This window comes from Equus asinus, chromosome 6 (genome assembly GCF_041296235.1).
Source record: "Equus asinus isolate D_3611 breed Donkey chromosome 6, EquAss-T2T_v2, whole genome shotgun sequence".
In the NCBI taxonomy this organism is placed as follows: Eukaryota; Metazoa; Chordata; class Mammalia; order Perissodactyla; family Equidae; genus Equus; species Equus asinus.
Window position 1 is genome coordinate 70,448,263 of NC_091795.1, and position 72,089 is coordinate 70,520,351.

A 72,089-nucleotide genomic window follows, 5' to 3' on the forward strand; every position below is an offset into this window, starting at 1 on the left:
AACGACATAAAGAAGTTAGGCCATTAGGGATCAGTAATATCCATCAAAAGTATAAATGGACATTTATTTGGACCCAGCATCTTACTTTTAATAATGATTTCTAGAGATAGTATCTAAGAAATATTATTCACTGCAGTATTTTCTGTAATAGCAAAAAATTTGAAGCAACACAATGTCAATGAATACAGGCCTTGTTAAATAATTTATGATATAGCTACACTTTGGAATACTATACAGCTATTAAAAAGAATGAGTAAGTTCTTTTTGCATTGATTTAGAAAGACCTTCAAGATACATTAAATGAAAAAATCAAGTTGCTGGAAAATGTGTATAGTATTTTATTATTTGTATAAAAACATACAATGACAAAGTCTACACTGTCCTTCATCAGGAATAATCCTTTAGAAGGCTAAACAAGAAACTGCTAATACTGATGACCTCTGGTGGGGTTAGGGATGGGAACCAAGTGGATCCGGGACAGAGTGGGAGTGAGAATTTCTACTATGTATACTTTTATGCCTGTTTGATGTTTGGACAATGTGAATGTATTATTTATTAACATTAAATGAAAATAGAAATAAAAATGTGCTGTCATTTGCTTACTAAGATGATACTCTTGATTAACCATGAGTAGGACTTTCATTTTCAGTTTAATTTTAACAGTGATACATTTGCATTGAACCATGATACCGCATTTCTTCAATTCTAAGATGCATTTTTCCCCATGTATTAAAATTTCTGAAATGAGTAATGCCCCCCTTCCTATTGCATATAAATATACCATTCTTCATTTTGCTATTTGGCTCTTATTGGACAGATAGGTTGTTGCCAGTTTTTTCTTTCATTTTTTTCCTGTGAATAATTGTCTCACACTGTTTACTGAGTCATTAAAAAGTATCTTGTTTTGTTTTGCTTTGACGATTAGGAACAATGCTGCAATGCCGCTGTATAGTGTGGCACTTAAAAATACGGGCCCTAGAATCATACGGCCTGAGTTTGGGTCCTGGCTTTAGTACCTCCAAGCTAAGTAATCTGAGCAAAAATTTAGCCTAAGTCACCTTATTTGTGAGATGAGGATTATAACACCACTTATTTCATCTGGTTTAGCATCATACTTGGCACATGGCATAAGCATTCAGTAAATATTATTCTTTTTGTAATAACAATAATTGTCGATGTATAAGAATTATGTCTATAGAACAGATTCCTGGAAATGGTATTATTTAACCAACGGGTATAAACACTTTAGGACTCTTGATAGATATTGATACATTGCTTTTCACAAATTTGTATCAACTTACCTGCCTATCAGCAATACAGTGCCAAAAGTTAATGTATTTTCAACTTTTTTTTAATTTGGGAGATGATAGTATTTAAATCTTAAATTTTAGGGTTTTTTTTTAAATTCTAGGTTGATAGAAAGCTTTTTTTTTTACTCCATATGTTTAACTGCTATTTGTATTTACTCTCGTTCCAATTTGTCTGTTTTTGACTTCTGCTCCATTTTCTAACATGGTCTTAGTATTTATCTGATTGATATGAGCTGTATCCAATAGTGATACTTTAACTCTGTATTATTCTTGCATTTTCAACTTTTTTGATTTAACTATTTTTAAAATGAATTCAGATTATCTTTTAAATTAAATATATGAAAATATTCAAACAAAACAGTATATATAAAGCATATTTGTATGGTTTAAAATTATTAGTAAATTGAACACCTCTGTACTCCCCACTCAGTTTAAGATTATTTTTATTTATTTATTTATTTATTTTTAAAAGATTGGCATCTGAGCTAACAACTGTTGCCAATCTTCTGGGTTTTTTTTTCTGCTTTTTCTCCCCAGAGCCCCCTAATACATAGTTGTATATTTTAGTTGCAGGTCCTTCTAGTTGTGGCATGTGGGACACTGCCTCAACGTGGCCTGATGAGCAGTGCCAGCGCCATGTCCACGCCCAGGATTTGGACTGGCGAAACCCTGGGCTGCAGAAGCAGAGCTCGCGAACTTAACCACTCGGCCATGGGGCCGGCCTTAAGATTATTGTTGACAGCACCTGTGTGCAGCTCTCCAATTACAACCTTTGTGAGTCCTGGGGTTACCAAAGTTTGACTTTCATTTCTTGCTTTTCTTTATAGTTTTACCAGGTACATATATATCCCTACATATTATATTGCTTATTTTGTCTGTTTTCAGCTTTTGTATTAGGGCAATCACACTGTACACATGCTTCTATAACTTGCTGCAATGCCAGTTCTATATACATCGGGTCTCCACATGTAAGTCTATGTCTGGGTTATCTAGTCTGTTCTGTTGGTCTATTTGTCTCTAAGTTAATTCCACAAAGTCTTTAATATTATAGCATTATAATGAGACTTAATATTCAGCAGGAGAAATCTCGACATATGTTCTTCAGGAGTGTCTCAGCTATAACTTGGCGCTTTGCTCTTGCATCTAAATGCTAGAAGAAACTTGTAAAGTTCAATGAAAAAAACCTGATGGGGTTATGATTCAGAATTGCATTAAATCTATAAATCACCTCCAGAGAACTCACACCTTTAGGATGTTCTAATTATGAAAAAGATCTGTCTTTCCACTCATATTTGAGGTAGACAGATTTTGCTGTTTATTGTTTCTGATGATTCTCACTTATGGTGGTTTGTTTCCTTATGTGTTTTTATGATTTTTTGGTTGTGAGGTCATGTTCTCTGGAATTTAGAGGGAATTCTCTGAAGCCTGGATTTAATGTATGTCCTACCAAAGAGAAATTTTTTTATACCTGATAAGCACTTGGGAGCATTAACAATCTGGGACCCCTTAAGCTAAGTTTTCAGTTTGGGGGGGTTTCAGGCCATATAGGCAGTGTGAATGACTGCAATTTATGTGAGAGTACATGGTTTGTGGTTAGGACATTTCAGTGCTAAGACAGATAAGGATCTCCCATTCACATTCTGCTGGATGAGTTTTTTTTCTTCGATTATTCATTTAGTGGGTCATCTTCAGAGCATTCTAGTTTTATTTGAGGGTCTCTGTTCTGATCTCTCATCTTGTAAAAGACTCGGGCTTTTCTCCTGCTGCCCTCATACTCAGGAGGTTTATTTTTATTTTTTTTATTGAGTTAACGATAGGTTACAATCTTGTGAAATTTCAGTTGTACATTAATGTTTGTCAGTCATGTTGTAGGTGTACCACTTCACCCTTTGTGCCCACCCCCCCACCCCACCTTTCCCCTGGTATCCACTAAACTGTTCTTAGTCCATAATTTTAAATTCCTCATATGAGTGGAGTCATACACAGATTATCCTTCTCTCGCTGGCTTATTTCACTTAACATAATTCCCTCAAGGTCCATCCATGTTATTGCAAACGGAATGATTTTGTTCTGTCTTACAGCTGAGTAGTATTCCATTGTATATATGTACCACATCTTCTTTATCCATTCATCTGTTGCTGGGCACTTAGGTTGCTTCCATGTCTTGGCTATTGTAAATAATGCGGCAATGAACATTGGGGTGCATAGGACTTTTGGGATTGCTGACTTCAAGCTCTTTGGATAAATACCCAGTAGCGGGATGGCTGGATCATATGGTAATTCTGTTTTTAATTTTTTGAGGAATCTCCATACTGTTTTCTATAGTGGCTGCACCAGTTTGCATTCCCACCAGCAGTGTATGAGGGTTCCTTTTTCTCCGCAACCTCTCCAACATTTGTTACTATTAGTTTTAGATATTTTTGTCATTCTACATTCTAACGGGTGTAAGGTGATATCTTAGTGTAGTTTTGATTTGCATTTCACTCAGGAGGTTTATTAAAGTTCAAGTATTAGGTCACCAGGGCTCAGCAGATGCCCCAGGGCAAACCCTCACCACTTACTTCTCTCGTTGTTTGCCATCCTCCCGGATTTCCTTTATATTGCAGCCAGCTCTACCATGTATTTAAAAAACTGGTTTTTTTTTTTTTTTTTAATTTTATCCAGCATTTTTTGGTGTTTTTACTGGGAGAGTTACTCTGGGCAATTAGGCCACCATATTGCTAAAAATTAAAGTCCTTGATAACCTTTTTAATTTTTTTCTAAACTCTCAATGTTTTATGATGTTGGGCTTTTTAAATTATGAAATATTGTAGATACACAAAAGTGTATAGAATATTATAATGAATCTCCATCCAGCTTAATAAATAAAATATCACAAATACATTGTTTGCTATTACTTTGACAATATGGAAATCCAATAGGTATTCAGTTTCTTTCTTTCAGAATAACGTAGTAGTTAAGAACTCTGGTTCTGGAGTCAGAAAGACCTGGGTTCTGATCCAATCTCAAGCACTGGAGAATGTACCTTTTGGGAAGTCTGCCTAGACTACTAGCCTCCTTCTCTGAGAACCACCCCCAGGAGTGTGCCCTACAGTCATTTTATATTATGTGAGCGCCTGACTGGACATAGGTAACTGGATCAGAGGAGGAAACAAGACTAATAGAATTCTCTTCCCTAATATTTAGAATTGTGACCACTTGCATTTAGAATAAGTAAACCTGCAAGCTGGGGGACATCTATATTTGGCCACACACATATGGAGACTCAGAGTATATGCCTGGTGCACAGCAAAGAGTAAAACAGAAGGGAGAAGATATGCAGAGAATGAGGCAAGAGACCTTGAAGAAGGAAGACAGAAAGGAAGAGAGAGAGAGAGATGAACTCCTAACCACAAAATTACCCTCACATGAATTCTGGGATTCACACTGGCCCTGACAGATTTCCGTTTCCTGATTCAAGTCCATCTTGATGCCTGATGTTACTTCCTGACCCTTGGGTTCCTGATAACACTCCTCTGTTCTTAAATTTTCTTTTTGTATAGGAAGGGGATCTTAATTTAGCTCAAGTGGTTTTCTGTTGCTTGCAATGTAAGAAAATCTGATTCTAACAATCATTTACTAGCCATGTAACTTTAGGCAAGTTATTTAACCTCTTGTCCTCACTTTCCTTATTGGTCAAATGGGATATTAAGAATATCTACTTGCCAGGGTTGTAGTAAGGATCATGTGAGTTAATATACGTAAAGTGATTGGACCACTGATAAAAAAGTAGTATCATGAGGAAAATAATTTGTTTGTAAAAAGGATTATCTAGATCCTGTGGGCTTGAGAGAGCTTCTAGGTACTTTCAACCTGTTATCTTTTCCCCTGACTTTGGTCAAAGTTAGCAAAGATAATGAATCATATGCTTACAAATTCTTAATGCCTCAGCAGTTGTTTCATTGGCACCACTAAATAGAAGGAAACCCCAGGAACTCGGGACTGAGAAATGGTGGGAGTTTTTACTCTTAATGAGCTGGGTAAATTGTTCTGGGGTTGGAGCAATTCAGCCTACTGCTCCAGGGTGGATGGTGGGAGAAGAAAGAGGAGTTAACAGGGAGCCAGCTTCAGATATAACTGGATCCAGGGGCTCAAATGATGTCCTCAGGGCTTTTTCTCTATCTCCCAGCTCTGTTTCTCTCTTGCCATTTCATTCTGGGCTTCTCCAGTCCTAGACACCTATTCTCCCAGTTTAGCAAATCCAGCAAAAACAGCAGTCTTTCCCAATAGCTCTGACAAAAAACTGGAGGTGATTCTGACATGTTCTGCTAGGTCACCTATACATCCCTGAGTCAAGCAATGACACTAGGGAAATGGGAAACTCCAGTTGGCCTGGTCAGGTCATTTGCACACTCTTGTGATGATGGCTGTGTGGCCCTGAGTGAGAGTCAACCCTAACTAAGACACCAGGATTGAGTTCCTCATAGGAAAGAAGAGTTCTATTATAAGCAGGAGGAACCAGACTGTTGCAAATGAGAGACGTCCATGACAAGTTCATTTCTCAGTGATGGATTAGAATCTTATCTTTGTGTTCTGGTCAGCATGGCCCCTAACAGAGATGACATCATTTGACATAAAACATTGTAAACTTTTAGAATGAACAAGGAACCCATTTGTTCTATGTAATTTGAAGTAAATTTTAATTTGGTGTGATGATCATAGTACCTGCACAAATGATGTTGCCTGCTCCAACCTAGCCTTCATCTCATTTCCCTTCATTATCAAAACTTTTTAATCCAATTTATTGGAATTTTTTTCCCCACTGGAAAAGAATTTAATGTTTACTGCATATGAGTTAGTTATACCTAAAAATGGCTACCTGCAAGAATAAGGATTTGCTTTATTTATAGTCAACTTTTATAAAATATTTGTTTCATAAAGTGAGGAATACCTATGGAATATAAAACTATGGACTATAAAACTGGTAAGGTATTTTTTGTAAATCAGATGTAGTCTGACCTTTATATAAACTTATATGAATGTTGACAATGGTTTTAGTCTTTCCCAATACTACAGTGCTAGAGTAGCCTACCCTTTCTTCTATTATTATATACTTGCCATATTGAGTCAGCACATGTTCATAACTGACATTCTATTTCTTGTACTCACATCCATTAAATGAGAGAATGAATGCTGTAAAGTATTCTGCAAATGATAGATGCTGTAATCCCTAATACATTTTTTATAAAATTGGGCATTGTCAAAATATTTTCAGTAACTTTCCTATGGAAGCCAAACATGCATTAAGTTCTTACTCAAACCCAGCAATGGGTGATGGGGATCCATGATGATATAATTCTGAATTCATTTTTTTTCTTCTACAAAGTTTCCTTTAAAATCAGCGGTAATCTGAATGTGGGCCCCCTCCAAGAAGCATTCTGCAGCATAACAATCACATCCAGTTTTAATGAGTCATTCTGTCCTTCTTCCCCATCTGAATCATATGTCAATTTGGCTGTCTGAGTGTTTTACAAAATGATTTTTCAATCATCTAAAGTTTCTTTTGATGATATGATTATAATAAGATTAAAATTATTTCTAATAATGAAAAATATAATAATCTTTAAAGATTAAAACTCCTTAGAAGAGTTTGTGAATCACAACACTACTCAATTTTAACTCAATATTTTTACTGCAAAAATACTAAAGAAAATGTTTAAAAGCTTCAATAACCTTATCACTCTAGTAAAAATGCCTTTTTAATTTTTGCAAATTTCCTCCCAGCTTTGTCTATATGTGCATATATTTTATATAACTGTGGTCATAGAATATACACTGTATGTATAGTTCATCTACTACGGACTCTCCACTGGGAGTGATTTTGCCTCTAAGGGGACAGCTGGGTCTGGAGACATTTTTGATGGTCCCTACTAGGGGCAGGTGGGTGTTACTGGCATCTCATAGGTAGAGGAAAAAGATGCTGCTAAACATACTGTAATGTAGAGCCTCCTCTCAAAAAAAGCATTATCCAATACAAAATGTCAATAGTGCCAATGTTGAGAAACCCTTGTACACACACGTGCATTTTTATTACACTTTTTAAAACTTCCCTAAAAATAATAAATCCTTTTTTATTTTCACAAGATTCTTGTAGCTATCCCTTATTTCATCTAGTTGACAATCATAATTTATCTAACGATTTCCCCACTCTCAGATATCATACATAATGTTATGAACATCTTCATACATATAGCTTCTATATTGGTTTGGATTAAACAAATTCTCATGAGTAAAATTACTTTGATAAATGGTGTTATCATTTTAATGGCTCTTAAACTTGGTATAGGGACCTTATAAATGTTAACTTTGGCAAATAATATTAATTCATTATTAATACTTTATCAAAGAAAATTAAAGTTTGCCTTTAATCACAGTGTCTAACGCTATGATTTTGTAAGTGGGAAGCAGTGGTTCTGGGGGAGGATTGTATCTGACAGGTTTAGCTTTTTGAATAGGCAATGTGATTTCAGGAGCAGAGAGGTTCTCTCTTTACCCTCATTTATATTCCCTATTAGTTTTGAATCTCACGTAAGTCTGTGGGGGGAATAAAAGAGAACCGTATGCCTTAGACTTCTTTAGGATGTAAGTGTTTGTCATGGACGCAGAGAGGGTTGCAACGATGTCTTATTTATCTTCATATCCATGATGCCTGCTACAAGGTCAGGGTGAAAATGTACATCATAAATGTCTGTTGAATGGACAGAGGGGGTAAGAGTAGTAATACATGAAGTGACTGAATGTGACTGACTTTATCGAGGCAGATGACAGCATAGAAAGCTTTGTGTTCCCACAAAACCATTAGCACTCATGTTGCGACTGCTTCTTATAGTTATCATTATACTTCATGAAGATTGTTGCTCTTGCTATCAGACTCTGCTAGAGACATCTGCTAAAGTTGGAGGTAGAAGCCAAGATATTGAAGGTCTGGGGACAAACACATGGCTCTTCCTCTCAGCCAGAATGAAAAAACACTCTCTAGCAAGATATCACTAGTTTTTGTTTAATTTAACAGGGATACAAAGGCATTAACAAATAAATGAATGGATGGATATATTTTTAATAACCAGGGAATATGTATACATAGTACAAAAGTTGAAAAGTATAAAAGAACATACAAAGTATTTTTTCAAACTGTGGTTTCCAGTAATCCAGTAATCCAGATTCCCTCCCTAAAGGGTCTAACAGAGATATATTAGGCATAGGTTAGAAACTGCCATAACCAAGAGATCCCAAAATAAGGCACACAAGCAAAACAGAAGTTTGTCTCTCTCATGTAACAGTCTAGAAGTACATGGTCCAGGCTGGCAGGTGGCTCTGCTCCATAAAAATCGTCCAGGAACCAGGTGCCTTCAATTTTGCTGCTCTGCCATCCCTTTTGGTATTGTGCATGGTGGAAACTAACTTACTGCCGCATCTGTACTCCAGCACATGGGAAGGGAAAGAGACGACATGGAGGGCAAACAATTTCTTTTTAAGCAAATGATGCATCCTCTCTGCTCCTATTCCACTGGCGAGAACTTTGTCACATGGCCAAGCCTAGCTGCAAGGGAGGCTGGGATATATAGTCTTTAGCTAGTTGTCCATAAGCCCAGCTGAAAATGCAGAAGAAGAGAACTGATTTTGCAGCTATGGTGTCTGAAAGTCAGAATCAGTTCTTTCACAATGTGGCAGTGGTGCCAACTGGTTTATGAATCACTGAATCTGTCCCAGCGCTGAATTGTGATGTCTGGTGTATCACAACTAGATCCCTTCAAAATACCAGGGAATAAAGTAAATGGCAGTCAATAGAGGCCTGATGCTTCAATTCCTTTAATTTCTAGATCATCTGTCCTCTTTAACCCATTCTTTTTTTTTTCTTATATTTGAATCTCTAACACTGGGGCTTGATAATCTGGAGGTCACTGGCAATCTTCCTTCTCCACTACAACACTGGGCAGAGTTAATCTTTTAAAGTTGTGAAGTAGGTGAAATTTATTTTTGGTGATCTCAGCTTTCTTTACCCTTCTTCCCTGAGCATATAATACTCAGGGTGCCCTGACCATTCAGAGCCCCACACCTTGGGGCTCACAGGACTGCTCACCATGTAAGCCTGCGGCTACAAAATTCTCTCTTCTTTTCTCACTGGACGACTCCTTTAGTGCTCCACCTCAAGCTGGTTGATAGGGCTGGGAAGTGGGGGACAGAGAGGAGGTTTAAGAAGTGGTTGAAATGTTGCCACTTGTGAAAAAAACTCAATTTGATTAGGTAGAACTGTCGCCTTACCTAGTTTAGAAGGACTAGATTTGTCTTACAGTCTGAAGAACAACAACAAAAAAAATGTCTAAATTGCAGAGGTACACATTGGTATTTATGGAGAAACATTTCCTAATATCATTTTTGTAAATTTTCACTTCTTTTCTGCAAAGAGTGTTGCACTATGGAAACAATCAAGTAGACTAACTTTCCCTCATCTCCCTTCCTATGGTCATTTTGGTGTCACTGGCAAGTCAGCTGAAGCCATCTTAGAGACTTTGCTTTCAGATTGAGATAACATGATGATTAGTACTACCATTTCTCACTGTAAACCTTTATTACAAGAGTTGGTTTGGTGATAAGTAAGTTGATTATTGCTATCTTTAGTTTTCTTAATTTGTTGTAAGAATATTTAATATTTAAAAAAATTTCTGCTACTATTAAAAGATTCCAAAAAGAGAACTAGTAATTGGCCAATACTTGACCAAGACTCAATAACTGACGAATTATTCAAATAGTGCTTCCCAGATGACAGCACTGGTAGAAAATACTAATATTTGTACAGCACACTGATGTAAGCTGGAGCCAACTAGCCTGGAGGCTCTGTCTGCATCTGGCCTCACCTAGCTGCCCCAAAGCTTGCTTGAGGATCATTATCTTAGCATTCCCCATTCACTGGGCAGCCTGGTTGGAGAGGGCTTATCTAAAATGCTGCTGTTCAAAATGTGGTCTCCACATCAGCAGCACCTGGGAATTTGTTAGAAATTCAGAATTGCAGGCTCTATCCCAATTTACTAAATCTGAATCTGCGTTTTCATAAGATTCCCAGGTGATTTACGTGCATGTTAAAATTTGAGGGCACTGATCTAGAAAATAGAGGGTAATATTACTAGACGGGAGATTGCACTTACTGGTCATTAACAAAACAGCAAATCTTTAAAATGTTTTTTTTTCCCAGAAGTTGTACTAAAATGGCCTAGGATCTGAGGTTTGAGAACTGAGCTATAATTAAGCTATAACTTTTCTGTCATCATGGAGCATCTCTAGTATGTATGTATATGCATATATACACATATACACAAATATATATAAGATTTTTCAGCATTCTATAAATGTGTAGCACAAAATGTGTGGTCTACTTTGACCAAATTTTCAATGTCTTTAGGTGAGTGTGGAGGATAAGGGGGATTACAGCTAACAGCCATTTCATCTTCCTTCAAGCTTCAAGTATGCTTCCCGTACTGCAGAGACTGGTAGCAAAAAATCACATCCTCCAGATTCTCTTGCAGCTATTATTATGCAAGTACTTAGAATTCTACGACCAGATGCTTCCACTTAAGATCTGGCAGTCTGTTTCTCTGATAGGCATGGTTGTGGCGGGATTTTTTTTTTTCTTCCGTAGCAGAGGTACAAGAGGTCCCATTGTTCAGTCATTAGCTTCATGAACATCAGGAAGCACGAGGTGGTGCATCCATCTTGCTGGTTCAGATTACAGTTGGTATGGCGTGATTCTGGAGCTGGCTATGGAAGTGGCAGCTTCTTGATCCTGGTGGCTTCCAGACAATGGCTTTGGTGGTGTAGTTCTGAAGCTGTCAGGTTCTCAGTGAGGAATAGCACAACTCTTTTGGTATCCTAGTTCTGACGTGTGGTTTTCAGAATCACTCCATTAATACTTTCAACTATTCTTTAAGTATTTTAATTCTTCCAGCTTAAACTAATTGGAGTGGATTCTGTTTCTGCAACTGAACTTTGACTGATATAGTCTCCTCTATCTGTTTTCAGGACCACTCATGTATTCACTGATTTATTTGGCAATTATTTACTGAGGGCTTTATCTGAACAGGTGTTGAGAGAGAGACACATTTTTATAGTTTTAGTTTGCACAAACTATATGTTGCTTTAAAAATTATATTCCTAGGAAAGTAGTTCCATCCAAATAGGGCAGAAAAATTAAAAGTTCCATTTTCAGTCACCCTCGATGGTTCACATGTCCTCACTAGCATAGTGAAAAGAAGATAGGAATTTAGAGACAAAAGATTGGTCTTAAAAGATTAGAACTTCATCTGCCAAATGGAGACAGTAAAGACCTGCCCTCTCCACCTCCTAAGGCTTCTGTGAGAATCCAATGAGGCAATGTATGTGACACTGCTTTGTACATAGTAAAGTGCTGCATGGTGCTAGTTATTTATTTATAAGTAGTAATATGAGTAACTTTATCACAGTTTCCAACATTGGATGCTTATGATACCACCTTCAAAGAAAACCATTTTTGTTTGCCTAATTCTCAATTCAGCGAAAATTCTGATTTTCATATAATGCTGTTCTCGAAGACAAATCAGAGAGTGACTACACACTTTGTGAAGGGAATTTTCACTTTTGAAAAATATTTACATTAGGAAATCTTTCATTAAATATGCCTTTCTTACATTTAATACAATTGATTTATAAAATTAAATCATACACATTTTGTTACATCCAGTGCACAAAATGAGCTATTAGTTGTTTGAAACATGGAATTATATTTTAAAAGTGATCTCATTTCAAATATGAGTGAGGAGCAAATCAAACTGTACGTTAGTCTTTGAGACACAAGCATAGAAATAATTTCAAAATTTACATGCTTTGTTTTATGTGCTTCTTTTTCTTGAGCTATGAGAAAGAGAAGCTTAATTCAGACTAACAAATGTCTAGTCAGTGCCTATGGTGTACTAGGCAACGTTGTAGGTGATAAAGACACACAGACGAATGAAATGCATTCACCTCTAAGCTGCAGTTCAGTCCAGCACTGTCCAAAGCAGCAGCCAGTTGTTTATGTGGCTACTGATCACTTAAAGTATGGCTAGTGTGACTCAGAAACTGAATTTTACTTTCCTTTAATTCTAATTAATCTAAATGTAAATAGCCATATGTGACTAATGGCCACTTTTTTGGACACACAGGTCTAGGTCAAACCCAATAGCTGACTTATGGTTACCAAAGGAAGGATGCATAGGCAAAACACTTTCTTCTTCTTTTTTTTTGCCGAGGAAGATTCACCCTGAGCTAACATCTGTGCCAATCTTCCTCTTTTTCTTTTAGTATGTGGGCCACCAGAACAGCATGGCCACTAACAGAGCAGTGTAGGTCCATGACCCAGAACCTAACCCAGGCTGCTGAAGCAGAGCACGCTGAACTTAACTGTTAGGCCACCAGGGCTGACGCTCTTCTGTCTTAAAATAAAGGTGGCCTATTATTTTCCGGTCTTAGAAGTGGAGGGTGGGGAAAACACTGCTATGGTTTGGGAAAGTAAATAGAAACAAGAGAAACAATTATACAATTCCGTTTATAGTCTGTTCTATTTGATTCTATTGTCCCCTAACATATTCAGAATGCAAAGATGTTGCTGGGCCAAGAAAGCCGAAGACAGCAAAGCCCAAAAAACCAAGGTCTAAAACACCTAGTTTATGTGTTGTCTTTAGCATTCCTTGTCATTTTTATAGTGGTCTCAGCATCAAAGATCAGGAGAGATGAATGAGTGAATTCATAACTTGCTTACCAAGGAAGCCTCCTTGATGGGATGAGGTGGGCTGTTTCCAAGATATTTTTATTTTGCTCAAATTAAAAAAGACAGAAAAGAAGAATTGAGAGCTCAAAGGGGAGCAACTACTTGTTAATTTTGTTTTATCTATATTTTCATATGCAAGATTAATTTACTTTGATAAATTCAATTTACTCTCAATTGTGGACAGAAATGCTATGATTTTACTCTTTTATTTATTAGAAGTATGTTTAAAGATGTCTAAAACACTATCAATTCACATGTGTCAGAGAGAAAAGTGAAAATAATTTAAATACTATTTCTAAAACTAAGGGTAAGTAGCTGTAACTGATAACTAGAATCTGAATTTTACCTGTCATTATCTGGTATATGAGCCAGTCCTTCTAAGGTCAATCCACTTTATTTTTGTAGGCTTATTACAAATTATTTTAATTTTCTTAAAGAGGCCAAACATGGTGGCAGTTCTAGCCCCCAAAGCGGATGTGCATGAAGACAGTATCTGAAAGAGAATACCACTGTGGTTACACTTGACTGCACAGTGAGCTAATAGTGCTCGAGGCACTTCCTGCAGGGCGCATCCTCTTGGAACAGTGTTGGTGGTTTCTTTTCACCATAATTAACCAAATGTGGATGGAATCAAAGGAGCTAGTTTGGGTAAGAGCACCACAGGGCTCTTTTTTGGTGATCTCTGTCAAACAAGAAAGGGGTATCATCACAAGTAGTATACTCTGGATTGGACAAAGTTTCACAGGAACGAATTGATTTTTCTCTGCCTGGACTTTGGTCCAAGCTGGATTTGATGTTAAATATGTCTCCATTAAAATATACTCCTACAGTTCCAATTCTTTAGAAATGTGGCTCACAAGTAAGGTGTGCACAAAGGTTTAATTTTATTTTTTGCAGGAGTTGAAGCAGGAAACAAAAGTTTTGTATATTCAGTGAAATAGCAGCAATATTGGAAATTGAGTTTGGGTATGAAAAGCTTATAATTTGCATCTCTAGTTGTTCAAATCATGCATCCATCAGAAAAGTGACACTTTTCTCATGATTTCTGGGCCTTTTCTATAGAAATGAAATTTTAAAATGAACATGAAAACATTCATTATATTTGTAATTTCCTATGAAAGCTAAGTGAATTTCCTTATAACAATGAAAATGGTGAAAACTATAATCTATTCATCCCTTCCCAGAATTTCTACTGTATAACCCCTGGTAGAGATTACAGAATAAATTAGTATTATGGTAAGTGACTGTAAATTTGATCTATATGCTCATGGCAGTAAATAACACAATAATTAAATTACCATTCTTCATGCTGAAGAGTATGAGATTTGGAATCACATTGCTTCGGTTCCAATTCTGGCTCTCTAGCTTACTGTCAACCTCTTCTAGACTGTTTCTCTAATTGTACAATGGGCATAGTATAGTAATAACGCCTCTGTTAGAGGGTTTCTTTTAGAATTTATTGACATGACACTTGCAGTGGTTAGCACAGTGCCTGGCACATTATAAGTGGCTGTTGTTATTACTACATGTATATCGTATGTGCCTTGTAGCCAATCTCTTGGGTATGGACTTTGTTTCCTCAACTTGACTGTCAGCTTGAGAATGCAGGGACCAGCTCATATAGTTTTCTACTCCCTACGTCACCTAGCACAATGTCTTATAAATTACATAGGTCAGCAATGAGATTTAAAACTAAATGGCAATTTGGGGCTAGATTATAAAGGACCTCGACTCTCAGTTTCCCCAGGCCTGCCCTGCACCTGTCTCCTACTCTAGTATGCCAAATCCCCTTTGAGTTGTGGCAATGGGAGCTCATGGCTGCTGTCTACCCATCAACAGGAGCCAATCCAATCAAGCACTCAGACAACTGGCCAAAGGCCTGAGGCTATATGTAGTGCAAAAGAAATTCCAGATTGAATTAAATAACTGATTTATTATTTTCACGGCATTTAGAAGCTGTTTTTGAGTTTCTTAGGCATTTCTGGCTACCAGGCAGTGGGTAATTTCTTTATCTCATCTAAGTTAAATCATGCAGAATATAATTTATGCCCTTCTTCTTTAGCTCTTCTCCTGGTATAGTCATGAGCTAGTTAGCATTTTCCAAATCAAAGAACCTACTGTCACTGTCACTGTCTGAACAACTCATCTGCAACAAGCTCAAAGGTCACTCATGGTCAACGTCCTGACCTATGTCCTTTAAACATGCTTCTTAAGTTTTATTTCTTCAGTTTTTCTACTTAACAGTTTGATTTGAGCTATTCGAAAAAAGAATTAAGTTTAATAACTGGTACATATTGACTTCTACCTACTGTTTGTGAAGTAAATGCTGAGTACAACAGCAAGGTTCCACAACGCTGGGTTTCCTTACCAACTGGCGTGAGAGTTGCATTTTAACCTGGTATAATTCATAGGTTGGATGTAGGCTTCGAAAATTCAAAATACTTTCACCATTACACTAAATATTTGGAGAGGTTTCTAAGGCCTTCCAGCTCCTCTCATTCTTTCTAACGCTTTTCCTCATCTGTAGCCAGCTCTGAGCTCCGTCTCTGATATTTCTTCAGTCCATTTCCATTTTATCTTAATTTAAACAATAAATTTCTAATTGATTTTTAGTTCTATTTTGTCAGTGTACATCTGCAGCCACACCCAGATTTGATTATAGCTGTATGGTGTTGCGAAGAAGTTTGCAACTGAATTTCAAAATGACACGCAGTATAAATTATAAAGTACAAAACAATGTATGTTAAAGCATTGTCAGTAATAAATAAAAATGGCTTTTCTGGAGGAAATAGCTTTGGAAAGGAAAGAGAAGTAGGCTGGGGGAGGAAACAAACCACACTGTTAAGAAAGGAAGAGCCACATTTAGGGAAGCATTTGAGGGGTGAGGACAACGGAAACACTTAAAGGACTCGATCCTAGGCAATCCTCCAAGGATTAAGTCATAGAGGGCAGTTAGGTTGCGGTTAGATTTACCAGTTTCTCTCCTGAAAGATATACTGGACCTTTATTTCCCAAGGACCACTCATTCAGCATCGCTGAGCACCTAAATAGTGCCGGGGACTGAACACGAACTGGTTTTGCAAAGATGAAAAGGGCACACACAGTTCCTGTCTTCAAGTGCTCCTAGTCTTTAAAACAGGACATCCTAAGAGGTAGGCAAGGGCCCTGCTGCAAAAAAGAAAGTAGCAACTAAAGCTTGGAAGAGTCCTCAGGGCTCCACAGAGGAAGTGAGCAGTGGTCCGAAGGACAAACAGAATTTCGATAAGGCTTTCGTATCTTTCAAAAACAAATGATGTGAAATAGATTGTCCAGAAGAGAAAGGGTTGGGATGAAGGATGAGATTTTTATACGGAAGGTTTAAAACACATTTAACTGGAACAGGGACTTACATAGACAAGTCCCCTATAATTGTCAGAAAAGAAGGGTCCAGATGAGAAATGAGCGCTAACTGATCTAGCATTCGCCCGTGTGGAGCGTCTTCTTCAGACTTGCACCTCGCTGCATTCAGTAAATGTTCACTGCTGTTCTCGAATATCTAGTTAGGAGCAGGGTGAGAGTCCACGCACTTCTACCAGATTTTGCACACTACAGGGAGAGAAGTCTCCTTTCACGGTGGCAAACCCCTTTTCCCCTCACTCCCTGCAGTTTTAGGGTTGTGTGAGGTGTACCTGCAGGGATTTTAGAGGTTTTTCTCCTCCTCTTTTGAAGAGAAGTAAGAAAAGCATTTAAATTAGCGGGAGGGCGGTTAACACCCGCAGCCCCGGCCCAGTGCACGCCTCATCGCCCGCCCGGCCTCCCTCGGCGCCCCGCCTCGGAGTAGCCTAACAGCGCTAACCGCCGCGGGCTAGCAACGGCCCTTCGGCGGCTCGCGACGGGCGTTGCGCGGCCGGGACTCACAGGCCAGCGGCGAGTTCCGAAGGCGCAGGGCTGGGGGCTAGGCCGGGCCGTGGGCGGCTTTTGACGAACAGCCGTTACAGCCAATTGAAAGCCTGGTCGACTTTTCTCCCTGCCAATAGGGAGCGAGGCCCAGGCTGGGGGGGCGCTTCCCGGGGGCTGCGGCTGGATTCGATCCTGCGCGGCGGCGGAGAAGGCGGGGGCGGAGGCTCGCCCGGGCGACAGGGAGTGGATTAGGGGAGGAGGGAAGACCGGAAGCCACGGTCGCGTCCCCATCCTTACATTCGCTCTCCTGGGCTGGCAACGGAGACGGAGGAGGGAGAGGCTGAATGTTGGCTCCGTGATAAAGGGAGCGGCCGCTCCGGAGCCTCCTCCCGGGGCACCCCCCTCATCCCGCCCGCCCTCCGCACTCACCGGCTCCTAGGCGCGCCACCCCAGCGGACCGGCCGACCGGCCGGCAGACGTTTGCTGAAGAGGCACTGCCCGCGGCGGGGACTGGCCCGCGGCGTCCGAGGCCCGCGCCGCGCCGCCACCCCCACCCGCCTGCTCGCTGGTCCCTCTGGCCGCCGCCATGTCCTCCTCCTCATCCTCCCCCAGGGAGACGTACGAGGAGGACCGGGAGTACGAGAGCCAGGCCAAGCGCCTCAAGACTGAGGAAGGGGAGATCGACTACTCGGCCGAGGAAGGCGAGAACCGCCGGGAAGCGACGCCCCGGGGCGGGGGCGATGGCGGCGGCGGCGGCGGCCGGACCTTCTCGCAGCCGGTAACAAAGCGCGGCGCCCCGGCCGCCGTGCCTGGCGGCTCCCCGGGAAGCAGGGCCCGGCGGCGGGACTCGGCCCAGGGGCCTCCCGCCCGCCTCCTTTCCCTTTCCCGCCGCGCTGACCCGGTCGGGAAGCGCCGGCTCTTCTTTTCGGGGCTTTTAATCTTCGCCCTACCTGTTCCCCGCATCCCGCCCGCGAATCCGGCCCCGGCCTGGCCGCAGGCCCCGCCGCGAGTCGGCTGCCGGCCCTGAACTTGGGGAGGGTCTCGGGGCGGGGGCGGCGGGGAGGCGTTGCTTCCTCTCGGCCGGGCTGCGGTGCGCGAGTCGCTCTTTGTTAGTGAAGTCCTGCGGCCGCCGGCCGGCGTCGGGCCGACCCTCGAGTCCCGCTGCCCGCGGCATCCACGCGCAGGGCGCGATCGCGGGCTGGTGGCGTCGGTTCCGCCCGGGGCTCTCTCCGCCCGGGTCCTGAGGAGAGCCGGGGCTGAATGACAGATTACGCCCGGGGCTTCCCCCCCTAGTTCCCCTGAAGGTTTAATTAAAAATGTTTTTCGTCTCGGCAGGCATGGCGTGCATGCTTTGCTACCCAGTTTCGTGATTATGGCTCAGGACAGTTTTTAGCTCTTCGGTTAGAAAAAAACCATGTTAGGAAGTGTTAGCACACTCCTGCTCCCAGGTAAAACAAACCTTAAAGTTCCCTCCGTTGTTCATTGACAGTTTGTTCCACATTTGCACCGCGAAAAGAGGAACGGAACTCAGGACTGCATTAAACACACGTTCCTAGATTCTTGTTTCATCAAATATGTTAGCTGGAGGCAGAAGGAATGTGAAAGGCGTTTTGTCCACAGCAAGTAGTAACTCAGCTTCAGTTAGATGGAGACTTTAAGGAAAGCAGACGTTTTTGCCCTTTTTTGGTGCACTTAAGCTGTCTTAATGACTTAGACGTTCTTTAAACATTTAACACATTTTGTGATTTTTTTTAAAGAAAGCTTTACCCGAAATTGTACACATGTATTCTATTATTAGATTAAAATGTTTCTCATCTTTTTTAAGAGGCAAGCCTTTTAGCTCTTGTTTGCATTTTTATGTAAAAGATTCTGGTCAGTAGTCCCCAGCGTTCGAGTTTTCAAATACTATACTGTGACAGATCAGGTTGCAACACATTTGAAAAGGAACTTGTTCTTCCGCTAAATAAACTCGTTTCCTCACGGTTAGATAATACTTTTGATCTTAGTGTCTGGCTATTTGGAATATTCAGAATGTAACTTGGAAGTGTGAAAAAGGGAAGTGCATTTCTCTTAGGAAGTTTCAGTTCAAAGCCAACTCCATTGTGGAAATTGGAAACAGGAATATTATAACTGATATTTAGATGTATGGGATCAGTGTATTTCTTTTGCCAAAAGTCTTGCTTGAGTTTTCCTGCAGCAGCATGAAATGTCTTCCATTAAGTGTGTTAAAAAAATACTTTAGTTCATAAAAATTTCTTTTGAAGACGTTAAACATTAGGCCAGTAGTATTATTTTGGATGTTGGGAAGAAATAATGTAATTAATATATCAAAAGTGTATTGTATGCAGCAGTGGAAATAGCACTGGGCCAGGGCTTGGGGAAGAGTCAGGAGTCTTAGCCAGCATACAATCTGTATGACCTTGGGAAAGTCACTTAACAACTTACTGTGAGTTCTCTTAGTCTGTAAAATGTGAAAGTTGAGCTGCATGCCTTCCATACCGGAAGTTGTAGTTCAGTGATTAATGTAATGCAGCTTTTAAATTACCCAGGCAGGAACTAATATATATACAGATTGAGTTACAAAGTTTAATTTTTGTTTATCTTACTGCTGTTATGTTTCTCAGAGGGTGAATTGCTTTAATTAACAACAGAACCAATATTGCATGGCAAAAATCTAATAAAGGCTTATTTATCCTGTTTTTAAACATTTTTCTTCCTGTAAGTTTTGGTAGTATTTTGAAATCATTGCAACTATGGAAACCCGTGCATAATAAAATTCTATTAGGATAGGAATTCCCTGGATAGTTTACTGTCTAGTGCATCATCATCCAGAAATATGGTTATTCAAGTAACTGAAAAGGGTTTGGCTCAACCTTGTGGTCCTTCAGCCCAGTCAGGGAAGCAAAACGTTTGGGTCAAACTGTTAAAAGTAAATGCAAATTAGGTACAATGATGGGCGATCTTTTCAAGTCTAGTTGGAAGTTAGTAAAGTGTAAAGTGAGACTTCAAAGATTTACATTGTTTGGCTTTTCATAATTAAGCTTTCGTGAGTGCTTTAATAATATATTAACTGGATTTAAAGAGGAAAGTATTTAAGAAAAAGTGTTTCTATAAATACTCCTAATTTAAAGATGAATCGATCATGTAAATGATCATATTGTTTTTAAGGTGTAAAGAGAAATGAGTTAGTGTTTGGGTATGAGAAATAAAACACTCTTCAAATTTGTATCTCCTGGCACTTATTTTGAAGAGCAAAAAGTTGCAGTGTTTCAGTTTCATTGGTCTGCATTGTTGAACAAACCTTGATTATGGAGGTTGGTGCTGTGTGTTATACAGTTACTTTATTCTTATGGAGTAAATGATGCTCTTTAAATTTAGCAGGCATGACCTTCAAGATCATATAATAGTAAATTTCTGTATCTGCTTTTAAGAAAACAGCTCAACTTCAAAATATTAGGGTTTCACTTGGCAAAACCAATTGAGAAATTGAATTGGAAGGTTACCTAGAAAAAAATCTGCTTTTAAAAAGACTGATATCAATAAAAATTTATGGGGTGCTAATTCATTTCGGAGACTTTCAAGTCTTTCTTTTACTCTATTCTGCTAGTGAGAAACAGGCAGATCAAAGATTGTTAAACTGGTTTGTTTGCTGATGAGGTGAAAATTTAGGTTTCTCTTTTAATAAATAGACTTGTAAGATGGCAAATGCCAAGATAAAAAAGGAGATCCTAGGATTTCCAAACAAAAGAATATACATTATGTAGAAAATGTAGTTTAGGGACTGGCCCTGTGGCTGAGTGGTTAAGTTCTCGCCCTCTGCTTTGGCAGCCCAGGGTTTCACCAGTTAGAATCCTGGGCGTGGAGATGGCACCACTTGTCAAGCCATGCTGAGGCGGCGTCCCACATGCCACAACTAGAAGCACCCACAATTAAAAATACACAACTCTGTACTGGGGGGGCTTTGGGAGAAAAAGGAAAAATAAAATCTTTAAAAAAAAAAAAGAATGTAGTTTGAATTTAAGATACACTATTGTACTTCAATGGTCTAAATTACAGAGATGATAGGAATATTATGATGGCTTATTGGATGAGTATGGGATGGAAGATGGGATGAGGTCACTTTGTTAGTTTAGCTCCCACAGGAAATGTTTAGAGACCGTGACAGTGAGTATAGTAACTACACTCTGGGGAATAAAAAAGTTCAAGGATGTGTGCCCTGGAGGTAAGTGCCAGAGCCTTGAGGCTTTTATAGCAGTAATATCCTATGTCTCCTTTAGCTAAGCTGGTACAATAGAGTGAGGATTTTCAGGCCTTGTTTTGGGAAAGAAATGAAAAGTAGTAGGTTTACCTATCTTTTGGTTTTAACAAGTGACTATGTTTCTTCATGTTAGTACGTGTAGTGAACAGAGCTGTCAGTAGAGCCGTAAGTCCAACCAAGGCAGGTATCTTGGCTCTCCTGCTAACATGCTTTGTGACTTAACCTCTCTGGAACTCAACTTGCTGCCTATCACATGAGATGGTTGGATTAGATGATTGCTGTGATCTCTTAACTCATTAAAAAATAATACTTGAGCCCCTACCATGTGCTAGGTGCTGTTCTTAGTGATGGGGCTATAATAGTAAAAAAATTACATATCTAAAAATCTTTGATTATGTGTCATTTATTCCTTTTTTTTTTTTCACTCTACGAGGTTGAATACAACTTTCGAAGCTTGTAGTTGCAGCCATAGCAACAACTCAGATGAACCTAAACAAAACAAAAAGTGGGCAGAGGTAGGGAATTAATTGCCCCATATAACTGGGAAAGCAAAGTTGTGGCACTAGTTTCAGGCATGGCTGGATTCAGGGATTTAGATTATGTCACAGGCACTTGATTCTGTCTCTTTCCATGTTTCAGCTCTGTTTCCTTTATGTGGTGATAAAGCTAGGCTTACATTCTTATAGCTAGCAAATAAAGAGAACACTTTCTTTCCCCCAGTGATTTACCATATTTATCCCCTCTCATCAACCATTGTTATCTCCCCCTCCCACCAGCTGATCACTGGGCTTCCTCTGAAGTTGGGGAGAAATGACTATGTGATTGAGAATACCAAGGGAATAATATGGACTTGAGGAGTTTTTCTTTATCTTGCTTTCTTTTGTGTATATGTGTGTGTGTGTTTAACCAGAAGGAGGAGGAAGGGGTTCCGGGTAGGCAAAACCAAAAGATTTCTACTACGTGAGCAAAAAAATAAAGATTATTTTTTAAAAAGTTATTTGAATCACATGGCTATTTTTAATCTTTGCTCTGTAATGTGATCAAATGTACCTAAAAACTTTGGATAGGAAAATTAAGGGGTTTCCCGTATTTTGGATCTGGTGTATTATTTCTTTAAAAAAAGAAAGAGACCAAGTAAAGAAATAGTGACTGGTTAAGTTAGTAAGAGAAAATAGGTAGTTAATTCTAAGCATAGTGTGAGTTAAAAAATATTTGCAGCTTCCCCTTAAACTACTTTGTTCTTGGTTTATATCAAGTATCCAAAATAAAAGGATAATCTTAAATATCTGGAAATACTGTATTCATTTCTTGGTACTACGTTCATAAATTCTAATGTATCCAGAGAAAGATTACCAGAGGAGGGCACTTGAAATCACACCGTCTGAGGAATGACAGAAGAATCTGGGCGATATTTAGCCTGAAGGGTAAAGTTAGGTGTGATTTAAGAAATCGTTACAAATAACTGGACGGTTATCATGAAGAAGAGGGAAAGGTAGATAAAGGTAGGGAGTGCCAACTAGCATTTATTGAACCCTTGTTCAATAACTACATCTAGCGCTATGCTACACATTTAATATTTGTTGTTCCCTTTTTTTATTGTAATCTTACATGATAAGGATTTTGGTTTTTTTCTTCTTTTTTTTTAATAGTGAGACTGAGGCTCAGAAAGGTTAAGTAGTTATCACTGAGCCAGTAAATGTCCAAAGATTCAAAAGCTGGTCTGATTTCAAAGGCTGTTTTGGATAGGAAACTACAGGGAGACACATTTGGGTGCATATTGTGAAGAATTTTCTAAAAATATAATGGATTGTCTGATGAAGTAGTATGTTTCCTGTCATTGGAGGTATTTGAGGAGAGGCTAGATAATCACTTGGCAGAGGGTCTGTGTGTGTTTGGTGTTGGATGAATTACTGAATTTGAGGCTCGTCTTTTTTAATCCCATAATTATAGGAGGGCAGAAAAGGTCGTTCAGTGACTGTTGAGCACATGTCCATGGAGACCTTGGGAAAACAAAAAAGCCTAAGGACATTGTGCCTACCCTTTGTGAGTTTTCAGTTAAATTGTTGCTTTACTATATGTAGAGATGTTAATGGGACTTCTCAGTCCTCAAAGAGAAGCTGCATTTATGTTCTGCTGAACTAACTTCCTTTTCAGTAGAGCCAGGTCTTCAATCTGCAATAGTCAAAATTAGTACTTAAGATTGGTATTCTTAGAGTTTGTCCTTGAGAAAGCCTTTGAGGGGCTGGGAGTTTAGAACAGTTATGACGGAACTGGTCTGTAGCCTGCAGTAGGGACTAATAATGCCTTCATTATAGTTGACCCAGTTTACATGAAGAAGGGATTGAGTAATTAAAAAAGAAAAAGTGAACGTAAATTGCAGGCATGAGTTCATTTGCTAGGTACTCACTTGGAATATTGTTTCTAGTCTTCTGATAAGTAGACCAGGAGAGAGGCTAGCTAACTGAACGTTTGAAATGGAAAGCATTTGGGCTTCTGTATGAGAAAGGATTAAAAAAAGAAAATTATTAAGCTGGAGAAGAGATGATGAAAGTATTAATATATGGAGAGGGTAAACAACACTGATTTGTTCACTAATTTAGAAATCAGATGCATAATATGATGCTTAGAAGAGGTAATTTTAGGGTAGGTAAAAGAAGCTCTACCAGTGATTTCAGATTTCATGTCACCAGTATATAGTATAGGTAGAGATAAGAAAATATTGATTTAAGAAAAGCAGTAGTATTTGGGGGGGGGAATCAGGTGGTGAAAATATGGTTTGAACAGATATCTTTAATATATCAGTTTTATATTTGGAAACAACCCTAGGTGGTTGTTTTTTTAAATAAAATAGAGAAAGGATGAGCAATTTTTAAGTTCAAGAAAAAGGGACATAATTTAAAGATAGAGAAATATCAAGGTAGATAAACTCATGAATGGCAGGGAAATATGGGTATGGGATATGTTTTCAGCCTTGAGGTTAAGATAATTATATGTTCTCCCAAATACCACATTGATTGCATTAAACATCTTCCAGCTTTTAAAGAATGACTTAAGTCTCCATCTTTTCCATTTAGGAAATATGATTAACTAATAACATGTTAAAGTCAGATCTTTTGGGGGATTTTTAAATTGGTCCTGTGATCCATTTTTTAATGAGAAGACCAATTTGAAAAATAGTCATGTCTTTTAGCAGTATATTCAAGATGGTGGTTATCCATGATGGGAAGGGAGGTAGGAGGAAGAAATGTCTTCAACTGATAGTGTTTTGTTTATTAAACTGGGTAGTGAATTAATGAATATTTTTTATATTGTTTTTCATATCTTTTTGCAGGTCTTAATTATATAATAAAATAATTTCCCAACTTTTTATTATGTAAAATGTTCAAATATGTATGTCCTTCACCTGGATTCATTAGTTTTTCACATTTTGCCATTTGGGAGTTTATCTCTATATGTGTATATCTATATTTGTATACATTCTTTTTTCCCTAAACTATTTGAAAGTGAGTTGCAGACATCACGTAACAATTCATCACTAAATATCCCAGCTTTCCTAAGAATAAGGATATTCTTTTCTAAGACAGTAAATAATTCCATTATATAATCTAATATCCTATCTGTATTTAAATTTCTTTAATTGTCCCTAAAATGTCTTATAAAAGCATTTTTTATCTATTGTAAAATGAAGACTCACGTATTGCATTTGGTTGTTGTCTCTCTTTAGTCCGAATCTGAAATCTTCCTTCCACTATTTTTTGATACTTTTTCAAGAGTCCAGGCCAATCTAGTTTTCTTTTGCACTTTTACCTTTGCCAAATGATTTCTAAGGATCAACCGAGACAACTGTCATTTCTTGCAGTTTATTTTTGTCTAATTATTTTTAATGTAAAACTTGTTATTTATACTTTAAAGGTAGGCTCTAAATTAGGTTTTTAGGCATTATTTAGAGCTCTTTTCCTGCGTTATTGTCATCCAGTTACGTTTAAGAGCTTAATGATGCTAATACATATTTAGTTGTTGAGTTTCACCCAGGCAAAGAGTCTCATTTGTTAAGGTGTCTAATAGAGTGAGTGTTGGTTTACATAGGGTACAATGAGAATGATTTGTTTTAAACTTAGTAGCATATAATGAGTATCAATTTAACCATAGAAAAGACTCAGCATAAACAATTCAAATGAAATCTCAAGGATTGAATTAATATTTGCAAAGGACTGAATTATTTCTTGGATTCGACAGTAGTGGAAGAGTAGTCCCCTGGTTACTTTTTATGTTAAATCACTTCTTTTCTTTAAACTCTGACATAATTTTTTATTGGCAGGGTACAAGACTTATATTTTTCTAATAGTTTTTATAATAAAGAAAAATTGATGAGTTTTTAAAAAATAGCCATGAAAAAGGGATTTAATTTTCTTAAAACGATTCTTAAGTTGTTTGGTTTTTTTTTTTTGGTGAGAAAGATTGTCCCTGAGCTAACATTTGTTGCCAGTTTCTTTTTGCTTGAGGAAGATTGTCACTGAGCTAACATCTGTGCCAATCTTTATGTTTTTTTTTTTGTCTGTGGGACGCTGCCACAGCATGGCTTGATGAACAGTGTGTAGGTCTGTGCCCAGGATCTGAACCTGTGAACCCTGGGGTGCTGAAGTGGAGTGCGTGAACTTAACCACTATGCCTCTGGGCTGGCCGCAAAATGATTCTGAAGTTTTTGGTTTTTTTAAACAATTTTTTAAAAATTTATTTTATGTTTTAAGATTTCATTTTTCCTTTTTCTCTCCACCCCCTGGTACATAGTTGTATATTTTTAGTTGTGGGTCCTTCTAGTTGTCACATGTGGGATGCCGCCTCAGCATGGCTTGATGAGTGGTGGCATGTCCGCACCCAGGATCTGAACCAGCGAAACCCTGGGCCACTGAAGCACAGTGCGCCAACTTAACCCTTGGCCACGGGGCCAGCCCCGGAGTCTTAAATTTTAATAATAAAACATTAGTGCTTTTAGATTAGTCTGTTTGTAGGAGGAAAAAAAACCTTTCATGTAATGGATTTTTTTCTTTTTTCTCCCCAAAGCCCCCTGGTATGTAGTTGTGGATCCTTCTAGTTGTGGCATGTGGGACACCGCCTCAGCATGGCCTGATGAGTGGTGCCATGTCCGTGCCCAGGATTCAAATTGGCGAAACCCTGGGCCACTGAAGCAAAGCTCGTGAACTTAACCACTCGACCGAGGGACTGGTCCCTGGATTTAAAAAACATATATATGTGAATTGTACACGGAAGTCATTTCTGAAGTGATGCAAGGGAGTTGCCCAGTGGCTAATTGTAAATATAGATCTTTGTCTTAATAGAACTTGAATAAGTAAATGAGAGAAGTGTTTTCATCTTCAAACGTAGTCCCGGGGCTGCCCCAGGGGTGCAGTGGTTAAGTGCGCACGTTCCGCTTCTCGGTGGCCTGGGGTTTGCCAGTTTGGATCCTGGGTGCGGACATGGCACCGCTTGGCGTGCTGTGGTAGGCATCCCACATAGAAAGTAGAGGAAGATGGGCATGGATGTTAGCTCAGGGCCAGTCTTCCTCAGCAAAAAAGAGGAGGACTGGCAGTAGTAAGCTCAGGGCTAATCTTCCTCAAAAAAAAAAAAAAATCCCGAAAAAAACCTGTAGTCCCTTTTAAAATAAACTTTAAGACCATATATTTATATTTTAAAACTTCCTGTTGGGCATACTCAAAGATAAACAGTACTCCGTAGAAGCCTAGGAAGGCTTGTGTTTTTGAGTACTCCTTGTTCATTGGCAAAGATGGTGCCTTGTGGAAATTTAAGTTGTCAAGTGTACTGCTAATTGAATAAATTCAAGTTATAGTGGGACTAGATAACCGATTAATCAGGGACAAAAGCGATATAAATCTACATCACAGGAAAAATAAAGTATATAATCTTTATATTAAAGAATAATTTGAAATTGGGACTTTTTGTTCATTTGGACTACTTAAGATTTTGATTTTATGGAGGTGAAACTATGTAATTGTGAGTATAAAATATATTTCCAATCGTAGCATGCTCTGTGTATCTGCCGAAATTTTTTCTGAGATTTCCTTGAAGTTGAAATTGGTTATTAAATAACTTATTTGTACTTCTTATTGAGAGTGAATGCTCCCTTTTAAGAACTCAGAATTTTCGTGCCAAACATTTAATTGATGATTTTACTCTTAAGTCCCTTTGCTAACTCGTGAATTGCAATTTGGTTTGGGATTTGTATTTTAATGTTTGCTTTTTAATGTAGAGTTGAATTTACTAAAAGATGCAATTTAGACTTTTAAAGTTTTTACCTAGACATTATTTTTTCTTGCTAGGAGGCAGGTGGAAGTCATCATAAAGTTTCTGTTTCGCCAGTTGTCCATGTTCGAGGACTCTGTGAATCTGTGGTGGAAGCAGACCTTGTGGAGGCTCTGGAAAAATTTGGGACAATATGGTAAGGACGATAGGGATTTCATGCAGATGGGAAACAGTATGGTAGAACAAGCCTTGCTTGCTTGCTACAAGCCTTGATGCTTAACCATCGTATATATATATATTAAGTTTGCCTATGACTGAATTTCTTTGGAACCTTTTAAGCCTGTTATTTTTACCTTTCTGGGATGATGCCTAGATGTATTTTTGTGAATCCAGGATCACCTCTCACTCCCCAACCCAGGTTGTATGTATGCAAAATTGATTGCATCTTTCATCTGATTTCAAATGAGTCCATGATTCCTTCTTAAATGTTGCTTTAAACCAATGAGTTGATTATACCCTTCATCTTCAGAGTTTCAAGTTGTGATATTTAAATACTGATTTTTTGGGGTTTTTTGTTTATTTTGGAATGTTTAGGAATTAATTTGCAACTAAAAGTGAGTAGATTAAAGGTAGGCGTTATTTGCTAGGTGCCTGTTCCTGTGAGTTCTTAAGCAGATCATGAGCAGTCAGTGTTTTATCCTAGCTTGCCTTCCTTTTGTGATTTGTATTCACTTGGACTCCTCCTTTCTCTTCCCACAGCTGGTGTATGCTTAACAATGTCCACTTAAGTGAAGACATAATTAGAAAAGTGAATCTGCTGCCAAAAATAGACATTCAGAAATTCTTTCTAAATTATTTTTGGAGTATGCCTTGCTGTTGTACTCTTTTTAGTATGGATAATGTAGGGTTGATTTTATTATTGTTTTTTACAAGGTGATTGTGTTTGGGGTTTTTGTTAGAGGCATCAGAGAGCCAGACTATGTCAAAATACATAAAGCCGAGAGAAATTTCAATATATTTGCTGAGATAGCTTGATTATTTCAATTTTATAAAAATTTATATGGACTTTTTGAGTACTGAAAGGATGTATAAATAGTTGGTGGGGGAGTGATCAGAGATGTACAACAGAAAGGAAATCATTGCTTCAAAGGAGTAGGAGTAGTGTTAGGTGACACCTTCCATCATGGCATATTTTTTTTTTTTCCTGAGGAAGATACATCCTGAGCTAACATCTATTGCCACTCTTCCTCCTTTTTTGCTTGAGGAATATTAGCCCTGAGCTAACATCTGTGCCAGTCTCCCCCTATTTTGTATGTGAGATACTGCCACAGTATGGCTGATGAGTGGTGTAGGTCCACGGCTGGGGTCTGAACCTGCAAACCCAGGCCACCAAAGTGGAGTTTGCTAACTTAACCCCTATGCCGTGGCATCTTTTTTATTAATTTCTTTGGTGACCTCGTTTAGAGGTGGATAACTTGGCAAACCTGTTATCTCTTCTTGTGTACCACAGAAACCACTGTTAGATATTTTTTGTGCTTGGAGGTACAAATTGGGAATCCACATGGGCATAAGAAAGCCCATTTCTTGAAGTATCACTGAGATGACTACATCACTTCTTAGTTGTTTGGAATGGATATTGGAAGTTAAGTCTGTCTTGAGATTTATGTATTGAAGCCCACTCCTTAGACCTTATTTAGACTTGCATGTTGGCACTAGACTAACTCCAGTCGTTATAAGGATCTTCTAAGTGGTGCATTGTCCCAAGAAGTTATAAAGAGATGGTTATCTCTGGTTTATTTTTCTTCTGTTCTTATATATATAGGGCTTTTTAAGTTATTTTCTTATAGCCAAGAAATGTAGAAGCTGTGTCAGAAAACAAGTTGATGAGCAAATACAGTTGGAAACTTTAGGGAAATACTAGCTATATTGATATTTTGATGTTAGTTATGACCGTGACCTGAATGTTGGGGATTAAAGAAATAGAACTATTTGATTAAGTTGGTGAGTAATTTAAATTATTTTTAGGTGGCCTGGCCATTTTTAGACTCTATACTGTTTGATACTTAGTCTGTGGTAAAGTATTCCATATATGAATGTTATTCACTTAATTTACATAGTACATCATTCTGCCCTCAAGATTAGAAAAGTCATGAAATAATTGGAACAAATTAGTGTTTAATTGAGAGCTTAATTGGCATAAATATGTGTAAAAGGAGTTTGAATTGTATGAAATGATCTTGAATAAGAGGTGGCTGCTATTGAAACTGAAAGAACTTTGAACAACTTCCAATGAGGAGTAGATGTTTTGATTCAAAATGTTGCATTTATTGAACTTTTCCCTATTTGTTTATTGACTTATTTAGTGGTGAGTGTGTATGGGATTATAAAGATTAAATAGAAACTGCTCATATTAAAAAGATGAGTCACCAAGTTCAATACATAGTAAGTTTAGACCTAAAAACGAGATGTATAGGAAAGAAGTTCAGGGGCAACTATAACAAGATACTGAGAATGGTTGTGTTAGGATGATAAAATTGCTGTTTTTTTGGTCTTTATTCTGTAGTATATTCATGCGTTATAAACAAAAGAATATTTAAAAATATATACTGAGTCTATTTTTCTCCCTTTCCCCTCCCATTAAAGTAGAGAATGCTAGGTAGTGATTAGCTATACTAGTTTAAAATTTTAGTACAAAACTTTTGGGACCTAATTTATGCAGTATGTCTTTTGCCTCTTCCTGTTTTGATTTAAAAATTATAAATGTGTTTCAAGCTATAAGCTGAAAGCACTGACCCTACCGTTGTCTCTTAGCCTTCTGTTTTATTTTTTCTCTCTTTGGTCTTCCAATCTTCCTCATATTAATGCTTTTTAAAGACTTTTAAAAAATTATGTGCTGACACTCTAATTTTCCCTTTTCTATCTTCACATAATGCCACTTTTCCTGGGTAATCTTTTTAAGTCTGTGCTTCTAGGTCACTTACTGTAGTTATAGAAAGCAGTTTTACTATGACCCAGTCTATAATAGGCCAATAAAGAATTTATTTTTGTAGTTTTATAATTTTTCTGTTTCCAAAGAGCCAAAGGGCATTATTAACATATTTAGTTGGTAATATCACTTAGCTATTAAACCAACGTATATTTGTAGGAAGAGAATATTTATTCTTTTTTAATTTCTTTAGCGTAGATCTGATTCCAGGGTTTTCTGTTTTTTGTATGTAAGACTTTAGAACTTCAGCAAGGAGTCTGTGTTTCTAAAAGTGATCTTTCTCTCCTGAGATTTGTGTTTTACGTTTGTAGTTGGTAAATCTTTAAATCCAAGGCCTTACTGTTTCTGTATTTTCTTGTTTAATTTTGAATGATGTGGGTGGGGAGAGCTAATAAGCCTCATAGACAAACAAATATTGATTGAATTCTTCTTATATACCAGGCTCTGTTTCCAGATTTTGAGGATACAAAGATAAATGAGGCAAGGCAAGCAATTTATAACCTTGACAACACTCCTCCAAGTTTTTTAAATGAGGAAGCTGAAATTCATAAGAAGTTATATAGTTTGCCAGGCTACAAAGTGGTCTGTTTGTTATTAATTAGAAAGCATTTGCCAGTTTCTAAGGTGTAGTGGTAGGGCCTGGATGCCTGATTGATAAGCAGTGCTGTCACTGAGGGCCTCACTTAATGTTATTTCTCTGGCCTTCTGCTCTTATAAAAACCATATTAATTGTATTTTAAATAATTTTTAAGGTCCTTGTTTCTGTGAACAGAGAACATGTTTCCCCTGTTATGATCCATGTCCTCTGATTTCTTTTTTTCCTGCCTTCCTTCATTTCTTCATTTTTCATTTCATGTGTTAAAATGTATTTCCCCCCAAAAGGGTATACAATGAAAAGTACATACTTCACCCTCTTGCCCAGAGGAAACATGATTACCATATTCTAGTGAACGTCTTTTCATGGATTCTTTAATATTTAAAAATATTTTGGAGGAGATTATTTGTATGAAACTTGGTTGGTTTGCAGTTGCTTCTATTTATCTTTGGTTCTCTGTTTTTAGTAAGATACATGAAAGTATAGTCAGTTCTTAGTTATTAATGTGGGCACTTGTTTATTTGGAAAATTCAATAGAGGTTGTAGTTTCTGTTGTAAGGTGTCCCATCTGCTAACCTTCTGTTGAGTTTTATCTCTCTTGGTTTCTGTATCTAGATATTTTCTAATACTTCCTGGTAGTGGCAGCCTGAGGAATAAACTGGGTGGTGTCATTAGTAACTAATATCAAAGAATTGTGCTTGAGGAGGGCATGAGGTGGAGAAGCTTTCAGTCACAGGAGGATAAGCTTTCAAATAGGCTCCGTCTACCTGCTATACCACAATTTATGTGGATGATTTGAGTTGACTAACGTTGGATATAGGTAGTAAAGAATACTAGTCTGTATGATTTAACACATTTTTGTTAAAGTCTACTTTTACTTGATTGAGAACAAATAATGTTAATTGAACTTACTATATTTGGGTATTCCCTCTCAATCTCCCTTTCAGCTATGTGATGATGATGCCATTTAAACGGCAGGCTCTAGTGGAATTTGAGAACATAGATAGTGCCAAAGAATGTGTAACGTTTGCTGCGGATGAACCTGTGTACATTGCTGGTCAACAGGCTTTTTTCAACTATTCTACTAGCAAAAGGATCACTCGACCAGGAAATACTGATGATCCATCAGGAGGCAACAAAGTTCTTCTGCTATCAATTCAGAATCCTCTTTATCCAATTACAGTGGTATGTATTGTAGTATGACAAACTAAAATAAAAGTGGTTTTGGAATTTGCCTCTAGAGTGACTAACCTATAGTTTTCTTCACTGCTTTCTAGATATTTGAAAATAATGTGGTTTTTAAAAACTTATTTAATTATTAATTTTGATATTAGGTTTAATCAACAAAGAAATAGTACTGAAGCTAAACAGGTCAGAAGCACAGCTGTCATAATTAAATAAGCACATTTTAAAAATTTTATTACTTGGCATCAATGTTAACTCTGTTTCTGATAATAAAGGATTAGACAGCCTTGTTGGAAATGACCCAAGAAATCTGTCTCACTCATAAACCAGTGCATGTATTAACAGCATCTACTAGGTAATGATAGAATCCTATAGTACAGTAAGAGGCATATATCATTATAAGCTGTTTTGAGATAGCTTGCTAAAAACCTGCCTGATTTATTCCTACTTCACCTTTTAATAAAATGATACTAGTAGAATTTTAAAAAGGATTCATGTCCTGAACCAGTTGAGTTTTCTACTTTGTAATCACATGGTGTTTCATAATAATCAAGTGACAAGGACACTTGGTTTTTATAACAAATAGAATATCATAGTAAGAGAAGCTTTAATTATTATGATTTCTACTAAGGGTATAAGTTGTTGTGACATAAACTCAAAACAAAGCATAGGTTTAGTTTAAAATTTAAATTTAATTAGACAGGATGTATCTACTTTTGTAATGTTTATAGGCTTATTAACAGTATTAATATATTTATGGTATTTGGTGTTTTGGGAGAAAGAATATAACTCATCTAGAGTACTACAAGTACTCTGATTTGTTTATTGTTGTATCCCTAATATGTAATGGTGTGGCTATATAATTAGATGTTTAAGAAATTTCTTGAAAGTTGATGAATTGTTAGTAAGTAGGTATTTAGATTCTCTCTTAGATGATTCACGCCTCTTGTTTGGTGACATCTAACACTGTGTAAATGATTTTCCCTGGGTTTTTTCTCTATATCCAGTGTCCCTTGAAAAATAAATACGGAAATGTCCTACTACTACCCTTTAATAAATATTTATTACTATAATTCAAGTGATTTTAATATTAAACATTTCAGAGTAATATTTGGAAAAAATAAAGTAATCGATTACAGTTTTGGTTTATTTATTGTTTGTTGTCTGGGATTATTTTAGGCATGTATTAAGAACATTTTGAAGATTCATTTAAGAGAGAAAATAGATAGTAATGCTTTTCAGATGTTTTACTGGAACATCTCTGATGTGGGTATATTGTGTATGTGAGGAAATGACTTTAGATTTATTAAAGTGTAACAATTTTAAAAAGGTTAGTAATTAATAGAAATGGTATCTTGACAGTTGTTTTTTTTAGTAAAAACAGTATAGCTTTAATGTTTTTCTAAACGTAAAATGTGAGGAAATCCTGTTTTCTTTCCTTCATAGGATGTTTTATATACTGTATGCAACCCTGTTGGAAAAGTGCAACGTATTGTTATATTCAAGAGAAACGGAATACAAGCAATGGTTGAATATCCTTTATTTGTAAATTTTTATTGATGTATATGAATGCTGGGTAATATAGATCTTATTTTTTCCTGCTTAATCCATCATTTCTGCACAAGAGGTGGTTTATTCTCCCTCACTCCTTCCCCCAAAATCTACTTGTCCTAGATTTAAAAAAGGAAACTGCAGTACCCACAGAGAATTTTACTATTTATGATAAGAATAACTTGCTGTCATAAAACAGTCCAGTGCTTCATCTTAACAGTGTGCTTTGCCTTTTTAATGGGGGGAAAATAACACTATTTCATAATATGTACACTTTTATCTTTTTGAAATTTATCCCAAATGATCTTTTTGGAACCTCTCCTTAAAATAGTTAGTTTGGAAGTGCCAAAACTTTAGAGTCAATGAACCTTTCTTACCTATCTTTATTGAGTCTTTCAAATGGTCATGATTTATGTAAGAACAGCCTCTCTGTGTTAAATTTGTTATACATTGAGTAAGAAGAACAGGTTATAAAATACCATATATAGTACAATCGTATTAAAAAAATAGTAATAATTAAGAAAAAACTCCTAACCTATGTGTATGTGTGTATGCATAGGAAAAAAGTAAGGATATACAGCAAACTCTTTATGGTGCTTATTTCTGGCAAGGTGTTTTTGCTTTTTTTTTTTTTTTTTTTTTTTTTACTACTTTTATGGTTTGATTTTTTTTTTTAAACAATTGTAGACTTAAGTAATTTTTTAAAACCAATAAAATGAAGATAGTTAAATGATGATAAAACCCTGCCTTCTCAGAAATATATAAGAATCACATATTTGTTTTGTATTGTTTTGGTTCTTTGTAATGTTCTTCCTACTTTGAGTAAAATATTTCCTGTTTCAAGATAGCAAGCTGTGCTTTGCTAGGGAATGGGACTATGCTCCATTTTTCCTCTCTCCCTCAATTGATAAAGTACTTCTGATGATTCAGAAGGATTCCTGTAGATAGTTTAGTTGTGTTCTGTTTTCTTTAGTACCATTGATCTTAAAAATAAATTCTCCTACTAAAAATTCATCTAGAAATTTTATTTGGTAAAACATTTCCGGAAGTGAGAGAATTATTTCTGGTTGTTTTCAGTCTTTTTCTTAGGAAGTGAATAATGATTAAATGTTGGACACCTTAAACCAAATTTCCTTAATAGAGCTGACATTCGAATCAGTCCTTTGTGCCCAGAAAGCTAAAGCAGCACTCAATGGAGCAGATATATATGCTGGATGTTGCACACTAAAAATCGAATATGCAAGGGTAAATATTCTTTTCAGCATTTCAACAAAGAAATATTTATGCTTTGGGTATTCAATTTGAACTTACTTTCTTTTTAATCTTAACAGCCAACTCGTCTAAATGTTATTAGGAATGACAATGACAGTTGGGACTACACTAAACCATATTTGGGAAGACGAGGTAGGTATTTTATGCATTTTAGAATGTACTTACGTTTGCTGACAAATTTTTATATGCAATTAGATTCCTCTTTCCTGAGATGAGCTAGTTCATTCAAATGAAAACCTTGTTGATGAATGCTTTTGTTGCAAAAGACCACGTAATGCTGGAGAATAACCTTGAACATTAGTGCCCCCTACTGGTATGTACTGAGTTATTTATATTTAGTTCAACAAGGAGCCCACACATAACAGGCACGCCCGCAGTTCAAGGACTTGCATTTCTCCAAGCAGCTCTCTCTCTTTGGAGGAGAGGAAACTGACTCAGAATATTCCTTACAAACTGCAAACTTGCACACTGCTTCTCTATGGAAAGGACTTTTCCCCCAAGCTGGACGAGGCATTAAGAAGGATAGAGGACTCCAGCAGGCTGACTCTACACTTCATCATGCACAACATCGGCATCAGCAAAAAGCCCTCTGAAAAACTCAGACTTGCAATTCACCTTGACTGCATACTGCATGCACCATCACCCCAAGTTTTTAAAGGAGGACACTTAACAGTACTTCAGACTTGCATGGGATGAACACCATGATAGACTGTGCCCATTTATTCAAGTTGTATGTATATGGTCCGATTTCCCGTAAGGTTTCAGTTGTAGAATTTAAAACTTTACACTAACGGATACTAGACTTTATTTACAATGTTGTAAATCTTAATGCCCATTACTGTAACTGTTTGCAGCTTAGATTCAAATTGTTAATTGGCAAATAACCAGGGCCAATTTATCTATAGGTCTTGGGAATTGATAATGCTCAACCAATCCACACAGATATCAAAGATAAAAGGATTAGAAAGGTGCACACTTGCTGCACTTAAATTTACTTTTTTTTTCCCTCAGTTGTGGACGTTAAATAGAATAACATAATAATGAAAGGTGCTTTATATGTAAAAGATGATTTTCTGTGTGGTTTGATTTTTGTAAAGTGGCTGTTTATAAGTTGTCACTTTTTGTAACAATTTAAGGTTATCACTCATGTTAATTTGTGTAACTAGAAATTTTGACATTTCAAATGTAGGTGAAAGTAACATGTCTGTTCAAGGTAGAATATATTTAAACTTGATAAATCTGAAAATAAGAGCATTTCATTTGAGATGCGTTTTCACCTATAACTTACAAATGCTAGATTTCATGAGCATAGATTTGACTGAAAAAACTGTTTAACCGTGTGGCAATTCTGGAATAGTGTACAAATTAAAATGTGGATCTTGTAAAAACAAGGGGGCTGCAGTATTGGTTACATCTCAACTACAATATCACTATCTGAACCATGTGTTAGATACAGTTACATGTATCTGTAAAAATCAATAAACCAGGAAAAATTTTCATGGCATCCAAAATATCGTGGACAGTAGGGACTCTATAGTGCACGTATTCTTGCCAAACAAAAAAAATAAAAGACAATGCGACGATCCTTTGCATGTTCAAATATTTAGAACTTTTAGATGATTGGCCTGAAATCATCTTGCCTTGTTCATTGCGTTGCAAACAGTTTTGTTTTGTAATGCAGCTTGGGCTGGACCCCACATTTTTCACTAATCACAGAAGTCTGCTTGGTGTAGGCTTGGTGCAGTTGAATACAGTATTGGAAGACAAAGCCTTAGTACTCAAACAACAGAACAAGTGGTTGATGAGAAATCTCTCACTTCTGTCAAATTACAGTCAAGTTATTGAACACTCAGTTGTTTAAAAAAATTTTTTTTAATCATTTGAAATAGTGGGTTTTAGCTACATTTTTCTTAATGTCTCTTAAAACATTTATGGATATGCTTCTTATCTATTCTTTTAAAAGTTCTAAAGTTTACCCAAAGCTAGCTTAGATTTGTTTTCCGTGCAAGGAAATACAGTCAGAAAAGTTTAGAAATGTGTAAGGTAGATATTTAAATAGTGAAATACAATTAAAGGAAGTAAAACAGAATTTTGGTTGTTTATGTTTTCAAGGGAAAAGAAGTCTTGTTTTCTAATTCTTTACAGATATTTGTCTGGCAAGACTATAGCAGTTTATGTTTTTGTTTTTATAGTGACTTCAGCTTCCACTCAAGTTGATATTGAATTGTAAGTTTTTCGGCCAAAAAAAAAAGAATGCTTTTGTAAATACAACCTCTCTTCTTCTTCTTCTTCTTTATTTTTTTTGTGAGGAAGATTGGCCATGAGCTAATATCCACCGCCAATCCTCCTCTTTTCGCTGAGGAAGACTGGCCCTGAGCAACATCTGTGTCCATCTTCCTCTATTTTATATGTGGGATGCCTGCCACAGCATGGCTTGATGAGCAGTGTGTAAGTCCGTGCCCAGGATCTGAACCAGTGAACCCCAGGCTGCCGAAGTGGAGCATGCGAACTTAACCACTCGGCCATGGGGCCGACCCCACAACCTCATTTTTAAAAGTCCTTTTCAGCCCAAATTACAGTTTAGTGCAAAGGATTCTTAGTCTGGACTTCAGAGAATCCCTCTAGAAATGTTAAACAAAACTTGTGTATATGTGCATGTTTTGGGGGAGAAGGTCCACAGCCTCCATCAGATTTCAGATGAATCTGTGAAAGGTTACAAACCACTGTTTATAGCCGGATGTATTCAGTGTTTGACTCTTCCACATACTTATTCTGTTTTATGTGATGTTATATTAGGTAGCAAATGCTTCAAATAAAGGGAATTATGAATAATGAGAATATTTGGCTGAAAGTTACCTTGGAGATCATCTAACGCCTTCATGTTATGAATGAAGATTGTTTCTGTGATTATACAGCAAATTAGTGGTTAAGTTGGAATCTTCTGATTCCCAATTTAGTACTCTTGCCTTTATAGCACACCGTTAACCGTTTCAATAAAAATAAACCATGAAGACATTATGGTAGTTTTCGTTTAAGATTCCTAGATCAGATAAGGAATTGTATTTAGTGTTTGGTGTCATGCTTAAGCAGAGGAATGTTAGCAGAATGGATAAGCACTGGATTGATTCAAGGGAGTAAGACGTAAATGATGATACTGGAAGCCGTATAATGGAAAGAAGGAACTGTGAACGTTTAGAGAGGAGAAGAAATGACTTTGGGGAAATGGAGGGGGGCATCATAATAACTTTTATGCATTTGAAAGAGTTTTTGGAGAAAGACTTAGTCTTTGAGGTCCCAAATGAGGTAGAATATGGGTAGATGACCAATTTCTATAAAGTATAAAAATTAATTTTCTCTTGATTTAGGACTAACAAAAAATGTAAGGGAAAGTAGTGAGTACCCTGTTACTGGTGTTGGGTGAGCGGAGGCTAGATGGTCCTAATTGATAGGAATGATGTAAAGAGAATTTATACACTGAATAAAAGTTGAACTAGATGACCTCCTAGGTCCCTTTCAATGATATGATAACTTGGAATAGGTAATTAAAACAATATTTCTCTAGACTGAAGTGAGAATCAAAGTATTTCTCATCTCCCATAAACTTCATTTGTTTAGGTAACTAAGGATATATGGAAAGCCTCTGAATTTTCAAAGATTAGAATGATCAGACTCAAGATACATTTAAAAATATCTTACTGGACGGATAATTTGGTCAGCAAACTTTCTAAAAGTATTATACAATGATTCTAAAATTTACTAACCACCATGGGAAGTGCTATTTTAGACACATACAAGTAATTTTTTTTGATGTCTCAAATTAGATTTGGGAAAATTGGCATGCCTTCCCTAAAAATGTAGCTAGAGTAAAAATTATCCTATAGGAGTATTGTAGTACTTTCATCCAATAATGTAGCCCCCTTGGTTAGCTTTATCTTGGCATATTTTAAACTTTGGGAGGTGCTCATAGTCTTGCCTGGTGTTAAGGTCTATAGACAACGACCAATCCATGATATAATATGGGCCAGTGATGTGCAAATTTCCAGCTCTCAAGTCAGTAGGTGTTTGTAAATATTTGTATATACATACAAAATACTCTGTGTTTACTGATTGTGAAACCATGTAATACAGGTTGTTGTTGGCTTATGCTGAACTTCTTGAAAGAAGCCCACTTTGAAAATGTGTTGCTGTTGAAGCTAATAGTATGATTCAGGTACTGTCTTTCAAAAGTACTGCACTTAAAGCTTGTTTTAAAGACATGTATTGGTAAAAACTTCTGTACAGTGTCAAACTAGCATTGTGTACATTCATTTTCTGAAAAGTATCCATTCTTTCCTTAAATATGAAAGTGTGATTGTATTTGGCATTTGCCAAAAAGATATTTTCAAGTTAAGTGGAATTTGTTAGATAGAATTACTTTCTTAAACTTTTGGTGTTTGTATTTAAATTGGATATGAATGGATGTTTAAAGTTAACCAGGAATCATATTTCTTTTATGAATTGTAATAGATGTTTTGAATGGGTGTTTCCCATGTGAGAACTCTGTTAAGTACTTGGGTCAAAATTGTTAAAACCATGTTTCTACTTTTGTGTCAGATAGAGGAAAGGGTCGCCAGAGGCAAGCCATTTTGGGAGAACACCCTTCTTCGTTTAGACATGATGGCTATGGTAAGTTTGTCAAGGCAGAAGGAAGGTAGTATAGACAAACTATTAGAATTTTTGCATTTCTGATGAAGAATGGCACATTTCTTATTTCTGTTTTTCCTGCTCGCCTGACTTGGTTTATATGGGATCAGTCCCTTATAATGTACTCCTAAGGATTTGTCTAAAATCCTTTATTTTCTTAGGATATTGATATATTATATAATCCTTGAGATAAATGAGAACTGTTGGTTGGGAATTGAAAGCTTTTTTTCCCATTATATTTTCTTTTGTTTTGATTTTGATTAGTAATGGATTCTGGTCTGTTAGGCTCAAAAAGAAGTATTATTGCTCAGTAAGTGTATTTTCTTCCATTCTAACGATTATGAACAAAGAGGAATTTTGAGTAATAAAGTTAGAAAGAATGGAATATTTGTCAAAAAGGAAACATGTATCTGGTTAGATCCTTGATTCTTTCTTTTAGCTCTACAGTTGGTATTTTGGCTTTGGTTAAATTTGTTTTTATTTAATTCCTCTTCTAAAACTTCTCAGTTTTAATGTTTGCTATGTTATTGACCCTACCTATTCTGTGGTTTGTGTTTTTAAATATTTTTTAGTTTTTAGCAGTAGTTATTGACCACACCTATTCTGTGGTTTGAAGTTGAAGTGTAATACTATTAGAAGTGGTAGAAAATAGAAATTGCTATATTGTACTCTTGGGATTTATCATTGGAAAGCCCAGTGTTGCCTTTTGTTGGAAATGTTTTCAGATTGCCTACATGTTTGATGACCATTCTTAACTGTGAGTTTTAGCTTATTCCCTAGTGTCTTTTTTTTGAACTCCAGGGGTTTATTACTTCTGTGTTTTGTGTGTGTGTGTGTGTGTATATGTATTCAAGTTTCTGTGGTCATAAGTTTATATGGCAGAAGAGACTGAAACAATCTCTAGGTTAAATCTAAACAGTAATTGTGGTACACAATGAAAATCTTACTATGATCGTTTAGTAGTGTGTTCCTTAATCATTTTTCTTAGTTTCTTTCTTTAACTGAGTAAGCATTAAATATAGTCATATGGGTAGTTCTGATCCTGCAGTAAAGAAACACTTATTAGGAGCCTACTGTGCTTTTGCAAAACGGAGTGTTACAGAAGAATTGCTAATCACAAGTTTGTAGTGTAGTTATGGAGTATATAACTGTGTCATGCAGTCAGCTGAAGGCTAAAAATTGGTTAAATGTTTTGCCAAAGGGGGCTAGAAAACTCTGAAAGAACAGATGAAGGATAGAGAACTCTACTGTAGTAGTATTGACAGAGACTGTCTTCTCAGAATGGGTTTTCAGGTTCGCCTTCCTTTATAAAATATGTTTTACTGACAAATTGTATAAACAAAAGTGTTATATGCCCTAGAAGAACTTTTTGTTTTATAAAAGCCTATTGTGAAATTCTTTGTCAGTTTCATGCCCTAATTTATTTAAAGTGTGTCTGTAAATTTTAAATTGTAAGCTTACTTAAAGAGATGCAGAATTCTTTGAAGTGACAGTTGTTAAACAGGGAAAATTCAGGCTCTTGAGAGTCCTGCTGAGAAGGAATGATTGTGATAGAATTGTGTAGAGCTGTCCATTCTGAGCTATATCCATTGAAACATTTAACTCTGATGATAATTTGTTTACTTTCCTAGGGAAGTAAGCAGAATAGGATATAGGAGGAAAGAGAGAGAGAGAGAGAGATGCATAAAAAGAGGCAGAGAAGAGAAGATGAGGAAACTGGGGAAAAAACAAAGAAGATGGGAGTGGGTGCTAGTGATACTGAGCTTTTTTACAAATCCTGTGAATCATATCTGTATCCTTTTTTTTTATTTTACAAATCCTGTGAATTGTATCTGTATCCCTTTAGATCAGCAGTTTAGCAAAACAGGGTATTTGCGTTTTGGTGTCAATATCATGGGTGGCTTTTTATTTATGATGGTATGTGAGAAAGAGGGAATAGAGAAACTTTATTTAGTTAGATTAATTTTATTAATTAGTTTATTATAGCAGTATAAATCTATGCTTTCAGAATTCTTTAAATTTGGGAAGCCCAGCCCTGTAGGGTGAATGGGTAGAAGCCTTCATACTTGAAAAGTGGCAAAAATGAATATACATATTTATTTGCTGTGAGCCCAAGAAAAGTTTATATATTAATTGCTAGCATCTTTGGACATGGTTCCTGGACCAAAGATTTTAAATTATCAAAGATGGGAAATGCCTTCGAAATGTTAATTCCATTTATGTAGCATTCTTCCACATAAGCGAATTTTTTTAAATTCCTGAAGCATTAATTTTTTAAGCACCAAAACTTTTTGCATGGATTATTTAGTATAGAAAGCTTTTAAAAGACTTCTATTTTTAATCTTCTTAAACAATATAGGTAACAGTTTAAATAGCGTAGGTAACATAATTTGATCCTGATGGCTCAAGGTCATAATTACACACATCAGTTATTCTTTTGCACTGAATTCGATTGTTACCTATGGCAGTGGACTCAAAGTATTTGGACCTTGGCCAATTTAAGCAGGGAGGAAGTTTCCACTTTCTATGAAAAAGAAAATTTAGTGATAATGGCAAAGTGTCATTACTGTACAAGCAAATGGTAGCAGTATGGGAGTAGTATAATATGTATCTGTACTTTTGCAGTAGGGATAAGAATGAGTGATGTTTGACCCGACTGTATGTATAACAGTCTAAATTAGAGGCCAAAATATATATGGTTACTAAAAAGTAACTCACCATGAGCTATATTGATAGTTTTGATAAACTACAATTACCAGCAAGAAGAGCAGTTGAAAACCATGACCAATTTAAGGCAGGACTAATGATGATGCATTGATAAAGTATTCCTCCACAAAATTGTAAGACTTCACACTGTTCGCTCAGTGTGCTCAGTGGTAGTGTTGCTGTGTTGTTGGGAATGGCAGCTATATTAGGAATACTGAATACTGCATTGGAGTCCACATAAGCTCTAATAGCGTGCTACGATACTGAAATATAGTAGTTCTTAGTAACTCACTTAGTAGATGACAAGTGTGTCTCTTAGTCTTATATGAAAATGAAATTCAGTAGCATTACATATGCTTTACTTCTTGAGAAACAAGGGAAGAACTTGGGGTTTTTGCACATCAGGAGGACTTTTACATGTACCCTAGAGTATGTTTCTATAATCACTAACTCACGAGTGCCTGAGTGATTTCTGAGCTACATGTCTCCATCTTAGTTGCTTCTTCTGAGTTCCTTATGCCTCTTTGCTGCTGTAAATGTGCCCTATGCCCACTTATAGTATTAACAGTTTCTCCAGATTCTCTCATTACTGTCTATTCTATTCACTCTAGCTTTATTTTTCTTATTTCTTCTAATGTTATGGATGGGAAAACCAGATAATTTAAAGTTGTTTAGAACTACTATAAAGTTAGCAAGGATTTTTAGTAAGGATTCTCAATATAAGTGACATAGATTGTGTATGTTTCTATGACAGCAGTTTCAGATACTCAGGCATTATTTTCTTCTGGGTTATTGCTATTTCAAAAAGTGGAGGTTGCTAAATAATGACACCTCCTTGTTGGTGAGGTATTAACTAAATCTAGGGTTTTAGTTTCCTAAATTAGAATTAGAAGAATTAAAATACTAACCTTGAAAGTACATTATAGTAAAATATATTTCAAGGAGACAACTTTTCAGTGGAACTAAAGGTGTTCTTTTTGTTATATCCATATAGAGATCGTTTCCTAGATTTCACTGTATATTTTATTGTATTATCCTCCAAAAGAGGTTGGTAGAAGTTTGTTTTTTAGTTGGAGGTATAATTTATATACAGAGGTCCAAAATTTTGCAATGATTTCCCCCCTCTATCTTATGGCCTGATCATATATACTTTTTTTTGTTAAACTACTATTTTTTAAAAATATAAACTTAAAGCCTGAGGTATGCAGGTGTGTGCAGGTCAATGTATATTAGATTTAGAAACAAACATGAATGTTGTTAATTCCCACAGGTTATATTTGAATATTCACACATTTGAGTTTTCCTTGAACATATGTCAAATTAGCTAATGTTAAGAATTTATTTTTTGTGTGGTGAAATGTATCTGCTAACATTGTGTTTTCTTTTTTTTTCATCATTTTTATAGGATCCCATGGTCCATTACTGCCTTTACCAAGTCGTTACAGAATGGGTTCTCGAGACACACCGGAGCTTGTTGCCTATCCACTACCGCAGGCTTCTTCCTCTTACATGCATGGGGGAAATCCCTCTGGTTCAGTTGTAATGGTTAGTGGATTACATCAGCTAAAAATGAATTGTTCAAGAGTTTTCAATCTGTTCTGCTTATATGGAAATATTGAAAAGGTAAGTTTCATTTTATATTAATTTCTTTTGCTAGGATATCTAGTAGGAAAATCTGAAAAGGCTGCAAATATGTGTCTTCTCCTTGTACTAGGAACATGCAGCTTCTTTCAGTAGTTACCCACAGAAGCTAAAAATCCATTAGGTAGGAACTCTAGAAATTATTTTTTGTTGGTAGGTAATCAATATAGATTATTGGTTCCAAAAATATTTTTAAATAATTTACTAATATGAATTGAAGTCCAAAACAGTAGTTTAATCAGTTGCTAGAGTATTTTAGGCATAAAACCTATATTTTTTTAATCATTTCAAAGAGATTCTAGAATTTAATACGTTGAACTGTGGGATTTGAAAGAGCAGTGACTTTCATGTAGCTGGGTATACATAAACATGTCTCAGAGCTTGGCCACAAGTCATGAATTTTAGGAGAATTCTGGATTGATACATTTCCCTCCCAAATGCTAAGAGTTCTAATATCTTCTGAGGAACAGTGTGCTTTTAGCTCAATCATTGTTTGAAACTGACCCACTTTGGTAGAATGTGTCCAAGATGCCGTCCGGAGGCTTACGCTCAAAAAGTAGCAAAACGTTTAAATTTTACGTATTTTCGAAGATCTTTAAAATTGTGACTTTATTTTTACCAGATAACTCTGTGATTTCTCCAGATCTGTGATGTTTTTTGTTCATTGATACCTCACAAATACTTAGAATACTCCCTGTCATAAAGTGGATGCTAAAATATTTTTGAAAGAACCATGGAAAATTTAACTAGGTAGTCTTAAGTGACCAATTGTTTGATACACTTGCTTGAATTTCAATACTGTAGTAATGTTATTTTTCCCTGTTGTTTTAAGTGATTTTAGTGTTTTTTTCACAACAATAAAAAAGTATAAGCATGTGAGTCATAAGTATGTGGGGGGAGGGGAGCATGGCTTAGAAAGTTGGTACTATTAGTTATTACTCCATTAATTCTAAAACCTCCTTGATCTGAAGAAGCAACTCAGAAAAATCTCTGAAACAAGAATTTCCTCAACAGTTTGGTTTAGGGGATAACATATGGGATATATCTGCTTATATAAGTAGCTAAGTATACGTGGGACAGATTTAGCAACATTGGGAAAAGTAGTTCAGATTTTTTCACACAAACATTTATCTTAACACCTGGGTGTTTAGTTAAGGTCTAGGAACTGCAGGCTTGATAACTAAATGGGCTTTAATGTATATTTTAACCTTCTTTGCATGGTGTTACTTTTCTGTTTGTGCTTTTCACATTTGTACACAACGAGAATCAGGCAATTTGAGCAACGTCTTTAGTAGATCTTTGTCTTTTGTGTTATCAACCAATTGTCTCATGATTTAGAAACCTAAATCACTTTTTCTAATAAACCTTAAGTTTTTTGTATGTTATTTGAACAGTTTTAGTCTCTCTTACTCCACATCCCAAAATGTTTAAACATTTTAAATGATACATTGTTAATGTCATCATAATCCTTCAAAGACCTGCATATAGTTAATTTTTTTCCGACTTGGAGATTTACCAGTACAAGAACTACATATTTAACATATATATTTAGTCACTATTAGATTTGTAGGATGTTATTGTATTAAATCAAGGGAGAGAAATTTTGCCCACAAGAAGGTAGTTGATTTTAAATAAAGCTGAAAAGGTCTGCTACAACTGGGTTTTGTTCAAGTGCAGATATAGTAAAAAAAAATGATAGACTAGAGCATTAAAATTGACAGTTGCAATGGTTGATATAAGTGCTGTGTTGCACTTGTTGCGTAAATACATTTCGGATATTGATTAGAGGTTAACAGCTAAGAAGGAAGTGTGTTCAAGGTGTCAGGAATGTTAGTGGTATCTAATAGCTGTTTAGGGACTTTTCAAGGAGTAGGCACTATGCCGAATGATTATCATACTTTATCCCATCTGTAACCCTTATAGCATTGTATACTAAAATGGGAATAATATAAGAGGATAAGTATGGCCTCTGCCCAAGATATATATCATGAAAACTTGTGAAATATTGACTATTTTTAAAAATTGCTCTTAACCTTACACAGCCTTCCTGCTAGCAATGGCTATCTCAAGTCCGTCTTCCATTATTTCTACATAAACGTCTTGTTTATTGCTTTAACAGCACTCTGAATAGTTGGTAATTATTTACTTTTAATTTTCTGACCTACTTACTAAAATATTAGCTTCCAAGAGTTCCATGTCTCGTTCACCATTAAATCCCCAGTACCTAGCTTATCAAAACATATTAGGTATTCAATAAATATTTGTTGAATGAATAAATATTGATGAGTTCTGCCAGATGCTATCAGTATCTCCATTTTATTTAGAAGTCTGTGGCTCAGAGAAGTGAAGTAAATTGCCCCACATCATACAATTAATAAATAATGGAGCCAAGGTAAGCCTGTGCTCCTCTTCAATAAGCTATACAATAGAATCGTAGTCTTCCTTTTTAACTTTCTTGAATTTTGATAAGAGTTGAGTGTCCAATAGCACAGCAGAATAAAGTTAAGATTCCAGGTGATCTTCTATATTTGACATCAACCACTTAAATCACATTATCTTTTAGAAATCCTGTTACTGTAAAAGGGAACTAAATGGTCACCTTTTTGGGGTTTTATATTTACAGGTAAAATTTATGAAGACCATTCCTGGTACAGCATTGGTAGAAATGGGTGATGAGTATGCTGTAGAAAGAGCTGTCACACACCTTAACAATGTCAAGTTATTTGGGAAACGGCTTAATGTTTGGTAATTATCTTAAGTGGTAAATTTAAAAATATTAGAAAATCTTTATCCTTTTTATTAGAGACGTTAATTTCAATTTTGAATATTTTAATGTAATTAAGGGCACATCTGAAACTAGCAGCTGTAGTATTGTCATTTTAGACAAAGTATTAAGGTCATATAATTCAGATTTTTCTTACCTATACCTAGTTTTTAGTTTTATGATCATAAAACAGCATGTTAAAATGAGCAAGTTTTTATGTTAAAGTTTTCCGATATGAGAATATATTCAATAGATTTTTCTTGCTAATTGATGTCTAACCTATAAGAGTGATTGATTATAACTCAACCTAAATTTGAATATTTAAGTAAATATTCAAAATATCAAATATTTAAGCTGTATTTAAATAGCTACATATGCCTTTTTTATTAAGATTGATGCAGGCATATATGTTAACATCTCGAGACTGGCTACTTGCTGCTTTTTTATCTAACAAGGTATGTTCTGTACGTTTTTCCTTTCTAATCTTTAGTGTGTCTAAACAACATTCAGTTGTTCCAAGTCAAATATTTGAGCTGGAGGATGGTACAAGTAGCTACAAGGATTTTGCAATGAGCAAAAACAATCGCTTTACAAGTGCCGGCCAAGCATCTAAGAATATAATTCAACCACCGTCATGTGTTCTGCATTATTATAATGTTCCACTGTGTGTCACAGAAGAGACCTTCACAAAGGTGGGCAGTAAAATACAGGTTGCGTAGAATATTCCTATCTCCTATTTTAAAATATATTTTAGCCTCATTTTAAGTCTTGCTCTGTTCTTCTGTTTTTGATATTATTGTTAGTATTCTGTTATTTATTTGATACTTTATATAGTTCATTTTTTGACCATTATACTTTTCTGGCCTCCATTCTTTATTGGTCTTTTGTTGGTTTGTGGCTCAATCTTTTTGCGAGTTGGAATTAGAATGGGACACCCTTACTCCTGCATTGAGAAAATTCTTTTACTATGTCCTTAAATCTCACCCATAACAAAATTTTGTATATCCCTGCCTTTTCCCTAACCATAGGAAATGCTTCAGAAAAGAAGTGATTTTCTGGAACTTTACTCCCTACCTTAGGTACTAGATAAATCCTGGTCAACTCTGAGAATAAATATTTTAGTTACAAATCTGTGGTTTTTTGTATAACAGCTCGTTATTTACATAGTTTATAGAGTATCACTATTTTTAATTGATTTTCTCATTTGACATATTAATCTAAAAACATTTGATTTAATTCATTCTTCTCAGATTGAAAACTTAAATGCTGCCCTAAAATTTACTTTCTAAAAAAGGTAGGAATATTATTCTGGCTGTATTTTTAATGGAGTTTTACATTTCTTTGACAGTTGTGTAATGACCATGAAGTTCTTACATTCATCAAATATAAAGTGTTTGATGCAAAACGTAAGTGCACATTCCCTCTGCTTAAGTTTTCTGGTTAAGTTGATGAAAAGCAAATACTGGATTTGTGTTTCTTTGTTTTGTTTTAGCTTCTGCCAAAACGCTTTCTGGGCTGTTAGAATGGGAATGCAAAACTGATGCAGTAGAAGCCCTTACAGCACTTAATCACTACCAGATAAGAGTTCCAAGTAAGTAAAATGATGTTGTAATTATTCAAGGGGAGTTAACTGTCAGAAACATTGACAAAGAATTTAAAACAACATTTATTAGTTTTTCTTACAGGGCAATATGAGGGAAAAAAAGGCATGTAAATCCCACAATCCACATAACCCTTGTATTAGTTATCTATTGCTGTGTAACATTATCACAACATTTAGCAGCTTAAAACAGCAAATATTTATTGTCTTACTGTTTCTAAGGGTCAGTAATCTGTGTACATTTTAGCTAGGTAGTTCTGGTTCAGGGTCTCATGAGATTGCAGTTAGGCTGTTGTCCAGGTCTGTGGTCATTTCAAGTCTTGACTAGGGGCTGGAAAATCCACTTCTGAGCTCACTCATATGGTTGTTTGCAGGCCTTGTCAAGCCACATTGGCCATTTCAAGGTAGCTGACTTCCTTCAGTGAGGGATCCGAGAGAGATGAAAGCAAAAGACAACAACAGAAAGCACAATGTCTTTTATAACCTAGTGGTAGAAGTGCCATACATCACTTATGCTGTGTTCTTCTGGTCACACAGATGTGGGAGGGGGCTGTACAGGACTGTGAATACCAGGAGGGTAGGGATCATTGGGGCCATCTTAGAGGCTGGCTTCCACAATCCATACTGATCTTTTTAGAATAAAGCAATACATATATATGGTTAAAAAACTCAAATAGTACATGAAAGTACAAAATGAAAGTTAATGCCTTCTATAAATTCTAACCTTTTTGTCTCCTCCTCTTATTCCTCCTCTCCAGTGTATATATAGCTACATTTTAAAAACTTACGTTGTTGTTCTATACATGCTACTCTGTCCCTTGTTCTTTTCACTTATATATCTTGGAGCTATTTCTTTATCAGCACATGCAAAATACCTGTTTTTTTCTTTTTTTAAAGCATTTGCAGAGTAGCTGTTCATAGTAGCGATGTACCACAGTTTATTTGATTTACGCATTTTCCCACTGATGAACACTGGTTGTTTCCAGTTATCTTTTTCTCTTACTGTAACAAATATCCTTATAGTTGCACTTTTGTATTTGTAGGGCAATTTCCTAGTAGTGGAGGGCATAAAAGTTTGTATTTTGGTAAATGTTGCTAGATTGCCTTTTAGAAAGTTTGCACAAGTTTACATTACTATCTGTGGTATATGGAAATGCCCATTGCCCAATACTTTTAGCAACACTGAGTGTTGTCATACTTTTAACTTTTAGCGGTGTGATAGATGAAAAATGGTATTTCATTGTTTTAATTTCTGTCAAATGAAATTGTCACTTTGTTTATTCTTTCCATAACCGTAAATGGCTTCTTTTTTACCATGCAAAGAATGCTCAAGTGCTCAACTTTCAAAGCTTTGTGCTGTGTATTTACTTTGATCTTGGATCTAAAGGATGTTAAAACTTTTTTTCTAAATAATAGGAAAAAATTGTTATTTTATTAGGTGTGATTACAAGTGATAATTAAAGAAAACAAAGAAAAATGTGCACTGAAGGATTTATGGGTGGAATAACACATCTAGGCTTTGCTTTAAAATATTCCAGCCCCAAAGAATGTGTGGAGGGCAGATAGAGGAAATAAGACTGCCAGATGTTGACAATTATTAAAGCTAGGTGATATATATGTGGGGGTTCATTATACTAATCTATATAGTTTTTATGTCTGAAAATTTTCTTAATAAAAAGTTAAAAAATAAATAAATAGGAATACCTCCTTTCATTTTACTTTTAGTCACAAAAGTAAATTTTAAGTAGTGAGCCAGGCTTAGTTTTTGATAGAAAGTTTTAAAAGAGTTTAAAATTAGATGCATATTTGAGATATATTCAAGATAGTATATGAATTGTAAACTCCTTGGAGGCAGGTACAGTTATTTTTCTTTTTATCCTATGCAGTGTCTTGCAAATACTTGTTGGTGTGTATGCTTTTTTTCCTTTATAGGAATTTTTTTACGTTAAGGAGCTATAGCTTTTAATACTAAAATTCTGGTACATTAAGATACCAGAATTGTTCCTTTGCATAATCAGTTGATGAAGAATTATCTCTGCTCTGTCTGAAAAGTTAAAGAAAAATGTATAAAATGGAAGTACTTTTGTGGATTATACCCAATTTTTTATTGAGTAATTTTAGAATTTATATGCCCTATTAATGATCAGAGATTTAGTACTAGATCTCCCAGAACTTTTTCAGCTCAGTAATATCTTCCTGTACTGTACGTTCCAGTCTTATCTCAGTTCCCAAACTGTATTTGACTTGGCTTTTATAGAGGAATTACCCTGTGATAATATTTTCTGCTAAGTGAGCTTTGCAGATGGACATAGGCCTAATCCTGATACTATTTATTTGTAACGATCGATTAATTCACTAAAAAAATACTGAATGCCTTGTATGTGTCAGGTCATATTTAGAACAGTAGGAAAGTAGTGATGGCCTTTGTGGAGCTTACCTGCTAGTAGATATGAACAAAAGGAATCTTTCCCTTATCTTATGTAGAATTTTCCTTGTTTATATTTCTGCTTCTAACACTATAAAAAGGTGAAAGAATTTACTCTGCTAATTCAAGGTATTCTTGAAAGTTTGATGAAGTGGATTATTAACTTTGTTTTTAAATTTTTTACAGATGGTTCCAATCCCTACACATTGAAGCTTTGCTTTTCTACATCATCCCATTTATAAGAAGAGAAGAGCATGTTAGAATTTATGTTCACCTTTATTACAGTTTTAAAGCTACACTTCATTAAAAGAAATTTAAAATGGTTGATCTAAGGTTGCCTTGCATACTTTGATTTAAGGTCCTGTTCTGTAATAAACAAGTATTTTGCCTTGAGTAAATCTGTTGTAAAATTAAATATTGAATTGTTTTCATTTTAAAATAGATTATCATAATGTAGACTATCTACAGCCTCCTTGTAGATTACGCAAATATATTATTTCTAATCTTATTATTTTTCTTCCACAGTGAAAATATATTTGCATTCTTAATGCTAATTATCTGCAAGTATTTTTCCATTGTGTATGAGATGAACGCAGGTGAAAGTATTGCATTTTAATATTATAGAATTCTTATTATATGTTTAGATCTTTAAGTATGTTGCAGTTATTCATATTAAACATAACTTGTATTTATTAAGTATTTTAATCAAGTTTGAGAATAACATTGCACATAATAAATTTTAAGTATTACAGATTTAGCTGATTTTATATTTCTGAAAGGCTAACAGGCATATAGATACAGTTGTACAGTATGCACTCAAACTTATTTAAATTGGTGTGTTTTTTTTGAAGTCATTGTCCATTTGTATTGATGTGCCTCTGTTTCTAGTTCTAGTTTGGAGATTTTATAAAGTTACAACAATGAGTTAATGTGTTCATCTTCATTTGTTGCATGTGACTTGATCTTGGAAACATGTCTGATATTTGGCATTGAGATTTTAATAGAAGTTATTATTAACACTTCCTCTTCTAGATAATCTGAGATCCATGGATGGGCTTTAGGGAGTCTGAACCCCCTAAAATTGTATGTAGAATTTTTGGTACTTGCATTTTTATTTTTTACTCTTGAATCCATCAGTAATATATGTATTTTTCTATATGGTGCAAGGTATAAGGATCTAATTTTATTTTTATTCAAAACAGATAGCTATTTGTTTCAACACCATTTATTAAACATTCTTTCTCTCATTGGATCTGTTTTTTTCCTTTTTTGGAAAATAGCACGTCATACATAGGCAAGTAAGATATAAAGACTAAACATGGTATTAAGAGACTATTAAACACTTGTTACCAAGTTCACAGCTTTTTTTATAATAGAAAACTGATATAGCCGTTTTATTTTCATCTTTAAAAGAAGGGAGAATATGTTTTATCTACTTAGAATAACTGTGAAGTCTTTAGCTGGCAATAGCAGTATTGTGATCTTCAGAGTTTTAGTTTGCATGTAGAAATCTCATTTAGAGCTTTTGTAAAAGCTTTATTTTGAATTTTAATATAAAAAAGGCAATTGTCTTAATCCTTTTAGAAAAGCAGGGGGTTAAAAAATTTAAGAGCTGTTGAATAGAAAGTTTAAATGGAAACTAAACATATTAACATTTATTTCCCCTTGAATTTTGAAAGCAGTGGACCAGTGTCCCTTCAGCCCTCTAAAGATCTAGAAAAATTTAGGTTCAATCTAGAAGCATTTTAGACCCTTATCATGGAGCCCAATAAGTGAAGCCAAGTGTAACTTGTATATGAATTGTAAATGTTTGATAGCAGACTGTGTATATTCCTCATTCATTGCCAATTTAATACGTAAGTTCACCTAAGTTTACAATAAACCAAGCTTTTCTCCGCCCCCCCCCCCCCCCAGTATATACCTTTCTATATTTGTTGCAAAATTGGAATGTCTTAATTTTAAAAGGTAACTTGTGGGGCCCCACCTGGTAGTATAGTGGTTAAGTTCCCGTGCTCTGCTTTGGCAGCCTGGGGTTCACAGGTTTGGATCCCAGGCACGAACCTACACATCGCTTGTCAAGCCACGCTGTGGCTGCATCCCACATAAAAAAATAGAGGAAGATTGGCACATATGTCAGCTCAGGGCCAATCTTCCTCATCAAAAAGAAAGATAACTTGTGAATATATCTAATAGTTGTCTCCTTCCCTTCCCCTCCCTCTGAAAACGAATATGAATGTGAGTGTTATAGATTATTTTTTGCCTAAGATTTTAGTAAACAAATCCATGGATGGTGACAGGGCTTATTTAATTTATATTTGTTTTAAGTGGTATTGACTTTTAGATATGAACTCTGTCGTAGTGCTCTTTCTCCACCAAAATAACAAGTAAATTCTTCAGGTGCAAATTAGTTGGTGAGTTGGGCCTTGCTGATCTATGCACTGATGTGTCAGCCCTATGCGGTTGCTGTCAGTAGTGTCTTTGACAGTTTACTTGGGCGTCACCGCTGTTAATGGAGTTTGCTTTGGCAACACTCCCTCTTTCCTTAGCCTTAACAACATTCTTCCCTTTGCTATCTTTCTGTTTTTAGAACATGAGAGAGCAGATTTTACAGCTGTAAAGAAATAATATTAGCTTTGAGTTTATTTTTTTAATATTGAAATTCCATTTTATATCCAAATCCCATTAAATATTTAATAATGAGTCTGCAAAACTGAGTTATGGAACATAAGCTACCTTTTAGAATCCTCGCTTTCCTGCTGAGGGTATTACCTCACCAAATAAAAAATGTTTGCAGTTGCAATGACATGAGACTTAGCAGCGTCCTAGTAGTTTGGTTGTCCAAACTGTTTGTTTTCTAGGACTGAACTGAGGGAAGAGAATAAGAATCACTGAATGAGGTCAGTTGTGTTTCACGTTTTCTTTATATTGCTATCTGCAGAGATAGGTAGGTTGCTAGGTAACTGCTTTTTAGTAGTTATCAGTGATACTCTTTCTAGAATGAAGAAATTTTAAGTGTAGAACATTATTCCATAATTAGGAATCTAAAACACAAGGAGCTTTGTTTCACTTAAAAACTTCTTCAGGTGACAGGTTCTTATAAGAAAAATAACTGTGATAACCTCCCTGTCTCCATATGGGTCTTTGCTCAAGAGACTTTTAGTCCATTGAGAGGCCGTGTAAAGAGGTGCAAGCCTTTTAATTCATAGTACCATTGGTTTTCTTATAGAGTTAAGCCTTGAAAAACAGTGGATTAGACAAAAAGAAAAATTAGGGTTCGTATGTTCTGTCCTTCAGCATGCTTTATTTCTTCAGAATTTTTTTTTACTATGATGATTTCCATTGTCAACCAAAAAGTAAGTGAATGTGCAGAAATGATTCCTGTTTAAGCCAAAGAAGTTATTGGGGATTTTAAATTTAGTGCATATTTAATCTGTGATGTCTTTGCCTTTTCCTAAAACCTAGCATTTCTACCAGATGGATTAAAGTGTTAATTAAAAACCTGATACATTTTAGTTCAGCTAATCACCTTCCTAGCCATCTCAATTTTAACGTGCTTTGAACTTGAACAAATATGGTGGACTTTACTAATAAAAGTTTCTTCAATATAAATAAAGCCTTTTATCTGCGGGAGCTCTTGAAATTCTTTTAATTTATGAATGAGGAAGTTAGAAGTGGCAGATATTGCTGCCTCTCCACCCTCCATCCACCCTCCCCCCATTGTATAGAGTAATCAAGGTTCCAGTGAGCCTGGCTGACTTAGTCTCATCCCTGTAGCCCAGTGGCTCTCAATAAGGTAGGTACCACCCCCTTGGGGAACATTTCAATCATTTGTACGAGTGCTTTTTCACATTTTGGGAGATACTACAAATATCTGATGGGCAGGGACCAGGAAGAATTGTTGCTTATCCCGTATGACTTTCCAGTATCCCGTCAGATATTATCTGATCCTAGAACATAACTCTGTTTTGTATATATAAGCACAAAGTATTTTTGTGTACAGTGCAGTGAATTTTCTAGGAACTACCTTGTAAATCAAGGAAAGATGATTGTTTTATTTGGACTATTTCCAAGAGGTGTTCACCGTTTTGGAAAATTACATCATTGAAGTGGTATTTGAAGTGACATTACAACCCATCAGGGTCAGTTTTCACTTGTAGCAGTCACGTTCATCTCTTTATGTATTCTACCGTAGCCATTCCTGAGCATTTATATATAACAATATGTATTTTATTATGTTTTATTCTCCCTTATATTATAATTAGGGTTTTATTTTGTTTTTCTTAAAATTATGTGTGTGTGTGTGTTAGGTAGGTAGGTATTATCTAGGAATTTTATTTCAACATAGTAAAAGGGTGTCAGATTGCCTGGGTTGGGAACCATTGCTTTAAACAAAGTAATATGGTTCTGAGTTGAACAGACAAACCTAGCTTGATCCAAGGACAATGAAGCCTAGGATTTGTTGAAGAATGGGTGAGAAGATGCTCTCCCAAAGGGGTGTGCTCTGCATGTGTGAGATAGGCCTGCGACTGCTATTGCCATTTTGCTATCCTGAGAGAAACTAGCTGGTAGAGAAAAAATTATACGTAGAAGAGAGTAGAAGTAAAGGCACCCTAATTTAGTCAGCTTGTGGAAACCAACAGCGTAGGCTAGTTTGATCATTTCATGCTCAGTAGAACCCTGTCTTCAAGAGTTCCCTTTTCAGGAAATCATATCTATATATTTTAAGAATCTCCAATTGCCTAAATCTCACCTTTAACTACTTGTTTGTTCTAATATGCAAACAACACAATCAAATGAAAGAGCACTGAGAGTTGTTTGACAAGGGGCCCTATTTTTAAACCTCAAATATTTTTATCTTTTTGTTAGTTGTAGGCTTATGACCCATCTTATTTTCTCCCTTTTAAACTTTCGTCATAAGTACTACCATGAAGTTTAAACATCAGTGAAATATTCTGGACACTTTTATGCACTGAAAGTATTCTCTGTAGATTTGTTACTGAGTCACTATTTTCAAGAGCAGAAAGCTTGTATATACTCAAAAATTCTCTCTATTGTGTACCCAGTCCTTTTATGTAAATCACATAGAACTGTTAATTGAATTATGTAGAAGCACAATTGAATCAGTGGCAATTCCTGATTTGGAAACACACTGATCTCTTGTGTGACCTGCTCATCAGGTAGGCTAACGCTGCCGAACAACCTTGAAATGTTTTGCTTTGAGTCGATTTGATAATTTGGTTATCATTTCCTGTTTTGTTTTTTCTCCCCCAAAATACCAAGAGAAATCAAGAGCAATATTAACCCTTTCTGGGGAGTAGTTATGATTTATTGAGAGCTTGGAAAATAAACAGTAAATGGCCTGAAATAGTATGACTGTTACTGTAATGTTAGTGTAGCTTGTTAGATAACTGAATACCAGTGAGAGAGTTTTGGGGCTTGAAACTTGCTTACAATTTAAGATTGCGAAACTTAGATTATTAAGATGATTTTTGGGTATGATTTTGTTTATTTGACTTTTCTTAGGACAGTAGAGGGAGAAAAAAGACATGGTAGGAAATGCCTGTGTTGCACAGTAATATTTAGCAGTGGTTCTCAACAGTTAGAAGAGAGGATTTGGGGGATTCGTGGGGGGAATAATTCCATGAGTAGAAACCAGAATCTTGTGAGGAGCTTTTAAAAAATAGAGATGTCCTAGGCCATCTGCCGTTTTTAACTTAATTGGACTCTGTGTGTTCCTAATAGTCAAAGCAAATTGTGTTATTCATTGATTTCCATTTAAAGTTTATCTTTGTGATTTTATGTCACAAAGCATGAATTTAAAGTAGATAAGATTATTTTTGTTTTAACTTGGAGATGCAAAGGAAAAGTGACAGTTTGTACCAAAAAGTCTTAGTTTCTACAAAAATCATTTCAGAAGTGTCACTTGCAACCGTTTGTCTTCTTTTGACATTTAACTCATTTGTTTTTCCAGTATCTATCAAGTGCATGAAATGTGCCAGACATTAAAAGTTCAAGCAAACAGCTTTGAAAAGTCAGTAGGTTAATTTAAGCTTATGAAGGAAACAACAGAAAAATGATAAAGGCATCTTTTCAGATAGGAGGCAAAACCCTGTTTCCTAAATAGGAAGAACTGAGAATTAGTAAGTGAATCTCTAATCTTTGAGTAGTAGAACATAAGTCTGTTCTGGCTTTTATGAATTCCACTGTAAAGTGGAAAAATGAGGTCAGGGAGTGAGTAGCACTGCACGGAGTGTGGAGGGAAGCAGGTACGGTAATTCTGTGTCACAAATTAATGAGAGAGACCCAGATAAGTGATCTACTCAAGTTTAACAAGACAAACCTATAGGGATGTTATGACCTGAAGTTAAATTGCCTTGGAATCCAGATATTAATCCTCAAAATTCTTATACAAACAAAAAAGCACTTTTGCTCATTGAATTAATTGGTCCTTCTCAGTGACTGGAAGTATTAGCTGTATTAGCCCAAATTATTAATTGCTCTGGTAAATGGTTAGAAAGAAGAATAGTAGTTGCCAGGGACTGGAGATAGGGAGAATAGGGAGTGACTGCTTGTGGGTACAGGATTTCCTTTTGGGGTGATAAAATGTTCTGGAACTAGGTAGTGGTGATGGTTAACCACATTGTGAATGCACTAAATGCTACAGAATTTTACACTTTAAAGTAGTTAAAATGGTAGTTTTATGTTATGTGTTTTTTACTACAATGAAAAAAAGTCTGGCTCAGCAATCCTTCAGTTTAAACAAGGGCCAATGCAGTACTTCAGGGCTTTAATGTCACTGGTTAGAAATGTTGAGAAAGGGGTGTTGGGGGAATGTGGGTTAGTTTAACCTCCACACCAGCAGAATATACGATTCTGGGTCTCACGGTTGTATTGCTGTGATGGCTGGCTCATTCTGTTCTGTCACCATGGACTATGGGGCAGGGGAATTGGGGCCAGGGAAGAGGGCCCACTGGGGTCTTGTGCACAGTGAATAGTTAGGAAAAGGGATTTGAGAAGGGAAGGGGATGATTCCATGGGTAGAAACTAGAATTTCTCTGAGTTCCTAAACCAAATGATGCACTGACTGCTCAGTTCAGGTTCTGCTGAAACTCAGTTACTAAGTTTTGAGCTGCCCTCACTTAGTGAGCCTCAGCCTGCAGGTGGACGTATTCATGAACGTGCTCAAATTTCCTTGAAAATGAAGAGGTTATTTTATCTAGCCTGCCGAGGTTTATTTAGACTTTGACACATACATAGCTGCTTCAAAGTCATGAAGAGAAATTCAATGAGACTGATTTATATAGAAAACAGTATCTAAAAACAAAAACATTTGTGTGTGTAATACATAAATTCTTCAGAGGGCTTTAGCAGCCTTTTTTCTAAAATAAGAATGTTAATGTATTTTGTTTTATGTACTATATGACACATAACAAAACCTGTTTTTTCTGCCTAATACAAAATAATAGAGAAGACTGATGCCAATGTCAATGACCTCAATCATGGTAGAGCTTTTCTTGCTAGACCATTAGGATAAGTAATACCTACAGGACTGTTGCCAATACAGATTCAGACTTGTCTTTCAAAGGCCTTATATGAATGTTATTTAACGCCACAATATTTCTCAGCAAAGTGCTAATCTTTGAGCCAAAATTTCTACCACTTGACCAAAAAGACTAAAATAGTTCCACTGCCTGTTGTATCTCCTCCTGCTGTGTAATAACCCTTTGCTCTCTACAGTTTCTGCTCTAAACACTAATCTCAGAATCAGTGAAACTTGTTATTTTCCTTAGTTTATGTTTCTGAGGAAGGTAGGACAGCTTTGGGAGTTATTTCCATTATGTGTGAATGAAGACCATATGGTTTATAAGTTGTAGAGCAAGACCCTGAAAATGCACAGGGGTAACATCTTGCAGCCCTACCCTCAACCTGCTTACCACCAGGGGTGACACATTAGATTGAGCTGTAACCCAGAGCTGAGTAATGGGACTTGATGCTCTTCCAATGAAGAGCATGTGATCGTGTACAGGGGAAAGGGTAGAGACTGAGGAAGGAGACCTGGGTTATAGTAATGGATCCTAGGTCTAATTCTGCATCAGTACAATGTAGGGTTCAGGCTAGATGATATGGTTTGCTCAAGAATGCAGTTCTATTTGATGGTGATATTTTTTCTGATTCTTCTCTGACACTGCAGTTATCACTTATGGAAAGGGGCTGTTGAAATTATTTGGATAAAATAGGTAAGATTGTTATTGAGTAACAGTTTTATTCTTGCCTAAATTATCCAGATAGTTTTCTTAAATTGATCAGGTTAGTTATTATTATTGTTCCATAGTAATTTTGCTTTGGTAGCAGTGCTTCAGTGAGTCAAGGAAAGGATCAGGCTACCTACCAGTTTCTTGCATCATGAATGCTCATGTGACTGTCCTTAAAGCTGGTATAGGTCAGAGATTAGGAGAAGAACTTTGTGCCCCAGCATATGAGAAGCTAGCTGAGGAGAGGGTTAAGCAACAGTGGTTCCATTCCATGGGATTTCTGAATGACACCAGCCGCCTCCTTTTATCAGGTTGTGGTGAGGTGGATGGGACCCAGGATATGGGTTGGGTTGCTATCGTGGGCGGAGGGGAATGATAGTGTTGACACACCTAGGTATTGGATTTGGACATCTTGAAAACTACTCTTCACGGACCAGCCTTTCTGAGCCTGAAGAAATATCTGAGGTACACCAGATCCTAACCTTGAGACTTGGAAGAAAGAAACAGGAGTTAGAACTTTGACTTTTTTCTCCTTAAGCTGTGTGGCTTTGAGAAAAACCTAGACATTTGTGATCACAAGAGAATCTCACTGTGCTGTTGGCTATCTAGTGGTGAGAGGAAATGATCATAGGCATTTGAAAAATGGCTCCATTAGGTGGGAGAAAGCTTGCTGGGAAGACCTGTTATAGTCTGTCTGGACTATAGTCATACTGTATCAACCAAAAATCCTGCTTTGATCGTGTATATATTTGGCCAGCTCCCAAAAATTATTGGAAGAAGTATCTCCTTGTGCTGGCAGACAGGTGACTGTATATTCTGCAAGAAAGAGTGGTATTTTTCACTTAAGGCACAGTTTGTACACATCCCAGGATAATGTATTGGAGTTAAGAAGGGACAGAAACAGAACTTCTATCACATTCTGGTTTTGGATGAGTCAATAACAATTCCTAATAACTTTGAGATAGCATTGTGTAATAGAACGTTGGGTTAGGATGGGTGAGACTGACTTGTCCCAGCTGTGCCACTAACCACCTGTGTGACCTTGAGCAAGTCATCTAAGGAAACTTTTAAGCCTTTGATTCCTTTTAGGTATAATGAGAACAATAATAATATCTGACCTACTTATCTCCAAATGAAATAGTATATATAAAAGTACTTTTCCTGACACTCAATACAACTCTCCAGGATAGATAGGGGCACTTCCCATTCAGGAAGGCCTCTACACTACCGCACCATTGATGCTTGGGAAGGAAATACAGGCTGTCATAACCCAATCACTGCCATTTCGAATTGATGGTTAGCTGCCATTTGAGAAATTTCCAGTAATACAAATGGACTTTATAGATTAAAGAGTAGTATAGCTTAGGTAATAGAAAATCCAGCAAGTTGGCAAGTCAAATTACTTCAACCTATCCTTTTCAGACTTTTTTTTTTAATAAAGACTTGACTCACTCATCTGATATCAATAAAAGCCCTCCTAAATTCTAAAGGAAGGCAAAGTTAAATTTATTTTGACTATTGGTTTAAGAGAAGTTTATAATAGAGGTTTACTTTTAGTATTGAATATATACAAATTATGTATATTTGTATGCACATCTTATAGTAAATGGAGGTCTCTTACATAACCAGCATGTGGTACATATAGACCCTTTTATTTTAGTGAATATGGAGTTTTGAAGTCATAATAGTGGATTTTAAGACTATATTGGCCATATCTGTGATTTATTTGACCTAATACTCCCTTGGTAAAGACCCTTCATCATGGGAAACATGGGAAAACACAGTTTAATTTCTAAAGATCAGTTTATAATTTTTTTCCAGGAACTCAGTGATATGAAGACTGCCTGCCTGAATATTTCTGGATAGTGCTACTTCATGGAAGTATAGAGTTTGATAAATTTCTTTTCTGCTCTGTGAAGAAGTACTTTAACAGGTGTTTGAAAGGTGCCAACTAGATTATAGGAAACAGTTCCTGTCAATCTTAGTTATGTCAGTCTGGATTTTTTTTTCTCAGCTATGACATTTCTAGGCTGAAGAGTTCTGATTTTTTCTTTCTTTTTTTTAAAGTTTATTTTAATGAAGAAGCCTTTCCTTCATCAGAGGTACAAGATTTCTTCCATCATTTAGTTGTCCCCTTTCTGGGGCTTTTCAGCTTCTGAGATGTGGTAAACGTAACTGTATGCCAGTGTTATACCGACTCCAGTTCATAGGAAGCTGTTTTCCATTTCGGTTTCCATACCCTTAGAAGGAATAGTGCTGAAGGGGTAGGAGTGTAGGATTTGGAGTCAGAAGTCCTGGGTTCTTGGCCTCACTCTGCCCGTTATTAGCCATATGAGCCTGAGCAAATCCTTTAAAATGGCTTGAGCCTCAGTTGTTTGTTAATCTATGAAATGGGGATGTTAATATCTCCCTTATTTATCTCACTTATCCATTTAAAACTAGAGTTTCATAGAGTGGGTCTTGTTGCAGGGACTTCATTGTTTTTCTCTTTTGTGAAAGGGGCCATTAGACTATGAACTCCACCAGGGCAGGAACCTTTGTGTTTCCCCTTCCTCTTAGCCACACACCCATAGCGTCAGGGTCTCCCATATGAAATTGTGTTCATGGGTGAGGGCTGTCTCTATGGTGCCAAAGCCACAGCTTGACCTTGCCTAACTTTGTGACTGAGATGAAGCAGCAAGCAAGCTTATCAAGGGGAAGATAACATAAATCTAAAAGGAAGGTATAATACTGAAGATCACAGAATCAAGATTAAAAATTATCTTGACAGGCTGTGGCCCTGAGTTGGAAACATTAAGATGAAACTTAACTGAGATAAGAAAAGGTTCCTCATTTAAGTTTAATATTTAAGAATAATAGCTAACATTTATTGAGCATTTATTTGGTAGGCATCCTGATACATACATGTGTTATGTAATTTTATGACAGTTGGATGAGGTAGATACCATTAATTAAAGATGGGGAAGTTAAAGTAAGGGTCCAGGATTGCTTAGCCATTAAGTGGTGAAACCAGGATTCCAACACCTGAGGGTTCCAAAGGACACACTCAACTGCCATGGCTCACAAAATTATGCCCTCACCCCTCAAGATGTCCATGTCCTAATCCCCAGAACCTGTAAATGTGTAACCTTCATGGCAAAAGGGACTTTGCAGGTGTGAGTAAATTAATTGACTTTCAGATAGGGAAATTATCGTGGATTATCCAGGTGAGCCCAGTCTAATCACATGAGTCCTTAAAAGTGAAAAACTTTCCTATCTGCAGTGAGAGAGGAAATAGGAGGAGAAGGAGAGATTCTAATTATGAGAATTCGACCTGCTGTTGCTGGCTTTGAAGATGGAGGAAGGAGGCCATGAGTCCAGGAATGTGGGTGACCTCTAAAAGCTGGAAACAGCCATCAGCCGACAACCAGCAAGGAAATAAGGATCTCAGTGCTACCATTGCTGCAAACTGAATTCTGCCAACAGCCCAAGTGAGCAAGGACACGGATTCCCCCCTAGAACCTCCAGAAAGGAACATACCCTGCTGACACCTTTATTTTAGCCCAGTGAGACCAAGGTCAGACTTCTGTTGAGCTGTATGATAATAAATGTGTTGCTTAAGTCATTGTTTGTGGTAATTTGTTTTGGCGGTAATAGAAAACGAATACAGTTGCATTAATTTTCCAACAGAAACCTGGTTGGGCAACTGGGGGCTCTTACTGACGGTTCTAGGTGTCTTTGCCTTCAGCATCTTTGCCATAGACATGTTTGCCCAAGCATTTTCACTCCATAATTAATTTGCCGTAAGGCAATTTTGTCGTAAAATAACTGATTGACAGTTTAGTTTGACACTTTGGTTTCAATTAGAAACTACGATGATAAACTTACTGGAAGTGTGAAATAGGTGAGTGTAAAGTTGGATTGAATACTATACTAGAAAATGATGATATATCAGTTTGCAAATCCTTCGGTGAGCAGTCATCCCTCCCACCTGTCAAAACCAAAAGTTTACCAAGCTATGGCAAATATAAAAGAGGCAGCTAGTCATTCACAACAGCCTTCAAGAGTATTAATTACCAATTCTTTAGCTAATTTAAATACAACAGCTTGTTCTCTAATGTCATCTTTACCAAACTTATCATGTGATATTAGAAGTTTGAGGCCAACGAAGAATCAAACTCCTCCTCCTATCCCCCCACAAAAAAGAAATGGTTACGTGATTCCTGATGAGTATAAGTTTCTTGAAAATGGTGAGAATTTTTTGCTATTTGATGTGGAGAACATGATGTGGTCAAAATTTTAGTATTTGTCACAGTCTCTGGCTTAGATGCTTTGGTGAAGTATAAGGACTGGGCATGTGATGGAACATTTAAATGTAGTCCAGATATCTATCTACTACATGTTTCATTGTGTCCTTTTAAATGTCCCTCTTTCCTTATTGTTTATTTGTTTTAATTTTATTTTTTGCAATTTTATCTTTTATGGAAAAATTGACTTAGTTGCCAATTAGTTACACAGTGAAAATGCTGTGGCAAAGATGTCTACAGCAAAGATGTTTACAATGAAAATATCAGATGCGTTTGTTGACCAGTCTAAACATGAAACTACACTATGATGAGGCTAAAGCAAAATTAACAAAATAAGGATAGAGAAGCATTCTTTTTGAGATCATGTCTTACTGTTTTGTAATTTGGCCAGACTATTTCTGGAAAATTGGGTCAATTCTGAATGCCAGATTTTGAAAGTCATTAGCAAATTTAAGTGAATCAAGCATAAGATGAATGAGACGATGAGCTAGGATTCACAAAATTTTAATGCTTTGGAAATTGATGCATTTTGCACATACCTAGCTTTGTCTTATTCCAGTATCCTCTGAGAGTATTGGTATATTTCATCAGGGTATTTATCATAGTAGAATTTTTTTTGGTTTGCTGTGGGGGTTTTTTTTTTTCTGATTTCAAAGGTAATCAGAAAAAATTCAAACATCTCCAAAATATAAAACAGATGATGAAAGACCACTGTAATCCCAACTCCTAACCACTGCCATAGTCTGCTGGGTTCTTTCTCCAACTTTTTGTTTATATGTAGATTAACCTATCTATGTGTGTGTATATGTGTATATTTTCTAAATAAAAAAGAGATCATAGGGTTTGTAGATTATGAACCTTCATTTGGAAGACAAAACCTATTCCAAGATTCTACAGATATTTTCCTGTACTTTAATGTTTGTTTTTAATTTAGGTTTTTGGTCCACCCTGGAATTTATTTTTGTGTGCTGTGTAACATATGGATCTAATTTAATTTTTTTGTGTGTATAACCAATTGTCTTAACACAGTTGTCTGAAAATCCCATCCAGGTGGTGCTCCTTCCCATATACTAAATCCCCATAATGCTGTGTCTGGTTTGTATTCTCTAACCTGTTCCCCTGATCATCTATTCCTGAGTCAGTATGATGCTTTTAATTTGATATCTGGCAGAGTAAGCCACCCTCATTCATCTTATTTTTCACACTTTTCTTGCCCATTTTCAAGTATCTATTCTTCTAGATCAATTTAAGGATCAACTTGTTAAGTTTAAAAAGAAAATAGCCCTGAGAGTGACATCAGCATCATGGCAGAGTGAACTTTATCAGTAATCTTCCCCCTCCAACATACAACAAAAAAAAACATCTATACTCCAACAGAGGACATCCAGACATAACACAAATAACGGAGAGACACATGCAGCCATACAATGGAGGGCGGAGAAGCTGGAGCCCCCCTTGGAGGAGGTGGAATGGGGTAAGAGGAAACTTGACTCTCTCCGCTAAAGACTGCAATCTGGGACTGCCAGACGCCTCTGAGAGGGAAGGAACTGGGGAGGGGACGTTGGTTCATGGGAACATCAAGGACTCCCTAGGGCCCTTGCAGCCTAAAGGGAAGCCCTCTACCAGGGGCAAGAGCTTTCACCAGCTGTGACCTCAGCAAGCCAACACCCCAGGAGAGCAGATAGCCAGAGCAGAGGGAGAAAACCCCAAGAGCATGCAGGAGAAATTGCCCCTCCCCCCACCTGCCCAGGACAGCTCCACGTCTGGATTTTGGCTGAAGGCAGAGGGCTCAGAATATGTGGCTCTTGACCCCCACCTAGTGGTGATAGGCGGTAACTGCAATCAAATAATACCAGGGTGCCTAAAAACAGAACCACTCACTCTAGCAATATCAAACATTATATTAGATCCCCAGACGAGAGAGACTATGACAAGTATCCAGAAGTCAGTCCTGAGGAAACAGAAATATGTAATCTAAATGACAAAGAATTCAAATAGCTATCATCAAAAAATGCAACGAGGTAAAAGAGAATGTAAAGAAAGAATTCAACGAGTTAGGAGCTACTTCACAAAAGAGATTGAAACTACAAAGAAGAATCAATCAGAAATATTAGAGATGAAAGACACAATGGAAGAGAGAAAACAAAATATGGATTCCCTAAACACTCAAATGGACATCATAGAGGAGTGTATCAGCATAATTGAAGATAGACATGTTGAAATGCTCCAGACACAGGAGGAGAGAGAACTAAGACTAAAAAGAAATGAAGAAAGTCTCCGAGAAATATCCTACTCAATTAGGAAATGAACATAACAATTACAGGTATACAAGAAGGAAAAGAGAAGGAGAATGGAGCAGAAAGTGTGTTCAAAGAAATAATAGCAGAGAACTTCCCAAACCTTGGGAAAGAGATGGCTATCCATGTGGAAGAGGTTTCCAGATCTCCTAGATATGTCAATGCAAAAAGACCTACTGCAAGGCATAAAGTAGTAAAACTGGCAAAAATGAATGACAAAGAAAGAATACTAAGGGCAGCATGGCAGAAGAAAATAACCTACAAAGGAACCCCATCAGGCTTTTAGCAGATTTCTCTGCAGAAACCTTCCAGGCTAGGAGAAAATGGAATGACATATTCAAATCTTTGAAAGAAAAAAATTTTCAGCCAAGAATACTCTTTCCAGCAAAAATATCCTTCAGATATGATGGAGAAATAAAAGCTTCCCCAGACAAACAAAATCTAAGGGAGTTCGTAGCCACAAGACCCCCCACTACAAGAAATCCTCATGAAGACCCTCATACCTAAAAAAAAAAAAAATGCCCTGTTAGAATTTTCATTAGAATTGCATTAGATTTTTAGAAATTTGAGGGGAATAACTGTAGTTTTTACCATTTTAATTAATTATTTTTCATTAAGTTTTTTTATAGAGGTAATATTGGTTTATAACATTTATAGATTTCGAGTATACATCATTGTAATTTGACTTCTGTATACATTACATCGCATTCACCACCAAAATTCTAGTTTCCATCCATCACTTTACAAATGATCCCCTTTACCCACTTGACCCCCAACCCCAGCTTTAATTATTTTATCCAGGAGTTTCAGATCTCCTTTTAAGTCTTTCAACATGTTTTTGTATTCTTTATGTAGAACTTATATATTTCTTGTGAAACTTACTCCTAGATATTTTATATATTTTTTTATTATTGTGAATTGAATCTATTTTTCTTTCATTATATTTTCTAACTATAGTGCTGCTATAGTGTTAGGCTATTGAATTCAGAATATTTATGTTTTATTTTTCCATTCTACTGAATTCTTTTATTCAGTATTCTAGTGAATTCTCTTACTAATCCTGATGATTTTTCAGCTGATTCTCTTGGATTTTCTTAGGTAGGCAATTATATCATCTCCAAATAATTACATTTTGTCTCTTCCCTTCCAATGTTTAAACTTATAATTTTGTTCTTGTCTTTTCCCATTGACTATTGGCACTTTGAATCAGCTATTTTGACACTGAGACATTTTAAGACAGCCTAACACAAATCACTAAATAATCTGTTTTTCAAAAATGAAATAATAGCTAATACATATCAAGTGCTTATTGTGTGTCAAGCAGGTTCTAAGCATTTTACAGATATTAATTTATTTAATTCTTAGGATAATCTTATGAAGTAGGTATTATTATATTCTTTTTTCTTTTTAAGGAAGATTAGCCCTGAGCTAACATCTGCTGCCAATCCTCTTCTTTTTGCTGAGGAAGACTGGCCCTGAGCTAAGATCTGTGCCCATCTTCCTCTACTTTACATGTGGGACACCTGCCACAGCATGGCTTGTCAAGTGGTGCCATGTCTGCACCCAGGATCTGAACCCCAGGCCGCCGAAGTAGAATGTGTGCACTTGACTGTTGAGCCACAGGGCCGGCCCCTATTATATTCATTTTAATGATAGGTAAACTAAGGAGCATCAAGAACGTTGGTGAAGGTTGAACAAGGGATGGTGCTAGGATTTGAACCCAGGCAGTTTCGGGTCCCAAGATCGTACTCCTAACTACTAATCTAAGTTGCTTCTAAATGAGTAAAACAAAAATGGCTTCCCTGATTTTTCTGATTATAAAAGTAAGATACACTTATTACAAAATGTTCAGTCAAAAAGGTGTAGACAAAAGGAAAATAATCTCTAGTCCACTCTCATTTTTTATTGCTGCAGAGTATTCACTGTGAGGTAGAACAGTAACTTGTTTAATCAACTCTGTGCTGATGGCTTTTTGCAACAGCTTTTCAAACATCCATTTATATGTTCATGACACTCCCTGAACTGGTCAAAAAGTATTCACTTTTTCAAATTTTGACAGAATTGCCAAATTGTACCCCTCACCCCAAGAAAGTTTGACCTGTTAAACTTTGTTAATTTGGTCGGTTAAAATTAGCTCAGCACAACCAGAGGTACTCACAACTAGAATGCACAGCTGTGTGCTGGGGGTCTTTGGGGAGAAGAAGAAAGAAAAAAAAAGACTGGCATCGGTTGTTAGCTCAGGTGCCAATCTTAAAACAAAACAAACAAAATTAGCTCAATATTTTTTTTTTGCACATTATTTAATTTGCACATTTTATTGCAATATATTCTCATATATTTTAACCATCTTTATTTCTTTTTCTATTGGGTGTTGGTCTTTTTATTGATTTACAAACATTCTTTCTCTTTTATATTAGGGCCATTCCACCTGACAAACATGTTGCAATTTTTTTTTCTTTTTTTACCAGTTTGTCATTATAGAAGGATCATAGAAAGAGTGACCTACATTTTCTTATATATCTTTACAGTCTACCACATATTCTTTTAAAATTACTAATTATTGGGGCCCGCTGGTGGCACAGTGGTTAAGTTCGCATGTTCCACTTCGGTGGCCCAGGGTTCGCAGGTCCGGATCCTGGGTGTGGAGATGGCACCACTTGGCAAGCCAGGCTGTGGTAGTTGTCCCACATATAAAGTGGAGGAAGATGGGCACGGGCGTTAGCTCAGGGCCAGTCTTCCTCAGCAAAAAAGAGGAAGATTGGCAGCAGATGTTAGCTCAGGGCTAATTTTCCTCAAAATAAATAAATAAATAAAAAGAAATTCCAGAGACATGACAACTAAATGCACTCCTGGATCTTAAAAAAAAGAAAGATTAAAAAAATTACTAATTACTGAGTGAACCAGACCCCACCTTTCAGCCTCACACTTTCCCTTAGACTTAACCTTGCAGCCTCCCTGAATGGGAGGAAGGGTCAGGCCTGCCACTTAGGGTTATTACTTGGTAATTCAAAACTGTTTGATATCTAGATAAATGTTGTGGATTGCACACTTGTGCAAAGGATAAACATGTTTTAAATCCACATAGGAAAGGAGCAGCCAACAAATTAAAGATGTCAACAAACGCTGGAAAACAGGAGACAGATGGACAAGTGGTAACTGGCCTAGACTATAGAGGAAAATGCCAACAGGCGTACCAGTTTGCACAGCAGATCTCTGAAACATAAAGGAATTGGAGGCACTGTGTCCTCAAATAGCTGGAGTGGAGGGCTAGCTCTGGTGGCCTAGTGGTAAATTTCCACACACTCTGCTTTGGCGGTCTGGGTTTGGTTCCCAGGTGTGAACCTACACCACTTGTTGACGGCCATGCTCTGGCAGTGGCCCAAATACAAAATAGAGGAAGATTGGCAACAGATGTTAGCTCAGGGCGAATCTTCCTCAGGGAAGAAAAAAGCTGGAGGAGAGAGAGGGGCTTACAGCAGGTGATTTGTTGAAAAACTTTATAAGGAAAAGGGAAAAACCACAGATCCCTTTCCATACCCTACCCTGCAAGATAACTACCTCTCTCATATGCCAGAAGAAGAAACGAAGTTTATTTTCTTGAGAAATTCAACTAGAGAAGCGTCAGACTGAGGAACCAAGGCAGAGAGGATAAGTGCTGAGGCACAATCATGAAAATGAAAATTAAGTGAAAATGTACATGTGGAACCCTGAGACTTCCCCACTCTCAGTCCTCATCCTGCCCCCTCCCGTGTCTTCCAACTAGGCTCTCTGAGCAAAAGATTGAGGATTCTTCTCTGGACAACCTGTCTAGCTCATGGCAAAAATATTACAGATTCGGACATTTTAGAGTTTCTTGTGAAATGGGCGGTTACCCTACAGGGATAGCTACTAGTGAACCGTCCTTGCTCATGCACGCAGAGCTGCTAATTGGCTTTGTGGTGTCTCCCTCTTGAATATGAATAGACTGCCAATAAATCAGTCCTTTAACATGAAAGATAAAGACACAAATAAACAGAGAAAAAGAAACCTAGAGAAAACAAAGACTATTCAGGGAGCAGAAGAAAATTTAAAACTTTTATATTCTTAGAGAGATGAGAAGATTTTCCATGAGTGAAACATTGCTGAGAGAAATTAAGGAAGATCTAAATAAATTGAGACATATATCTTGTTCATGGGTCAGAAGACTCAATATAGTTAAAATGTCAATTCTCCCCAAATTGATCTATTGCAGGCTTTTTTTAGATAGAAATTTATAAACTGATCCTAAAACTTCATATGAAATGCAAAGGACCCAGAATAGCCAAAACAAGTTTGAAAAAATAGAACAAAGTTGGAGGACTAAAACTACCTGGTTTTGAAACTTACTACACAGCTATGGTAGCCAAGACAGTGTGTGGTAGTGTAAGAGAAATAGATGAGAATAAAAAGTGTAGATATAGATCCACACATACACTGATGATTGATTTATTACAAAGATGAAAAGATAATCAGTGGCAAAAGCTTAGTCTTTTCAAGAGATGTTGCTGGAACAATTGGATATAGATATCACAAAAAAAAAAAAGAACTTTAATCCATATCCTGTACCATATACAAAAATTAACTCAAGATGGGACATAGACCTAAATGTAAGAGCTAAAACTGTAAGTCTTGTAGATGAAAACATAGGAGAAAAATATTTGTGACCTTTGTTCAGGTAAAGATTTCTTAGTTTTGACACCAAATGCATGATCTACAAAAGAACAAACTCATAGTTGGACTTCATCAAAATTAAAAGCTTCTGCTCTTGGAAATAAAATGAAAAGGCAAGCCGACAAGGTGAAAATGTTTGCAATGTATAGATATGATAAAGGACTCGTATTTAGAAAATATAAAGAACTCCCAAAACTCAATAATAAGAAAACCCTATTAAAACGTGGCAAAAAGATTAGAATAGACCTTTCACTGAAGAAGACATGTGAATGATCAATAAGTACATGCAAAAATGCTTTACATCATTAGTCATTAGGGAAATGGAAATTAAAATCGCAGTGAGGTACTACTCCATACCTATTAGAATGGCAATAATTAAGAAGACTGACCACACTAAATGTAGACAAGGGTGGGGAGAAACTGGAACTCTCAGTGGAAATGTAAAATGGTTCAACATTTTGCAAAAACAATCTGGCAGTTTCTTAAAAGTTAAACCATACACCTGTCATATGATCCAGCCATTTACTCCTAGAGAAAAGAAAGTATATGTCTGTACAATGACTTGTACACAAATGTTCACAGCAGCTTTATTTGTAATAGCCCAAAATTGAAAACAACCAAACGTCCATCAACAAGTGAATGAATAAACAAATGGTGTACATCCATACATAGTGTCACTTCTGCCATGTCACAAGCCTGCCCAGAATCAAGGGAAGAGATCACAGACCCCACCTCTCACTGGCAGAAATGACAAAGTCACAATGTAAGAAGAGCATGTGGGGTGAGAGATATTGTTGAACATGCCACAGTGTATGACGTATGTTCTCTTGGAAATACTAACCCTTTTTAAAGCCCTACACCTCATATCAACTCAGAACACAAAGAATCATTGTCCCATAGCTTGGTACAGTGCTCCTGCTTGTTGAGAGTCCATTAACTAGAACAGCTCTGCCTCTGCTTAGTGAAAGCTCTTTTCTGAGAGGCAAGAGTGTGTTCTGTCATAAACGAAGCGTTCTTCAAGATCTGCCTTAGCTCAGAGAAATGCAGTACAGGATTTGGGTCACATGTGAAAATTGTAATTAGCTTGGGTCAACACTTAACAATGCAGTTTCCAGTGGAATATCTTTTTTTTTTTTTTTAAGGATTGGCACCTGGGCTAACAACTGTTGCCAATCTTTTTTTTTTTTTCTGCTTTATTTCCCCACCACCCCCCTCCCCCCCCCCGTACACAGTTGTATATCTTAGTTGCAGGTCCTTCTAGTTGTGGGATGTGGGACGCCGCCTCAACGTGGCCTGACGAGCGGTGCCATGTCCGCGCCCAGGATCCGAACCCTGGGCCACCACAGCTGAGCGCGCGAACTCAACCACTCGGCCACGGAGCCGGCCCCTCCAGTGGAATATTTCTGATGGCCAATGACGTCTGTGCACAGTGTGGCCAAACTTTTTGGCATTTAGTTCTACAACCACTAGACTTTTCTAGAAGATGCTCACTCTTTTGATGGAGATATTGCAAAAGGACCCCAGAAATTGGGCCTGAGGGGCTATTAAACTAGCTCTTTAAGTGAAAAATGGTAAAGGGAAGGAAATAAACATTTAACTTGCCTTTCTATAACATTGGTTGCCTTTTCTGGTAACCA

The 72,089-nt window shown here is 36.6% G+C and overlaps 1 protein-coding gene across 2 annotated transcripts; it reads left to right on the forward strand.

The window, feature by feature from the left end:
• The first annotated feature begins 17,154 nt into the window (after positions 1-17,154).
• On the forward strand, positions 17,155-52,175 carry HNRNPLL (heterogeneous nuclear ribonucleoprotein L like). 2 transcript variants are annotated; one of them, XM_014832928.3, is made up of 13 exons: positions 17,155-17,782; positions 27,598-27,716; positions 32,049-32,286; positions 33,733-33,818; positions 34,986-35,082; positions 35,169-35,241; positions 39,703-39,774; positions 43,904-44,121; positions 46,763-46,884; positions 47,394-47,595; positions 48,252-48,309; positions 48,396-48,494; positions 51,115-52,175. In XM_014832928.3, the coding sequence occupies exons 1-13, from the start codon at positions 17,591-17,593 to the stop codon at positions 51,168-51,170; spliced, it is 1,632 nt and encodes a 543-aa protein (XP_014688414.2). In that variant the 5' UTR covers positions 17,155-17,590; the 3' UTR covers positions 51,171-52,175. The 2 variants fall into 2 exon arrangements, with proteins under 2 accessions (XP_014688414.2, XP_044628209.1); XM_044772274.2 differs by lacking the exon at positions 39,703-39,774.
• The last annotated feature ends 19,914 nt before the right edge of the window (positions 52,176-72,089 follow it).

Bases quoted from the DNA above. Each gene is read 5' to 3' on its own strand.
- HNRNPLL (XM_014832928.3), top strand. From the start codon at position 17,591: ATGTCCTCCTCCTCATCCTCCCCCAGGGAGACGTACGAGGAGGACCGG. The intron at 47,596-48,251 runs GTGGGCAGTAAA...TTTCTTTGACAG, and splicing joins CAGAAGAGACCTTCACAAAG to TTGTGTAATGACCATGAAGT. The intron at 48,495-51,114 runs GTAAGTAAAATG...AATTTTTTACAG, and splicing joins CTACCAGATAAGAGTTCCAA to ATGGTTCCAATCCCTACACA.